Source organism: Myotis daubentonii, chromosome 21 (assembly GCF_963259705.1).
Source record: "Myotis daubentonii chromosome 21, mMyoDau2.1, whole genome shotgun sequence".
NCBI lineage: Eukaryota > Metazoa > Chordata > Mammalia > Chiroptera > Vespertilionidae > Myotis > Myotis daubentonii.
In genome coordinates this window covers 18,068,333-18,138,602 of record NC_081860.1, presented here as the reverse complement: position 1 = coordinate 18,138,602, position 70,270 = coordinate 18,068,333, and the positions used below count along the sequence as shown (strand labels likewise).

Here is a 70,270-nt window from a genome sequence, read left to right as displayed (position 1 = left end):
ACGGGGGGGGGGGACACCGTGGTGGTCAGCTGGGGTGGGGAGTGGGCAAGGAGGCTTTTGTGTGTCTACCGCCCACCGGAGGGCGCGGGGCGGCGAAGGGGGCGAGCAGACGCCACTGGGCGCGTCTCTGAAAGGCGAGGGCGCCCCCAGGACACCTGAAGGGGGGAGCGCTCAGGACCACTTACCCGCGGCGGAAGTCCAAGTTCAGGAACAGGTAGAGGACCAGCAGGGTCTTGAGCATGGGCATCTTAAGAGCCATCTTGGCGGACGGAGAGCCGCAGCTCCCACCGCAGCCTCAAGCTGGGAGGGACACAGAGAGGGCACCCCGTAAACACCCACGTTTCCTGCTCCCCTTCCTGCAATCAGCTCCTGCTCCTAACACACACGACTGACCCAGAGGGCACCCGGCTGCCCTCCCCCCGGGCACGGCTCGCGTTGGGCACCAAGAGAAATGCCCGCCTGGCCTCGTGTCCCCGCGTCTCTAGGACTTTGTTTTACCTCGTTAGCGTGTTACCAGCTGCCCCCCGCTCTCCGTCCTCAGTGCTGGACGGATGGAACTGGGTTTTGCTGAGCGAGCCACGTGGGCTGGCGCTTACCTTTCTGGAATCAAGGGCAGCAGACGACGCCTGGTCCCGCCAGATGGGGAGAGAGAGTCTGTGAAAGAGGGAAAAGGAGAAGGAGAAGAAGAAAAAAAAGGCACGTTTAGGAAACCAGGCTATCAGGGTCGGGATAAAACCCAACTGCAGGTCAGGGAGGCGGCCCCTTGTCAGTCGGTCCCCAGGGAGGAAAAACTTCACGGCGCCCACCCGCGCGTATTGCGGGGGGAGGGGGGTGTCGCTCGGGGTCTGTGCTGGGCTGTCAGACACGCATCCGAAATCCAGGCAGGCGGTCCCTCGGGCGCTGCAAGTAAACACCGAGCGAAGGAGGCGCCCATCTCCCAGCCTCTGCGCATAGGGCCGGGGGCGCGCGCAGCCCCCCTCGGGTTCCCAGGGCGCACGTTCCCCAAGGAGACCCCAGGCAGCTCTGGATGTGGGAACCGCACAACAGGTTCCTCGACCTCAGACACAAGCGAAGCCCCTCGTGCCCAGAAGGGCAGGGCGCCCGGGTTCCAGGCGGTGGGCGCGCGGGGTGGAGGGGGGAGGGAGAGGGGGGTTGTCGCCTGACCCGGGCTGGAGTCCCCGCAGCGAGCACGCGGCGCTGCCATCCTGGGCGGCACCTCGAGCTGCCCCTCCGCCCAGAGCCCCCCAGGAAAAAGGCTGCGCTCCCCCAGTCCCCGCACCGTCTCGGGGGCTCGCGGGGAGAGCGGGGCGCCACTGCGGAGCCGCAGCCTCGGCCACCCGGCCTCCCGCCCCGTGCGCAGCGGCGCGCCTCCGGCTCCCTGCACCTCCCGCCTTGTTCGGTCTCTCCCACACCTTTCCCGCTCTGGTCCCGGGTCCGAGACGAGCCTCACGCCGCGCCGCGCGGGGCAGCGCCTCCCTCCTTGGCGAGGAGCGCGCGGTGCAGCGGCAGCTCCGAGTCCCCTGGCCTCCAGCGGGCAGCCCGCACGCGACACCCCGCCAGCCGCTCGGGCACCCGGCGCGCCTCTCAGCCCCACGGCTGGCGGGGCTCTCCAGGGGGGCGATGCCAGTGACGGCAGCGGCGGGGTTCCCTGCGCCCCAGTTCCCAGCGGCGAGCGGGGGTTGGCGCTGCGCCCAGGTGCCCGGTCCGGCAGGGCTGCGCCGCCCGGTGCGCCCCTGCCCACCCGCAGCAGCCGGGGGGGAAAGTTTGCGCTCCCGGCCGCCTGCTCTCCAGCTCCCCTCGCGGACCCTGCAGGGTCCGCGGCTCCCGCGCCCCCGAGGACAGGGGCGCGAGCTGAACGGGCATCGCCCGTCCTCGCCGCCTTGCCCGCAGTCCTCACCCCGCGAGCCTGGGGCTTACCCTGCGCGCCGACCCCCGGGACGCGAGCCGTCGGCTCCGGTGCGTCCTCGTCCTCTTCTGGCCGCTGTCCTGTCGCCTGGCCGGCAGGCGCGGAAGGCCAGTGCGGCGTCACCGCTCCGTGCTGCCCGCGCGAACTTGCCCCGGCCGACCTGGTCCTCGGCTGAGTCTACGGGGCGCCCCGCGCTCCCGCCGTCCCCCCCCCCCCCCTCTGCGGCTCCGCTCCGCGCCCTGGGCCGCGCGCTGCAGAGGCCCCCGCGCCCTCGCGCGCGCGTCCTCACCTCTCCAAGTGGCACCCCGCGCGGTGGGTCCGCGGCGCCGCCGACGAACCTTCCTCCGCTGCGGAGGCGCCGCCAGAGGACGCCAGACCCTCACCAAAGGCGCGCGCGGAACGCGGGGCGCAGGGGCGGGCGCAGGGCCCCGCGGGGCCTGCTTTGGGGACGGGATCCTCTGCCCGCGGAAGTTTTCTTCGCTTGGCTTTGCTTTCCCGACCGCTGTCGTCGTCTGTGGGGCTTTATTGCTGGCACAGGGGTTTCTATTTTTTTTAAATATATATATTTACAGTGTTACTTCTCCACAAGTGAGCTGCAACAGTGCATTCGCTCCAGGTGTCCGACCACAGGGGTGCCACGTTTATGTAACTGGAGACGTGACCGCCCTGATGGGCACGCGGGGCACGTCTGCGAGACACAAAGTTATTACGCGCGATGCCCGCGCGTCTCCATCCCCGCGACTGGTTTCCTAACGGGGCGTCTGTTATGGAAAATCAATATGTTATGCGACTCCCTTCAGCTTTTCCACCCAGTCCCCCCCCCCGCCCGCCCCGCCCCAAACCGCCCCTCCCATCTGCCAACCATCAAAATGTCCTCTGTATCTATAAGGTGTTTGGGTTTTTGTTTTTTTTTCTCCTGTTTTGTTGGTTCATTTATTTGGGTTGTTTTTTGTTTTGTTTTTTTTTTATTCCACGTGTAAGTGAAATCCCCTAGTGTCTGCCTGTCTCTCTCTGGCTTATTTCTCTCCGCATAAACCCTTGAGCTCCCCCTGCGCTGTCCCCAAAATGGAAAGATTTCATTGTTTTTTTCTTTTTTTCCCCCCTTTTTTAATGGCCGAGTAGTATTCCGTGGTGTCTCTGCACTCCGTCTTCTTCCAGGCTGCCTCCACACCTCGGCTGTTTGTAAATAATGCTGCGAGGACACAGGAAGGCATATGTCCTTCTGAGAATGAACGTGTTTCCTCAAATAAACACCTGGAACTAGGTGGCTGTGTCCGTCTCTGGCTCCTGGGACAGCCTTTGTTGGACAGTCTATTTCGTCCGGCATTAAGTATTGCTACCCCGGCTTTTTTTTTTTCCTCCCCTATTTGCATAAAATATCTTTTTCCATCCCCGTACTTCGGGTCTGTGTGTCTCTCCAACTGTAGGCAGACGGCTTGCGTCTGGGTCTTGTTTTCTTATCCACTCACCCCCACCCCCACCCCCTTGTGCCTTTGGATGGGGCATTGGACCCCTTTACATGTTTGCACTGATTGTTGCTGGGTGTGCAGGTGTTTGGATCACCTTCTTCTTTACAGAAGCTGTTTTACCTCGCCTGTCCTCGCTCTTTCTCGTCCGTCCTTCTGTGCCGGATGACAGCCTGGCTGGGTAGAGTGGGCTTGGTGGTGGGTCCTTGCTTTCCGTCACTCCCTTCTTCAGCTGACAAACCTGGGGGGGGGGGCTCCCTGGCAGGTACCGACCTCCTCTTCTCCTGCTGCTTTTACGTTTCTCTGTCTCGGGCCTTTGGCGTTTTGATTAGGACGTGTGCTGGGGGAGGGGGGGCTCCGGTTCCCCCGGTTTGGGGCTCCCTGCGGGCTGCCTGGGCTTGGGTGCCTTTTTCTTTCACCAGGTGAGGGAAGTTTCCACTCATTTTTTTTTTTCCAAATGGGTTCTCAATCCCTTGCTCTCTCTCTTCATTCTGCGCCCCCCGTGCTGTGAATGCTGTTACGTCTGTGGTGGTCCCAGAGTCCCCTCCAATTATCCTCATATTTTTTTTTGGATTATTTTATTTTTTTCTCCCTTTTTGCGGTTCTGATTGGGTGTGTTCAGCTACCTCTGGTGGCCTCTGACTCACTCCTCTGCGTCATCTAGCCTGCTGTCGATTCCTCCCCGAGTCCCGCTCTTCTCCTACGTTCGCGGAGCCTCCTGACGACCACTGTTCTGAACTCTGCCCCCCCCCCGCCCCCGTGAATCATGCGTCTCCATCTTGTTGGGTCCTTTTTGCTACAGGGGGGCACTTGTGTCTCTGTGTCCCCTCCTTTTAGCTGCCTCCCCGTGTGGTGTCTATGGCGTAGGTCCTGGTGGCGTGGCCTCACGTAGGAGGTGTCCTGTGGGGCCCGGGGGGGGGGCGGTCTCCCTGGTTCCCTGAGCTATGGAGTGCCCCCCTATAATAACCACAGGGCCCCCCTTTTTAGGGGCAGAGATAGAAAGGGGGGGCCATGGGGGCCCTCCCTCACCTGGCCTGATCCTTGCTGCATCCTCAGCAGCGCCCCCCCCCCCCCCCGCAATGTCTGCATTGCCTCTGCTTTTCAGAAAAAAACCAACACCCCAGGCTCCAATGAATCTGCAATTCATTTGCGACGGGAGGGAAGCGCAGAACCCAAGTGGATTAGGTTAGAATTCAACACACTTAATTGCGGCGTACATGGAAGGGGCTCCTAAAAGGGCCATTTCTTTTTTTTTTTCTTTTTCTTTTTTCTAATGTATTTTTACTGACGTCAGAGAGGAAGGGAGAGGGGGAGAGGGGGAGAGAGAGAGAGGAGAGACGTCATTGGTGAGAGAAAATCATGGATCAGCTGCCTCCTGCAGCATTCCCCCCCTTCCGCCCCCGCACTGCGGACGGAGCCCCCAACCCCAGCCTGCGCCCCACTGGGAATCCAACGGTGACCTCCTGGTGCAGAGGTCGACGCGCTAACCACTGGCTGGGGGAAAAAGGGCCATTTCTGGATCAGAAAACACCCGTCAACAAGTGGTGGTGGGTCAGCTGCTCGGGGAGCCCTCCCTCTGGGGCCCAGCACACAGGGGGGCTTTCGGCTTGGGGTTACGTCTGTCTTTGGCTCGGGGGTGCAGCTCCTTATGGGTGAGCATAAGCCTCGGGGTCTCTGGGCAGAAACAGGGCCCTTTTCCTGCCGCATAAACAAGATGGCCGGGTAGCTCAGTTGGGCAGAGCGTCACCCGCCTACGTCAAGGCTGCAGCATACATCTCCAGTCAGGGCACGTACGAGAGGCAGCCAGTGACTGCATAACGGGGGGGGGGGGGGGGGGGGGAGGCGACCATCAGCTCTCTCTCTCTCTCTCTCTCTCTCTTTTTCTCTCTCTCTTTCTCTCTCTCTCTCAGATAATAATAATAATAAAACCTAAGCAACCTGTTGGGACTTTTGCAAATTCCAAATACCCTGAGATTTTTATTTTTTTTTTCCCCCAACAGTGAGACAGTGGGAATACATTTCAGGACTTTCAGGGACAGGGCACAATATACAAACATTGCAAATCCACAGCAGTGCTATTCTGAATATACCTCTAGGCACAGGATTCAATAACTGAATCGTGGGGCTTATCGGATTCTAGAAAGAAAACACACATCCCAGTGCTGACGTGCAAAGAGGGAAGGCTTTCCAGCTCTAACCTGGATACCTCGAACACAGACATTTCTTCCTTTTCTAATTTTCTCAAGAGATAGATCCCTCGGAGTTAAGTTCCAAAAATCAATTAGAAACAATCAGAACCCCACAAGACGGCACACGGGTGATGCATTACGGCACGGCACCCCCCCCCCCCAAGTCTCTACAGGTCTGTTTACCCTCATGAATTCTGTTTAAAAACCGATGTGAAAACCAGCCAGCATGCACATCAGGCACCTCACAATCAACCTGGATATTCCTTTCACCTCCAGGTGCTACAATTCCACGTCAGAGCCCGGCCAGGCTGCCGTGCTCTCAGCATATTAAGCAGCGCAGGGAAATTCTCAATACGCAGAGTTCAGATACGCAGCGAGTGTGAAGCGCTACCACTGCCCACAACAAGTTATCTAGGACTTTTTTTTTTTTTTTTTGCCAAGAAACAGAAATACAGAGCAGATAAATCAGGCATCACGTTCCGATCTGTGAGTGACGGACGTGACACCTTAACCACGGACGCTGCAGGGGGCATCACGGACAAGTAACGCATGAAAAACCAGCTGTCAGAGAACAGGTGGACCGCCTGCGGATGAGCTATCTGTGGAAATGCCCCGGCTCTTTGATGGCTTTTTCTACCCCTGTTGCATGCTCATGCAGGGGGTGGCAATTACCTTGAGTGAAATGGAATGGGTGACAAGGTAGATGAGCAGGAGGATTGAAAGACTCACCCTCTCCCCGGGAAGAAGTGGCGTCTGGGCTCCCCTCTTCAGTGCCTGGAGACGTCCGAGTCCCAGGTCTGGCGGACCCGGGCGCTGGTGAGGCCAGGAGCTGTGTCCTCGCCTCTCAGAAACTCCCCGTCTAGGACACTTTATATATGACCATGCCAGAGACTTGTGTGCCAATAGGAAGTCAGTGTCCCCCCCGAGAGATGACAGCCTGCCAGCTCAACTCCCATTGGCTCAGTTTCTCGAGTGACATCGAGCAAGTGCGGTGAAGAGAGCCTGGGAGGCAGCAGGGGGCACCCCAGGCCCATAGAACCCCCGGTGCCATTGGACTGGGCTCAACGGGAACTTTCGTTCGCAGCCTCAATGCTGAACTGGGGCACGCCAGGCATTGGAGCCCCCAACCCCGTCCCCATCCGCAGTCGGGGGCCGTGGAGGGGAGGGAGGCCGTGTCCTTGTGGGTGAGGGGGTGATGGAGGTGCCTGTGTCATGAAAAATAGGGTCCCCACAAGCTTGGCAACAGGTTGAATGTTGGGGGATGCACTAGGCCAAGGGTCCACTCCTGTAAAGTGACGTGTGCTCCCGCAACTGTGCGTAATTTTGCATCTGGGAAGGATCAGGTTCAAGGTAAAGGCAGAGCAAGAGGGGGCCCTGGCCGGTGTGCTCAACGGTTAGAGCGCCGGTCCCTGCAATGGAGGGTCGCAGGTTCAATTCCTGGTCCTAGTCTGGTTTGTGCAAGTGAGAGGCAGCCAATAGATGTGTCTCACGTCCGTCTCTCTCTCTCTCCCTCTCTCTCTCTCTCTCTCTCTCTCTCACTCTCTCTCTCTCTCTTTCTCTCTCTCTCAAAAATCAATACATAAAATAAAAATTTAAAAAATATATTATTTCTTGAATTTCACAAAAACACCAGTGGGGGATTCTCATGCCAAATAGACACGGTACGAAAACACGCTTACAGAAGACATTTCAGATTTCAGCAGCGGACTGGAAGCTGATGTTTTTTTCCCCTTCCTTTACTTTTATTTTCCAGGCACGCAGTGAAAGAGCACAGAACACTTTACACCGTTTACGAAGCCAGGTGAGTCCGCGATATCTTCAGGGCAGCCATCAGAGGCTGAATGATACAGTCACTGTCCTACGAGCTTCTGACTTACCGCGCTCCATCTCAGCGGTTCTCAACCTGGGGGTCGGACGACCCTTTCACAGGGGTCGCCTAAGACCGTCGGAAAACACACCTATAATTGCATATTGTTTTTGTGATGCATCACGATGCTTTCATGATGTTCCATGTGTAACAATGAAAATCCATCCTGCGCATCAGATATTTCCATGACAATTCATAGCAGCGGCAACATTGCAGTGATGAAGTCGCCACGGAAATAATGTTATGGTCGGGGGTCACCACAGCACGAGGGGCTGTATTCAAGGGCCGCGGCGTCAGGGAGGTTGAGAACCGCTGCTCTATCTGCTTTGTGTCTGACACATCTGCTGAAACCGCGGTCAAGCCGACAGACGTGAGATAATAACCATAATACCTAGCACCCCCTTCGTCTGCCTTCTGTGATTGTCCTCTGATTTCAAATAAAACCGTCTCTGGAATTCTGATCGGACATCTGACTCTAAAACCAAGTGCATCCAAGTTGAAAAGAAAGTGTTTTCACACTCGGAGCGATTTCAAACTTCACATCATTATGCTGCATATTTGAGAAGATTGCCCGGGAAGATGAGGCTGGCTTGCCCGGGATCACACAGCTATTTAGCGGCAGAGTTAGAAAAAAATATATATATATTACTTACTCTCATCATCACGCTGTTAGATTGCTTCTTTTTTTTTTTTGTTTACGATGGCTCTTTTTTTTTTCCCCCTGGAGGAAAAACTCCTATCTAATAATTTTATGTGTATAAAGGCACGGTCTCCAGCTGATATTCTTATGGAAAGAAACAGGTTCCGGGAACAGATTTTTGCAGCCAATCTTTTGAAGACAGATTTAATGGAAACGAATTATCTGATAAGAAATCATGTTTATCTTTATAAATTCAGCGACAACGCTGACGTCAGAGGGAAAACTTCTCCAGACACAGCCGCCCCCGGTGCCTCAACTACACCAGCAGCTCAGACCTCGTCTGGGCCCTGTACGCGTCAATGTTTAAAGCTTTTCCCTGTGAACGGCTCACAAGTCCCTCCCTCCCTCTCTCCTGCCCTCTCCCTGTTCCTCCCTTATTTCCACATATTCCAGATGCTCAGAACTGTCACTTGAGCTACAGTCGCTCAGTAGCTTCGGTAGACGTCATGATTTACCCTTAGATGCCGTTTTAGCGTCTTATCTATTGTGTGCATGTAATTTTGTTTATACTCATCCAAGTAATTTCTTAGGACAAAAACTTTTTGTTTGTCCGTGTGTGTTTTTTTGTTTGCTTGTTTGTTTTTTTGTTAATCCTCACACGAGGACATTTTCTCATTAATTTTTAGAGAGAGGGGAAGGGAGGGGGAGAGACAGAGGGAAACATCGATGTGAGGGAGACACATCAATTGGCTGCCTCCCGCACGGGGATCGAGACAGCAACTGAGGTGCGTGCCCTTAGCTGGAATTGGACCAGGGACCCTTCTGTGCACAGGCCGGCGCTCTGTCCACTGAGCCAAACTGTCCAGGGCAGGAGGACATCTCGGAAGCAGAATCCTATGATGGAAGAGTGTGCCCCTTGAGAAACGTTTTAATATCTATCTATATCTAATCTATCTCTATCTATATCATCTATATCTATATCTAATCTTCTCTATCTATATATCTATATCTATATATCTATAGCTATAGCTATAGCTATATCTATATCTAATCTATATCTATATCACCTATCTATATCTATATATCTATATTTATATCTATATCTAATCTATCTATATCTATATCATCTATATCTATATCTATATCTATATCTATATCTATATCTATATCTATATCTATATCTATATCTATATCTATATATCTATCTATATCATCTATATCTATATCTATATATATGTGTGTGTGTGCTTGTCCACAAATTTGCATGCATCTTAAAGAGAAAGCACAAGTCCTTACAAGCAAACACCAGCGTGAACCAACCACCCAACTGGGAAGCAGAACACGAGAGGGGCCCCAGACTCGGTCGCCCCTCTCCTTGTCCCCAGAGGTGACCGAGGGCAGGGCTTCTATCACCGTCCGTCTCGGGTTCGGTTCCTGAGAAGCAAGCTCCTTCCCCGATGAGGGTTCTGGCCAGTGACTTACCGAGGCAACGCTGCACCGAAACATGTGCGAGATGTTTAACAAGCAGCAGAGGGAGGCGAAGGAAAGACAAAGGGAGTGGGTTTTGGTTTTTTTTTTAAATCTCTGGGCTCAACTCGATGTCTCGGGTGCCCTGTAATATCAGTGACAGAGCAGGAGCCCTCCACCTGGACGCCCAGGGGAGAGGCACTTGCATGGAAAGACTCTAGCAAAAGGCTATCCCTGTGCCCGGCTGGTGTGGTTCAGTGGTTGAGCGTCGATCCAGGAACCCAGAGGTCACCGGTTTGAATCCCGGTCGGTGCACATGCCAGGGTTCCGGGCTCGATCCCCAGTGTGGGGTGTGCAGGAGGCAGCCGATCCATGTTACTCTCTCACTGATGTTTCTGTCTCTCTCTCTCCCCCGCTCTCTCTAAAATCAATAAAAACATATTTAAAAAGAACAAGAGAAAAGCTACGAGAATTTGCCGTGAGCCTGGATGTCCTAGGAAGTCCCTTTAACCCAAAGGAGAATGATGTCAGACGGAACCTTGAAAAAAAGGAGGAAAGCTAGAAACGGCAAATAAATAGGTACCTGTGAAAGAATTATTTCCTTTCAAAAACATCCCTTAAAAGTGCATTTATAGCAATAACAATCTGCTGTGGTAGCTGGAACATGGGAAAGTAAAGATATAAGAAACAAGACAGAGAGAGAGAGAGAGAGAGAGCTTGGGGGTGGGACGGGGCTGTGCTAAGGTTGCTGCATTAAACAATTGGGATTTAGCCGTGGATGGCAGGCTGGGCACTTAAAAACAGATGCTGGGAACCACACACAATAACACAGGAGGACACCCTGGCCTGTGGTGCTCAGTGGGTAGAGCACCGGCCTGCACACCTAGGGCCTTGGGTTCGATTCCCGGTCAAGGGCACGGACCTCGGTTGCAGGCTCGATCCCTGGCCCCGATCGGGGCGTGTGCAGGGGGCAACTGACTGATGTTTCTCTCTCACATGGTTGTCTCTCTCTCTCTCTCTCCCTCACTCCCTCCTTTCCACTCTCTCTAAATGGAAAAAAAACACACAATATATCCGGGTGAGGATTACCAATAACAACAGAAGAGTCTTACGTATCCGAAAAGAAGCTGTGAGCCCTGGCCGGTGTGTCTCTGTGGCGAGAGCATCGCCCCAGGCACGGAAGGGCTGCAGGTTGGCTTCCCGGTGGTCAAGGCACACACCCGGGTTGCAGGTTCGAGCCCCAGTCAGGGCGAGTGGGTCGAGGTTTCTCTCTCTATCCCTCCCCCCCCTCCCCCTTCTCTCTCTCACCAATGAAAAAACATAATCCTCTGGTGGGGGTTTAAAAACAGAAACAGATACGAGCGGCTAATACGTAAATGAAATATATTTATATCCTTACACGTCATCAGGAAAAATGAGATGGCATTACCCATCCATTATGACGGATGAAGGGGCTGCGGAGCAGCTACAGTTCCCGTGCGTTTCTGGGGAAATGAAAAATCCTTCCCTGCTCTGGAAATCGAGACTATGTGGGCAGTTCCCTATAAAGCTGTACATTCACCTCCCCTATGACTCAGCCGTTCGACTCCTAGCTTTTGTTTTGTTTTTTTTGGGTTTTGTTGTTGTTGTTTTTTCACCCGAGAGAAATGACACCATCTGTCCATCCAGAGACCTGTACGTGAGGTTTAATTCCTGACGGGCCAACACCAGACAGGTCCAGCAACAGATGAAGGGCCAGACCGATCTCGGGAGGGTTACCCGTGGACCCCCACACAGCAGCGCAGGAAGCCAGCCAGCCATCTGCACCAGCCTGCCTGGGGATCAGCCGCATGACATGACAGCAGGGGAGGGGAATGTTTTCCCTGCCACGGGGCCATTTAAATATCATAACGTCATTCGGGGTGCGGGGGGGGGGGAGCCTACAAAATGATCAACTTAAACATTCGCCTGCTCGATTCGGACAAACGTTTAAGGAACTCACCCCTGAAGGGGCCATGTCTGCAATACTATCAACAATAAAAAATACATTAAAAAAATAATAATAATAATTAGCTCACCCCTAATGCCTTGGCAGGGCCAGACCAAATGATTTCGTGGCCTTACAGGGTCTGTGGGCTCGACGTTCCACACTCCTGTACTAAAGAAGCCGGACATAAACTAATACATGACGCATAATTCCCTTCACATGCTGGGCCAGACCAGGCAGCGGATCTACAAGGACAGGACCTAGGCCAGTGCTGGTGTGGAACTGAGAAAGGCAGGAAGGTCCAAGGGGTGAGGGCATTGTGGGAGAGAAGAAATGTATAGTGGCTCATGCCTTTGTTGAGACTCGTCCAATTATACATCTAACGTTTTCCCTTATGTGTTATATACCTCCAGTTGAATGTGATTTTAAAGAACGTTAAGGCCGGCCAGAGTGGCTCAGGGGTTGAGTGTCGCAGCCAGGAGGTCAGGGTTTGATTCCCCGTCAGGGCACAAGCCCGGGTTGTGGGCTCGATCCCCAGTGTGGGGCGTGCAGGAGGCAGCCGATCCATGGTTCTCTCTCATCACTGATGTGTCTGTCTCTCTCTCCCTCCCTCTCCCTTCCTGTCTGAAATCAGTAGAAAAAAATACATTTTTAAAATAAAATAAATAAGACCGAGAGCCTGCCTGGCTGGAGCCTCGATGTGAGGTGGGTGGCACGGCTGGACGGTCACAGCATTTGTGACGTAGTTTTGCGTTGTTTTCTTTGAATGGCCGGGGTCCCCTGCAGAACGTTTCCCTACAGGAGGCACGTGTGCACGTAGGAGAGATAGCAATACGCGTGTGGATGGGAAGGTGTGATAAATACAGCCCTCGTTTTCTGGATCATTCCACGGTGCACCAACAGGACACGGAATCCCAAGCAGTTGCCAATAGACTTTTCCAGAAAAAAAAAATAAAAAATCACCAGAGAGCCCTACGGATCTCTCACTGCCCTCACACCGCACCCTTTCCGGTTCTGCGGTCACATTTTCCTGTTCCAAAAATACAATCGCTGTGTTTTTTTGTTTTTTTAAAAAGGGCGACGATATTTAAAATCAATGCGTAGAGCCGTGCCAGCTGGCGGAGGAGGGCCCGGATTTAGATATTTACCTCTGCGAAGTCGGCACAATAGGGAAAAGAAAAACCCACAACCACAACACACCTCAAGCTTCATAAGGGAAAGAGGTCAATACAGAGGCGTTATCTATTGTTCACCGTTCACTGAGGCCTGAGCTGGCCCAGTGAGGGGACCCTGCTCTGTGCGTGACGTTGGGTGGACCTCACCCAGGACGGTGCCACCACCTCCCTCCCTGTGGGAAGTCAGGGGCACCAGGGGAACGTGTTTGAGCATCAGTCGCTAAAGAGAAATAGACCTGCCCGGCCGGCCTGGCTCAGCGGTTGAGCATCAACCCGTGAACCAGGAGGTCAGGATTCGGTTCCCCGTCAGGGCACAGGCCCGGTTGCGGGCTCGAGATGCCTCGTGCGGGGCGTGCGGGAGGCAGCTGGCCCATGACTCTCTCTCATCATTGATGTGTCTCTCCTTCTCCCTCTCCCTTCCTCTCTGAAATCAGTAAAAACATATTCGGGGGGCGGGGGGGCGGGAAGAAAGCCCAGAACCCAGGGCCCTGGGGGAGAAGACACCCTTAGGCACACGGCAGGGCGCACCGGATGTGGGGGACGTGGGCCTGCTGGTGGGCCAAGGTGCCCGCGGGCTTCTAATGGGAACCAAAGGATGGGGGCCCCTCCCGAGAAAACGGGGTCCCTGGCCCAGCGGGTGGGCCCAGGATCCAGGGTTGTGGGCTCCGTCCCAGTGGGGTGTGCAGGAGGCAGCCGAGAGGTGATGTTTCTCTCTCATTGATGGTTCTCTCTCTCTCCCTCCCCCTTTGTCTCTCTCTCTCTAAAAATCAATTTTTTAAAAAAGCATATTTTTTAAAAAAGAAAAACAAGGTCCCTTGTTTGACTTAAACACCACGGACAGCTCCAGGCACGTTATTCTCCCAAGGCTGACATGACAGCTGGAGCCCCCCCCCCAGGACCCCAACTTCCTGACAACACATGGCGCGTAACCAGCCCCTCTGTGGCACGCATATAAGCGCGAACCTGAGAGCACGGGGGCGGGGGTTGGGGGGGCAGGGATCACCTGAAATGTTCGGGGGGAGGGGAACCGATTTTTTTTTTTTAATAAAATGGTCTTCGTGGGCATATATCACGAATGGGGTCGCCCTGCTGGGGGCTGGGGGCCGGGGAGGGCGGGAAAGCCCGTGGGTGGGGGCAGGGGCGGGGATCCCCGCTCCCGCGCCGGATCCTCCGTGGCGGTGGCGGTGGCGGTGGCGGTGGGGGCGAGCGGATCCCGCGCCGGCGAGGCCGGAGCAGCGCTGCGCCATGTGCTCCGGGCTCCTGGCCCTCCTGCTGCCCCTCTGGCTCTGCTGGACCCTGGGGACGCGCGGCTCCGAGCCCCTCAGGTGAGGCAGGGCCCCCCCAGGGCGCCGTCAGCTGGGTCCGGAGCCGCCCCAGCGCGCGCGGTCCGGTCCGGGGCAGAGGCACCTCCGGGGCTGCACCCAGGGGCCTCTCTGCGCCGCAGCTGAACGGGGCGGGGAGGGGGGGTGCCTCCGCGAGCCGGTCGCCCGGGGAGGGAGCGGGGGAGGCAGGTCGTGGGCCCTCCGCGCCTCCTCCTTTGGCCGGTTCCCAGGCCCTAGGCCACCCGAGCGCGCGCCGGGAGGGCCGGGCTCAGCGCACCGGGCAGCCGGCTCCGCCTCGGCCCGCCCTGCCGCCGCCGCGGCCGCCTCCTCCCTTCGCTCCGCGCTCCTCCCCTCGGTGCTCCCCTCCCCCTGCGCCCTCCTCCGCTCCGGGCCAGCGCGGCGGCGGCGGCAGCAGCAGGAGCAGCCCCGGCTGCGGGTCGCGACGGCGGCGGGGCGCCCCCTCCCCCGTGCCGGGGCGCGGCGGAGGGATGTGGGGCTTCGCGGGGAGAAGGCTCCTCGGCTTCTTCTCGGCCCCGGTGCTGGTGGCGGTGGTGTGCTGCGCGCAGAGGTAGGGTCCGCCGGCGGCCGGGGAACGGGCCCTGCGCCCCGGAGCGCTGGCTGGCGCGCGCTGGCCGCCGCCTGACCCCGCTCCCCGGGCCCCCTTCTCCCCTCTCCCCGCAGCGTGAACGACCCCGGGAACATGTCCTTCGTGAAGGAGACGGTGGACAAGCTGCTGAAAGGCTACGACATCCGCCTGAGACCCGACTTCGGGGGTAAGCGGCGTGTGCGCGCGCCCCGGGGCACCGGCGGCGGCCTGGGCGGACCGGGGAGGCGGGGTCCGCCTCCTCCGCGCTGCGGCGAGCGGTGGGGGTGGGGTGGGGGCCCTGCTCCTGCGCCTCCTCCTCGGGGAGCCCCCTCCCCGCCTCCCCGGAGCCCCCCGCACTCCCAGGCCCGAGCCCGGCTGATCCCGTGTCGTGCGCTTCCCGCAGGGCCGCCGGTCTGCGTGGGGATGAACATCGACATCGCCAGCATCGACATGGTGTCCGAAGTCAACATGGTGAGTGCCGCCCCCCGGGGGCTGCCCGAGACCCTGCGCCGCCGCCGCCCGGCCCACGGCGCCCACAGGACCGGGCCTGAGGCCTCCTCCGCCCGGGCCCAGCCGCCCGGTTCCGGCTCCGGCTCCGGCTCCGAGGCGCCGGCCTCCTGCGCGTGCAGCGGCCTCCACCCGCCCGGGGGGCGCGAGGGGGTCGTCGTGGGCATCGCATCCGCGCGCGGAGGGTGCCGCCTCGCCTCCCTGCGGCAGGAAGGGGTCCCCGGCCGGCCTAGCGCTGCTCGGCGGGCCCCGCCGCTGGGGCTGCCGGCTCCTCCCGCGCTGGGTTCCCAGTTCCCAGGCCGCCTCCTTAGCAACAGGCGCCGGGGAGCCGGGAGGCGGGCGGGAGCCGTGGGGGCGGCTCGGATGCCCGGCATTTCGGGCTCCTGCGGTGTCTGTTTGGGAAGCGATGCGGGCAGCTGGCGGGGGCCTGGGCGGCGGCCTGTGGGCGCGGGCTGCCTCCGTTTCCCCGGTGCCGGTGGCCTGCCTGCAAGGCCGGCTCACGGGCGGGGAAAACGCGCGCACCCAGCGGGGCCGGGCGCTGTCAGAGGTGCTGAAAGGGCCGGGCCGCTCTGGGCAGGGAGGCCCGCTCCGAGCCTGTCACGGGAAGGGCTGCTCACGCAGCTGGGGGAGGGGGGGCTCCCTACTCCGGCCCGTGGGAGGCGGGGGTCCCCGTCCCGAGGGGCGACGGGGGGGAGGTGGACGCTCAGGCTCGGGCCCGGGACCACCGGGCGTCACCACGGTGCACAAGAACCCCCGTGACTGGCGCGTGGCCCTGCAGTGCCGTGCGCCCTGGGCAGCGTTTCCTGTTGGGTGGACACTTGGGGAGGAAGGAGCCTTTGCAAACGGGGCTCCTTGGGAAGCGATCACTTGGCAACTTTCCGTCCGGCCACATCCCGAGCTGACGGCGTGGGTCACGGGTAGACGCGACGGGCTCCCGGCTCGGCTCGGTGTGCGCGCCAGTCACGTGCGCAGACGTGTCCCCAAATGCAGGCTCCCAGGTGCTCACGCACCGGGGGTCCCGGTCCAGCGGGGGTGGCGCGTGGGGAGGAACGCAGGTGCCTCCTGGTTGTGGTGCGGCAGGTACCCTGTGGACAGTGTTTCGAGAAACTTTGCAATAAATCACAGACATGCAGACACTTGGAGAGACACACGGACACTGTGATTCCAAGTGCGTCGCCGCACGTGCTTACGCAGGGAGGCCGCGGTGGGTTTCGTAGGAAGAAATCTTTGGCCCCAGAAAACTGTGTGGGTTTTTTTTTTTTTTTTTGGTCAAATTTTCATGCTGAACGTCAATATTTTAAATTACGATAATGTGTGATTTTTAAAAAAATTTACCTTTCACTCCCCTCAGCCATTTCTACAAATTATAACAGTAAAAGTGCTAGAAAGAGACACAGAAGGAATATGACCTGACATGCATGACATTACAAATTAACATCATGCATAGTTTACATTTTGGGGGGGAGTGATTTTGTAAAAAGATATAGTTTATGGTCTAGAGAGAGAGGGGAACAACAACAACAACAAAAAAAAACCCCACACAACTTATATACTTAGGACCTACTCTGTCATCTGTGGCTTTCTTAACTGGGGACTTCACAGTCTCGAGTGAAGACCATTTTTTTATGGACGCTAATTGAATATTTAGTGGATCATTGTGTCAAAGGTCATTCTGTTGGACGACTTTAGGGAGAAGACCATTGATGTGGTGCTGTAAGAAGCCTGCACACTGTTGTGTCGGCCCGGACCGTGGACCGTTCTCTTTGCACTTATTTTTTTTTAATTTCTTGATTGATTAAGTTATCACATATGTGTCCTTATCCCCATATAACCCCTGGGTCCCCTGCTCATGCCCTCACCCCCCCGGGTGTCTGTGTCCATTGGTTAGGCCTATCTGCTTGCATACGAGTCCTTTGGTTGATCTCTTCCCCTTACCCCCACCCTCCCCTACCTTCCCTCTGAGGTTTGATGGTCTGATCGATGCTTCTCCGTCTCTGGATCTGCTTTTGTTCATCAGTTTATGTTGTTCGTTATAGTCCACAAATGAGTGAGATCATGTGGTATCTATCTTTCTCCGACTGGCTTATTTCGCTTAGCACAATGCTCTCCAGGTCCATCCACGCTGTTGCAAAAGGCAAGCGTTCCTTCTTTTTTACCGCAGCGTAGCATTCCATTGCGTCGCTGGACCACGGTTTTCTAACCCACTCGTCTGCTGATGGGCACTGAGGCTGTTCCCAGATCGGAGCTATGGTGAATTGTGCTGCTGTGAACATCGGGGTGCCTACTCCTTTCTGATGGGTGTTTCTGGTTCCTTGGGCTATAGTCCTGGAAGTGGGGTCGCTGGGTCAAACGGGAGACCCATGTTTAGTTTTTTGCTCTTTGCACGTAATTTTTAAGCTCGAGTTGCATAATGGCGGTGGCCTCACGTGGGTGCCTGCCGCCCTGGGAAAGTGCACCAATAGCTGCCCCGTTCATGGATTACGAGTCCAGGTGCCTCCATTTTCTCTGGGCCCCGTCGCAGAAAGGCCCATTGCAGACACACGCCACCACATTGAATGCCCTTTCACTGGAGGGCGGGTCCCAACGCCATGGTTACGCAGGACCCGTGCAGGCACACTACTGCATGCATGCTTGTGTGCGTGTGCGTGTGCGCGCTCACGATGGTAACTTCTGTGGCGTCTCTAGCCAGAAATGCGGCATAAACCACAACTGGGGATGGTTGGGGTTGGAGGCCGAAGGTCATTCATTGCTCAGATCTCATAGGGTTGGAGATCAAAGGTCATTCATTGGAGATCAAAGGTCACTCATTGGAGATCAAAGGTCACTCATGGGAACCGGCTCCCATGATACGCTGGAAAAATTGGATTTTCCTTCACATATTTGCTTCTGAGCATGGCTGTGATCGTGGACCTATGAGGATATTTTTCTTACATTTTATTAGTTGTGTTTTTTTTAATGTTTTTGTTGATTTTATTTTTTCGTGTGTGGGGGCATATTTTTATCTTAATAGAATAAAGACCCTTCTGATCACAGGGCTGCCTCTCCCCGGAGTGTGCTGGGCGCATGGAGGTGGGGCACCAGCGGGTAGTGGGCGCCCATCTACCAGGGAGGGGTGGGCAGGCGTCTCCTAGGCGACGACTAGTGGCATTAGATGCCTCTGCCTCCAAGTCCTGCAGGTTTTAGGGAGACCCATGTTAGGGGCCCACCTGCTGAGATCCTCGCTGTCTCCCACCATGGGGCCTGCCTCTCGCCATGGTGGCTGCCTCTCGCGATACTGGCTGCCTCTCGCGATACTGCCCGCCCCCAGCGATGTACCTACTTCGCGCGATACTGGCTGCCTCTCGCGACACTGGTTGCATTTAGCGATGGTTCCAGCCTCTCGCGATGGCGCCAGCCTCTCGGGATGGTGCGTACCTCTCCTTTTTCGTCTGTTTTTGTAGGGAAAGAACAGAGAATATGTGAGTATGAGGTTAACCATCACTCAGTCATCTTGTATAAAAACAGTATACATTCTATGGACGAGCTCCCTTCACCACCTGTCCTGTCCGAGACAACTGAATGTCGTTAGGTTATGAGACTCAGTAAGACATGGCCTTGCGTTCAGGGTGTTGTAGCCGCCAGAGGAGAGATGCCAGGTGGTTGTCACAAAAAGCAGGAGCAAAAGAAAGGACCAGCCCGGCCGCGTGGCTCAGTGGGTGAGCCTCGACCTATGAACCAGGAAGTGAAGGTTCGATTTCCGGTCGGGGCACATGCCCGGGTTGCGGGCTGGATCTCCAGTGTTGGGGCGTGCAGGAGGCAGCCCATGTCATCGTTGATGTTTCTATCTCTCTCCCCTCTCCTTTCCTCTCTGAAATCAATAAACATACATTTAAAAATTATATTTCAGTTGGGTGAGTGGGGCAATAGAAGTGGCTGGAGGCAGATGTTTGGGTTAGGGAAGAAGATGGCAAAGGCAGGGATGGTTGGATAGGGGGTGGTGGAGGCGATTGGGAAGATGAGATTAAAGGGCAGGACCAACCCCTGTTCTCCTAGGCCCCTTTCCGCCGCGCCAAGGGTCGCAGATGCTAATTTTCAAGAAATAAGGAGCCTGTAAATGTGTGTGAGTGTGAGTGTGTGTGTGTGTGTGTGTGTGTGTGTGTGTGTGTCTTTTTTAAAAATACATGATTGACATGATTTGAGCTGTGGTTTAAGATGAATATTTTGGCCACAATGTAAACTTAGAGGAGTGAGGGCAATGAGGTAGAAGAGAGACGTTTACAAGGACATTAAGGGTCACAAAGATCACGGCAGGGCCTTCCTTGACATTCTCATTGGATAGGACACCCTTCTCAGGGTTTCATTATAAAGGGTAGTATGTCTCCTTTTTTGTCTCCTCCAAAAGGGCAAATTGTCTCCTGGACCGGGGGGTCGACTAGGAGTTCAACCAGGGGGCGGGGGGTTGAGGGGGAAGGGAGAGAGGCCGGTCCCGTCGTCACTAGGGACCCTAGTTTAGTGATATATGTAAAAATTCACCACTGAATGAAATAGGTGTGTGTAAAACGTGTGTATCTCAAGGTGGGACACGTATGTGCTTGCGCATGAGTGTTGGAGGGGTGGCTTATAAAATAATCATGGATGTTGCTAACAGTAATACCGTCCCTTTTTAAACAATTGCAAAGCGAAATCTTGATCTGCCACCAGTGCCCCCAGAGAGCGCCCCCGGGTGCAAACAGACAGACAGACAGACAGACACATTCTGCGTTTCCACGCAGGTATCATCACACATGCTGGTGTTTTGTAGAAACATCGAAGGATGGAGTCCAGAACTTGGACATTTAACATTCTTGCTCATTGTAACTTGTTTCACGGGTAATGGAGAGAGTCTGCATTTTTGTTGTTCCCCATCTTTCAAATTTTCCTTTTCCCCACCTTTTAAAAATTGGTTTTAGAGACAGAGAGAGAGAGGGAGGGAGAGAGAGAGAGAGAAAGGGAGAGGGAGAGAGAGAGAAAAACATTGATGTGAGAGTGAAACATGGACCGGCTGCCTCCTGTACCTCCCCTACAGGGGATCGAGATCGCCTGCAACCCAGGCGTGTGCCCTGACCGGGAATCGAACCGGGACCTCCTGGTTCCCAGGCCAATGCTCATCCACCGAGCCACCTGGCGGCTGGGGAGTGTTCCAAAAAGCCGCCCGATGGCATTGCCAGTTTCAGGTTCTCTTCCCAAATCGATGGGAACATCTAGCCCCAGGCAAGCCGCTTACACTCCCTCGGTATTCCCATCCCCGGCCTCCCAGATGCCTGTGGCATGCCCACAGAATCGGTTCCAAAGCGATCCGTCTACAGAGGAAACCATGAGGAAGACGGGGACACACACACACACACACACACACACACACACACACACCCGCGGCCACACCGACACGTGGGAGAAAGCCACCCTCCACGGGTTTCTTCCCGGGAGGCAGGGAGGGCCCTCCTCAGAGCTTGCATTATGAATCCTCGTTAGCGTGTTAAGGGCTGGGGATGTGCGAATGCTCTTATTATTACTAAGCGCGCCGGGGGATGACTCAGCAGAAAGGAAAAAAGTGTTTCTCTGACCCAGTTAGGGCCGGGAAAGGTACGGCCGCGTAAGGCCCGGGCGGGCGGGGAGTGTGCTGGCCGCGGGTGCCAGGTGGCTGCCACTCGGGAGGGCAGGGTGGGGCCGGTTAAGCACATTGTTCTCACGGGCGGAGCGTTCGTTTCGTGCATAAGTTAGGACCGTGCATCGAGACGGGGCCGAGGATAAGGGAGTCCAGGGTGGACCTCTGAGATGGATGAGCTTAATACCTTACATAAGATGCACCGTTCGGAGGGAGGCTTGTATTGAATATTAGGAGGAGCCTTGGGGAGTGTGCAAAGAGAATGCCCTTCTGTATCTCCCCTCAGAGAGGTTGTAAAGCTTTTTGTGGCTCCGTTTTTTAAATAAACATATATACATATATATCACATATATATATAATTGATTTCAGAGAGGAAGGGAGACAGAGAGAGAGAGAAACATCCATGATGAAAGAGAATCATGGACCGGCTGCCTCCTGCACGCCCCCAGCTGGGGATCGAGCCCACAACCCGGGCAGGTGCCCCGGCCGGGAATCGAACCGGGACCTCCTGGTTCCTAGGTCGATGCTCAACCACTGAGCCACACCAGCCAGGCACGGCTCCATCTCTTAACAGGCGGAGGTCACACGCTTTGTCCCGTTGCGAACGACCCCATGTGCTGGGCTCAGGGAGCGTGCGGTGTGTTGCACGCGGAGGTAAAGTATTTGGTCTGGTGCCAAGCTGCTTGTTGACTTATAAAACCTTCCCGATTCTTCCCAAGGAAAGCGCTGTGGATTCGGCATTTGGTTTTGCACCATCTGGCGCCCGTGGTACCTCTGCTTCCTTCCTCTGGGAGCCGAGCCCTTCTTTCTCTAGCGCGTTTTGCACCGAGTCACGGGCGCTGCTGCTGCGTGGTGCAGCCTGCTGACCGTTCGGAATCTCTCAGGTTATTGTGTAGAGCGCGGCGAGATGTCGCTCAGGGACATGAGCACCAGCGGTTTGCTGCCATTCTGGCCGCTGAAATGCTTCTGGCATCGTGTCCTCTGTGGTCATCAAAGCTGATGACCAGCCCGGTGACGGAGGCGATGAGGGTGCTGACCTCTTCTTCTTTTAAAAAAAAAATTGATTTCAGAGAGGAAGGGAGAGGGAGAGAGAGAGAGAAATACATCCATGATCTGGGGGATCGAGCTTGCAACCCAGGCACGTGCCCTGACTGGGACTCGAACCCCCACCTCCTGGTCCACGGGTTGTCGCCCAACCACTGAGCCACACGGGGCTGTTTTTAAAAACAGTTTCCTGTAAATCTATCATGATTTCAAAATGAAAACGTAAGAATTCTGAAGATGCATGCATCTACATATAACGACGCTATGTCTAAATGTAGATAGCATACGTAATAAACGGATTTTTTGGATAATAAAACTGGGGGATCGAAGATGTCAGGGTCATGAGTCTGAGACTAGTTAAACAGATTTAAGGAAAGTGCTTGTGTCTGTTGAATATAATTTCCAATGTAGCTGATACCTGTATTTATTTCTATAAAGAGGCGTAGGTTAGCCCTAGCCAGTTTGGCTCAGTAGTTAGAGCATCGGCCTGCGGACTGAAAGATTGTGGGTTCAAGTCCAGTCAAGGGCATGTACCTGGGTTGCAGGCTGGATCCCGGGGCCGTGGTTGGGGCGCGTGAAATGGATGTGCCTCTCTCACATCCATGTTTCTCTCTCTCTCCGTCTCTCCCCCTCCCTGCCACTCTCTCTCAAAATCAATGGGGAAAAAATATCCTTGGGTGAGGATGAACACTAAGCAAAGTTTAAATTTTAAAAACAGTATAGGATGAAAAGAAATGTGTGTTGGAAAAGAAAAGAAATGCGTGTTACCAAAGTAGTTCAAATGTCCATCCAGCCTATCTAATCTCCTAAGTGAGATATCTGAGAATTTTCACGCTTGGTCTTAGTAGTAAATGCAATTACTGAGCGGCGAGGCCCTGATCCGCCTAACTCCCGTGGAGAAGAGCTCGGGGATCGTGCTATTTATACGCCTCATTCAGACAGCCTCGCCCTGTGTGCAAGGTCTCCTGGAGCTTGGCTGGGTGTGTCGGTGGGAGACTCGGTCTCACGCACACGGAGGACGTTACTTATCTCAGAGAGGCAGGGAGGGGGGTGGGAGAGAAAGAGAGAAACATCCATGAGGAGAGAGAATCGTGGATCGGCTGCCTCCCGCACACCCCTTACTGGGGCTCGAACCCTCAGCCCGGGCCTGTGTCCTGCCTGGGAATCGGATCGTGACCTGGTTCATAGGTCGCCGCTCAACCCCTGGCCACGCCGGCCGGGCCTGAGTTTTCTCACTGTGGGACGCCATGACCCGCCCCCTGATCCAAGGGCTCATCTTGGCCAGAGAACCCAGTGTTCTCCGGGGGAGCAGAGGACCTTTTGAATGATATTCCAAAGGTGGAGAGCGTTCGTGTTGTTATTAAAATGAAGCCACTCTCCTGGGAGACTAATGATACAGCAGCGGAGCGGAGAAGCCCAGGGTAGGTGAGGCTCCGGCCGACCCCAGAGGCAGGCACCCACGCCCTTTGGGAATAAACCCGGAGTCCTAGATGGCTTTCCCAGTGAGCGTCCTACCCCTGAGCAGATGACCTCGCCTGGGGCCTCGGTTTCCCCGTCGATAAAAAGAAGTAGGGTTGCCAAGGTGATGGGTAAAGACGCTGCCAGCCTTGAAATGCTATTGGTTGGGAGGGCTGACCCTTCATGTCGAGTTCAAACGAATCAATGGCCTTAAAATGTTTTCCCTTCAACTCCGAGACCCTCTAAGAAGTGAAGGTGGGAAGCCAGTCTTTAAAAATTCATTGATTGATTTTAGAGACAGAGGAAGGATCAGAGAGAGAAGCATCGACGTGTTGTCCCACTTATTTATCCGGGTGATGTTGCTCTCTGTCTCTCTCCCTCTCCCTTCCTCTCTGTCTCAGATCAGTAAGGACATATTTAAAATAAAACTGGCAACTGTCCAATCTCCTCCTATTCGCCCTCCAAAAGGTATCAGATATCACTTCAACCGCAACTCCCCCCCACCCCTTATTCATGGTGAGAATTCTGGTCATGAATGTTTACACTATTTCACGTAAACCTTCTGTACACACACACACACACACACACACACACACACACACACACACGGCTGAGTACCCGTCCCGGAGAACGTTCCAGTTCCGTCAAAAGGAAGCGAGGTTGCTCACGTGGAAATGGAAACAGAAGTTGGAGGGAAAGCTGGGGATTAAGATAAAGCCTAAACATTGCAACCTGGAAACGATACCTTCAACACACCGAGGCGTGCCGATACTCCAAAGATGCCATCTGCTTTCTCCTGTCAGAAAGCGTCCAACGCACTTCCATCTCGTCACGGAGTCAAACCGAGGCCTCAGACCCGGGATTCCCACCAGATCCCGGCGGTGCGGGGTTGGGGGTGGGGGCCGCCATTTCAAACGTAAGCAAGCACTTCATTGTGCAAACCTTTCATTCACCTCCCACCCCCCAGAGGTACTCACCGGAGGTGCTGAGCCACCTGGGGACACGTGGGCTTCCGACTCGAGGCCTGGGGGGCCGTGGGGGCCGGGCGGGTGGGACCCGGGAAGCTACCCTCCAGCCATGGGCGAGAGAGCCCACCTCCCGACGCCCACAGGGCCCCTGCCCGGGCCTCATCAGCCCGATTACTCAGGGCTCCTCATGAGTCAGCTGAGGCCAGCAGAAAACAACAGCCCCACTGGCGGATTTCACCTGGGCCCGAGGTGCTCTGGGAGTTCTGGGTCGATGTGGGAACACCTGAGCCGGGAGCTGGGGTTCAAGGAGCGCTTCTGAGAGCCTCAGGTGGCCCACCCCCAGGCCTGGGCTCCCAGCCCTCCATGGTCCCAGGGACAGAGGTTCACATTCCTCACGTGGGAATGCAATCTGCAATCTTCTTGTGTGTGTTTTTAAATGAGTCCCAGTCTGTGCCGGCCCCAAGCAGTGCCTCTCCACATGGGACCTCATCTGAGCTCCTTTCCCACCCAGACAGGAGCCCTCCACAGAAGCTAGGAGCTAGAAGAAGTGGGGCCGCTGGGCTCAGAGCTAAGACAGTTGGGGGCCATGCAAAGCTAGCCAACAGGATGGAGGCTGGCAAGCCATGTCCTCGAGATCTCTGCGTCGCTATTGTTTGATTTAATATATTTTTATTGATTTCAGAGAGGAAGGGAGAGGGAGAGAGAGAGAGAACCATCCATGGTGAGAGAGAATTACGGATCGGCTGCCTGCTGCACACCCCCACTGGGCATCGAGCCGCAACCTGGGCATGTGCCCCAACGGGGAATTGAACTGTGATCTCCTGGTTCATAGGTGGACGGTCAGCCACTGAGCCACGCCGGCCGGCCGGGCTGAGAACATAATCTCTGGCGTGGCCGGTGTGGCTCAGGGGGTTGAGCACTGCCCTGTGCACCCAGAGGTCACTGGTTTGATTCCCAGTCGGGGCACCTACCTGGGTTGCGGCCTCAAATCCCAGCAGGAGGCGTGCAGGAGGCATCTGCTGTTTCTCCTCATTGATGTGTCTCTCTCTCTCCCTCTCCCTTCCTCTCTGAAATAAAAAAATATATATATTTTTAAAAATAACTTAATGGACCTGCAGAATGACGCTCTCCCCCAGCCCCCACCCCCGGGCCTCCCCCTCCAGCCTTGCCCAGAGCTGGTCTTCTGCAAACTGCCCTGCGACCCCGCCTCTGCCCTGCCCTCTCGCCCGCACGCCCTCGGCGCGGCGCTATATTTAACCGGCGCTCTGTGTCTGAGACCCGCCTGCTAGGTGGCTTTGTCGTTTTTCGCAGGTTGCTTTTCTGGGGATGTGTTTTATCTCCCGTGAGGCAGGTGACGGTTCCGTCTCTCTCTTCTCAGTTGTCCTCTCAACACTTCGTGTTCAGTCCTGGCCTGTGGGCTCAGGGGTCAGAGCGTCGGCCGCCAGACAGAAGGGTCTCGTGTTCGAGTCCCGGTCAGGGCACATGTTGGGGTTGCAGGCTCCCTCCCCAGTAGGGGGAGGGGTGGTGCAGGAGGCAGCTGATGGATGTTTCTCTCTCTCTCTCTCCCTCTCCTTCCCTCTCTCTCTAAAAGTCAACTAAAAATCCTAAAAACACAACGAGAAACGAACCAAAACCAAATCGACGTCGGTGTCTCGGGGCGCCTGGTCCCAGGGAGGACGCGGCTTGTGCTCCGGCCCCAGCGCTGTCGTTTCTGAGCGAGTCCCCGAGTACTCTTCAGGGTTATGTATTGAGCCCATTTGCATTTGCCAAACCGGCTTTCTTCCCCAAATTGGCTTGTTAAATATCACTGTGGGCCATAAGGGGGGAAATATTTTAAGGAAGAGAAGACACGGGGAAGAGAACGGGTCCAGGAGGATAAAAGACACACACACACACGCACGCACGCACACACACGCACGCACACACACGCACACGCGCGCTGGGCAATGATGTAAGACATGTTTGGCTGAATCGGTGGTTCGGATATTACTGTGGGATTAAGAGGTCAATAAAACACTCCCCCTCGTTCCCTCTCGGAACCCACTGAGACAGGGATCAAGCCAACCGAGGAGAAATGAAGACGTAGGGCGGATTGCCGGGGAGGCCTGGAGGCCTGCGGCGGGGAAGGCATCCCTCGCTTCCCGGGAGACAGGGCCAGAGGCCACGCCCCAAGGGCCCAGGCTAACTCTGCTCCAATGGACGATGGACGGAGGGGTGACCCCAGGCCCCGGGGGGAGGAGTGACCGCCTGGCACCGTCGGATGGGAGGCTCCGCTCACCCTACCCCCGGGTGTGTCTTAGAAGGAACAGGGCGTGACCTGGGCCTGTGAACAGAGGGGTGGGTTTTTAGGGAATCCTGTCATGGGGCAGTCGTTTAAGAAAACTGCACATGAATCTACTCCTTCTACGTGGAATCCAGGCCATTTCATCGGCTTCATTCTGAGCCACAGGAACAGCCCACGGTGCCGGGCACACACGACCTGCTAGAGCCAGTCATTTTAAAAGTTGATTTTAGAGACGGAGGGTCAGGGGGAGAGGGGGCGAGGGGGCGAGAGGAACACCAGTTGTTCCACTTGCTGATGCATCGTTGGCCGATTCTCTCTGTGCCCCAACTGGGGGTCGAACCCACAAGCTAGGCGTGTGGGGAGAGCACTCTAACCGACTGAGCTTCCCGGCCAGGCCTCCAAACTCGTCCTGAACGGGGGTTCCAGACTCCCTGCCTGCGTGCCCCGTCCTCTCCCGTGACCCGCTGGTCCTCAGGCCTGTGCTCCCCACTTCCGGGTGCGGCCCCGGGGCCGGACCGGCCAGGCTCCGCCTTTGAGCCGCTCGGGTCTAAGCAAGTTCGTGAGCCCTGGCCTCCGTGTCCTTGCCGGAGAGCTGGCGTGACAGGGGTGCGAGCCTGGGGCAGTGGCAGAGATGAGTCCATTGTTAATATTCCAAGTTCATCGCTGTTAGCTGGGGGGGGGGGGGGAAGCAAGCCCCGGAAACCTGCTGACTGGCTCCCCCACGGAGGCCTGTACAGCTTGGGTCTCGGCGGAGCCTCCAAACGGCTCAGCACTTTGTGTTGCTTTTGTGCCCAATTATCTCTGAACAGAGAGTCGGACGGTTGTATCTGCGAATAAAAGATCCCCTTTGTAGAAAATTTGGGAATTATGAAACATTAAAAACCCGCAGTGCCGCCCGCAGAGAGAGCGGTGCCCCAGGAGTTCCCCATTTTAGCCTCTCCCCGCTCCCCCATCTCACTCACCTATTCATCCTCCCCATCCAGCTGTCTATCATCTATCTATCATCTCTATCTTCCTATTTTAAAAAATATATTTTTTATTGATTTATTGAGGGAGAGAGAGAAACATCAACGATGAGGGAGAATCGTGGATCGGCCGCCTCCTGCACGCCCCCCACTGGGGATGGAGCCCGCAACCCGGGCCTGTGCCCCGACCGGGAATGGAGCCGTGACCTCCTGGTTCCTAGGGCGACGCCCGACCACTGAGGCACGCGGGGAGGGCCTGACACTTCTCATTGAATGACCTTCCTCTGCCCCCTTCTCAGGGATCAGCAGGTCCTCCCTCCACACCTTCTCCTCGGTTATTTCATTCGATTCACAGTCCCCGCCGACTGCCCTGCAGCGGATGGCCTCTCGGGGGGACGGGGTTGAACTCGCCGGCCCGAGCGTGGCCGGAGGAATGGCGGCACGTGCGACGTCTCGCCCCGCACCCCTCAGGTGCCAGCCGCTGCCGCGCCAAAGGCGCACGTCCAGCAAGGGAGTCACCAGCTGTCCATCCGCTGCCCGTGGTCGAGGACACGCTCCTATGCTGATGAACACAGCGGCGGGGGCCTCGACGGCATTGGCTACGGCACCCCCCCCGCGCCTGTGGGAGCCTTCGCACCCGGGGGCGACGGGAGAAAGTCCCCCATGAGCCGCGCCCCCCGGGCTCCGCGGCCGGGTCCTCGCGGCCTGGTTCCGGGGAAGGGCCCTGCGAAGTGCCGAGCTCCCCCTCGAAGCCGTCCGTCCGCTTCTCCCCCAGGGAGGCGCCTCGCCGGGGGCAGACCCGCGTCTCAGCGCCTGCCGCCCCTCGCACGTTCGCGGCCGTGCACGGGATCGCGTGTGAAGGACAGCGCGGGTCCGGGATGTCAGCCACCCCGTCTTCGTGTGGACGCCGCCGGAGGAGACACGGGCCTCCCGGGGCCCAGAAGAAGGACCGACCTCCTGCTCGGCTACGCCACCTGCGGGGCCCCGTGCACAGTGGAAAGGCTCGTCCGAAGCAGGAGGGAACAATAACCTCCCTGTTCTCCGAGGCCAGCGCTGGACTTCCCTCTCCTCGGGCCCCGGGCTCCATCGAGGGCGTGGAACCCTGGGCTGCGATGGCCGTGTCCCCGGAGACGGGGCAGCCTTGCGTGACCCCCTGCGCGGGCGCCCATCCCCACATTCCCGCTGAAAGGAGCAACAGTTCAGGAAAAGGACACACACACACACACACACACACACAGCCCCACGATCCAGCCAGCATCTTTCACTTCCAGCATGTGTAGCATGGTTCCTGTTGTGATTTGTGGAAGAGCCATCACCTCCCCATCTCTGGGCGGGAGCCAGAAATAGACCTGCCCTCAGAAATGAATGGGCTCGCTGCCTAAAGAGAGCACATCTTCTTGGAAACAGGAAATGCTTTAAAACGTGCGGCGGGCGGCGCTCGCCCACGTGACCCGCCTTTGCGGAGAGGAGAGGCCGTGGGGAGGTCCTCGCCCAGAGGCACCTACACAAAACCAAAGGCCTTTTCACGTCTGGGAGGATACGTCGACAGCAGGGGCCATCAGTGAAAAAATGGAAACATTCACCCCTGTTTTCTGTGGAACTTCTTTTTTTATTTTTTTATTTTTTTGCCTCGTCTGCCCTCTTGAAGGGATTCAGGCAGAAACGAGTTTAAGGGCTACTCAGTTCAGCAAATCTAATGATCCGAGTCTATTCACCTCTATGTGGAATTTAAGGAATAAAATCGATGAACAAACGAAGTTGAACCGGACTCTCGGACACAGAGAACAGACTGCCGGCTGCCAGAGGGTATAGAGGGTTGGGGGACTGGTTGGAAAAAGCCAAAATGGCCCTGGCTGGTGTGGCTCAGTGGCTAGCGCGCCGGCCTGCAGACTGAAGGGTCCTAGGTCAGATTCCGGCCAAGGGCACACGCCCGGGTCGCGGGCTCCATCCCCATTGGGGGGCGTGCAGGAGGCAGCTGATCCGTGATTCTCTCTCATCACTGACGCTTCTCTCTCTTTCTCTCCCTTCCTCTCTGAAATCAATAAAAAAAAAATATTTTTTTAAAAAAGAAAAAGCCAAAATGCCTTCTCTTGATCACTGTAACTTGGGGGGAGGGGTGTTTGATTTTGGGGGACCCCACCAGAATGCAAACTACTTAAAGTACAAATGGTGTGTTTCTTTCTCTTTTTTTTAAATATATTTTATTGATTTCTTACAGAGAGGAAGGGAGAGAGATAGTCAGAAGCATCGATGAGAGAGAAACATCAATCAGCTGCCTCCTGCACACCTCCCACTGGGGATGTGCCCGCAACCAAGGTACATGTCCTTGACCGGAATTGAACCCGGGACCCTTCAGTCCGCAGGCCGACGCTCCATCCACTGAGCCAAACCAGTCAGGGCTGATGTGTTCCTTTTTTGTTTAATATGTTTTCATTGGCCGAAACCGGTTTGGCTCAGTGGATAGAGCGTCGGCCTGCGGACTGAGGGGTCCCCGGTTCGGTTCCGGTCAAGGGCATGTACCTTGGTTGCGGGCACATCCCCAGTAGGAGATGTGCAGGAGGCAGCTGATCGATGTTTCTCTCTCATCGATGTTTCTAACTCTCTATCTCTCTCCCTTCCTCTCTGTAAAAAATCAATAAAATACATTTTAAAAAAAATATGTTTTCATTGATTTGAGAGACAGAGAGAGAAACATCGGTCGATTGCCCCCCCTATGTACCCCGACCAGGGACCGAACCCACAACCTGGGCATGTGCCCGACGGGGAATCCAGCCGGCGACCTTCCGGTGCAGGGGAGGATGCTCCCACCAGCCTCGCCTCGCCGGCCAGGGCTGTGTTTATCTCACCTCTGGGTCCCTAGCCCCCGGCAGGGTGTTGACCTACGGTAGGCGGATGCCCGATGCAGGAGGGAGGGAGGGAGAGGGGATGGCAAGGAGATGGACGCTCCCCCCACTTTGCCACACGGGTTCGACAGTGACCGCGGAGCCTGCTGTGGGACGAGCCAGGCCACAGGGACGGACCCGAGTCCTCCACGCGCCCGGTGTTCCTAGAGGCGCCCAGACGCCCCAGCCTAAACTTCACCGCGGGGGCGCCTGCCGGGAGGCCTCCAGCACTTAGGGCTTATGTAAGCGGCTGCGGGGAGCCATTTCCCGTCTTCGCTGACCCGAGAGCAATTTACCGGGAGGCTTGGTGTCCTCGACGCGGGAGCAGGTGCCGGCCAGGTGCCCTGTGACTCCCAGCTGCGGTTCCCATCTTGCCACGCGGCGTGGAGATTGCCTTGCCTCCTCGGGGTTAGTCATCCTCTCCTTCCCTTCCCTGCGCCGAGGAAACGTCGTCAATCCCTTAATTGCGGAATAATGCGCGATGTTCTCCCTCCCAGAGATGCATTCTGGCCGCCGTAATGCGATAAACGCCAGGAGATTTGCGCGCGCAGCGAAGCAGTGTTGTTGTTGATCTCTCCCTGCAATTTACGGAGCCTCTCGAATTATACACCTACAGCCGGGAGGAGGTTTTCTTCGGCTAATTTGGCGTGTGTGTTGTCACAGCTGCCGCCGCCCGTGTATGCTCCGGAGATGCTGAAAGGACTCACCTATGCTCGCGAACGACTCATGTTCAAGGATGCCTGCTCCCGGCCCCAGCCGTCGGGGCACCTCCTGCTCCCCCCCCACCCCCCACCGCTACCTGAGCCCTCGGGCTCCAAACCAGGGGACCCTGGGCTGGCCTGGTGTTCTGACCCCCGGAGACCCCGGCCTCTGAATTTCGCATGAAGTGGCATTTTGGAATCCGGGGTAAAAATCGAACCACCTTGTGTTGAAGTTCTTCCAACAGGAAACAGTGTGCAGACGCCAGGCACGTGACTTCACACGCGCCTGGAAGCCCACCAGGCATGGGGAGACGTGCATCTCGGTGGGAGTCAGTGTGTCATGCTGGTTAACTGGCGGCACACACGCATGCACACACAGACACACATGCACGTGTGCACGCACACACACAGACACACCTGCACGCACGCACGCAGACACAGCCGTGCACACTCACATGGGCATGCTCACGCGCCCATCCACGCGCACACACTCAGCGGGGCCGTGCTTTCGTCAGGTTATCAAAGGGCTTTATGATCCCTGATAAAGAAGCCCAGAGCGATACGTGAATGGTTTTGTTTGTAAGATTCTTCACAGGAGAGACCGTGATCTGAACGCGGCTCTCGCCTCAGTGCGTATTTACGCCGACCCTGAGTTTGTCATCAGGCTTTTATAGGAGGGGCGGGGTGGGTGGGACCGGCCGGCGTTGGCCTTCCCAGAAAGCGCCCCCTGCCTCCCCCCGCCCCCACGTGGGAGAAAGCAATGTCTGTGCCTCCCGGGCCCCGGCCTGGCCGCGGCCAGCGGCTGCGCGGGGACTGACGGCTGTCTCTCCCGCCCCCCCCAGGATTACACGCTGACCATGTACTTCCAGCAGTACTGGAGGGACAAGAGGCTCGCCTACTCCGGCATCCCGCTCAACCTCACGCTGGACAACCGGGTGGCCGACCAGCTGTGGGTGCCGGACACCTACTTCCTCAACGACAAGAAGTCCTTCGTGCACGGGGTGACGGTGAAGAACCGCATGATCCGCCTGCACCCTGACGGGACGGTGCTGTACGGGCTCAGGTCTGTCTGTCTGTCTGTCTGTCGGCCCGCCCGCCCGCCCGCCCCCCGCGGCCTTGACTGTCTCCCTGGAGGCGGGAACGGCCGGCGAGGCCACATCCCCAAATGAGTTAGGAGACATCATGAAACCCCTGAGCTTTGCAGAGAGAGGAATCCTCTAGGACTTGGGGCATCGCTGTGACTGGGACTTGTCGCAAGCAGGCCCGGCCGGCGCGGCTCAGTGGTTGAGCGTCAACCTAGGAACCAGGAGGTCAGGGTTCGATTCCCGGTCAGGACACAGGCCCGGGGTGGCAGGCTCGATCCCCAGTGGGGGGCGTGCAGGAGGCAGCCGATCCACGATTCGCTCTCATCACGGATGTTTCTCTCTCTCTTTCCCTCTCCCTTCCTCTCTGACATCAATAAAAACAATATTTAATATATTAAAAATCTATTTAAAATAGAGTCACAAGCAAGGGGACCGCCTGCTTGCACTGCTTTGATCTGATTGAGTTGCCAACTCTGAGCGCCCAGGCCCCCCACCCCCAGGCTGGAGTTCCCACATTCTAGCCGCAAAGGCCCCTGACTACCCTGACACGGCAGAAGCTTTCAAGAACGTTAGCCCAGCGCTTCTGCAGAGTCGGAAAAACCCCTGACTGCTGCTGACCCCCGGCTCCGGGCCCCGTGGAGTGCTGTCCGAGGCGAGGCGGTGCCGCCGGGATTTATGGGCCTGACTACACGCGAGGCTCCCCAGGCCTCCGAACGAACTCACCCGAACCAGAAAGCTAGGCTGCTTGTCTGGGACCCCAGGAGGTCCGGGGCTTCCCCGGTTACCTTGGCAACCGCCAGAATTTCCCAGGATGCTCCACCGCTGCTAGGGGGTTCCATGCTGTGACTCTCGGCCCCTTTGCTAAAGGGCGCCCTTAAAAAATATTGTGCGTCTTGCATTGACTTTGCACTGGGTTTATGTTGTATTTAATTATTTAAAAACATTGCAAGGAGAGGAAAGGAGAGGGGGAGAGAGAAGCATCCATGGGCTGCCCTTGACCGGGAATGGAACCCTCGGGTGCCCCAGGCCCGCGCTCTAACCACTGAGCGGCCGGCCAGGGCAGAGCCTCCTGTGTTCGAAACGAGCCCGCAGGTCTCTGTGGGCCTCGCCCGGCTGTCAGGAAGGAGACACCCGGCCACCACAGTCCACAGCTTCCCTTGAAGGCTGGTCCTCGCGACACCCCTGCCCTCAGACTTTCAAAACCGCCAGAGCCATCGAGACGCATTTGACTGGAAAGTCATTTGAATTTTTGGACCAAAAAAAAAGCACATCTGTATGTCAAAATACCGATCGTTTCATCAAACTCATCTATACTGTGTGCATGATCCCTGTGAACCGAAGAACTGTTTAGATATATTCTACACCAGGGGTCCTCAAACTTTTTAAACGGGGGGCCAGTTCACTGTCCCTCAGACCGTTGGAGGGCCGGACTATAGTTTAAAAAAAAACTATGAACAAGTTCCTATGCACACTGCACAGATCTTATTTTGAAGTAAAAAAACAAAATGGGAACAAATACAATATTTGTATTTGCATGTGGCTGGCGGGCCGTAGTTTGAGGACCCCTGTTCTACATCATGTGTACACACACACACACACACACACACACGCCCAATCTATGTATCATGGTTTTGTTATTTTAATATTATATTTTTATTGATTTCAGAGAGGAAGAGAGAGGGAGAGAGAGAGAGAAACATCAATGACGAGAGAGAATCATTGATCGGCTGCCTCCTGCACGCCCCACACTGGGAATCGAGCACGGAACCCAGGCGTGTGCCCCGACCGGGAATCGAGCTGTGACCTCCTGGTTCACAGGTCCATGTCCAACCGCTGAGCCACACCGGCTGGCCCGGAATTGTTGTTAGTCTCCTGTCGATGAAGGTCTAACCCAACAGGGACTGCCTCCCTCCTGGGAGGTCCCCGAGACCCTAGCCGGCCGAGCTGCTCCCTGAGACCTTTGCCCAGCGGTAGCCCAGGCGGGTAGGTCAGCCCCCGTCCAGCCCCTCTGGGCTCCCTGCCCTGTTCCCGCCCAGCCCGGGGTCAGGAGAGTGTTTGCTTTGTCCCGGGTAGATGGAGCTCTCCGGCGAGGGGCGAGCTTTCCAGGACGTTGTTCGCACGTCATCCCGGTCTTTTTCTGGGAAACCGTGAACCCGTGACTCTGATGACTGTGCAGAAACGCCAGGGACTCGCGGGCGACCGTGTTCTCGTAGTGAGAAGAGGTTGTTTCAAAGCATCAACTGTTTGCTCGCCCGGCCGGCGTGGCTCGGTGGTTGAGTGTCGACCTACGAACCAGGAGGTCAGTTGGGGCCCATGCCCAGGTTGCAGGAGACAGCGGATCAATGGTTCTCTCTCATCATGTTTCTCCCTCCCTCTCTGAAATCAATAAAAAACATTTTTTTTTAAAATAATGAAGCTAGAACTTCTTTCAGAAGGTTCAAACAAAGGCTTCCAATTGGTTTGGCCGCCATCTTATTCCAAAACTATACGTATTTTTAATATCTTTTATTTACTGATTGGGGGGGGGGCATTGATTTGCTGTTCACTCACTGATGCTGTTCACTGGTTGACACCGGTACCTGTCCTGACCTGGGATTGGACCTGCAGCCGTGGCCTGTCAGGTTGACGCTCTAACCAACCGAGCTCCCCGGCCAGGGGCCAGGCTCACAGGATGAACCCAGGCGTGCTGAACCCCCAAACCCGTGCTTTGCCAGGGTCCCCCGATTACCTTCCCATGAGCAGAGACGTATGTGATAAATTACCTGCCAGGAGAAGGATTATGCCGCCTTTTACTCCCACCACTACTCCCGAAGTTCGGGCTGCAACACCTGCCCCGGTGTTGGCCTTCCGTCGGCCCCTGACCACACACCCTCCGTCCTCCCTCCCTCGAGGCCCAGCAAGTCGCCAGCTCACTTGAAACTGGGCTCCTCCGATCCCCGCCTCCCCCCAGGCACATTCACTGCGCCCTGCACGTCTCCCGTAGACAGCCTCACGTCGGACCGGGGGTGTCGGGAGAAGGGGGACCCCCTCGTGGCTGATGTGGGAGGCATTTTCTTGCCGCGCTTCTCACCCCGTCTTTGCTCTCTGCCCCCCCACTGTGTGCGTTTCAGAATCACCACGACGGCGGCCTGCATGATGGACCTGAGGCGGTACCCCCTGGACGAGCAGAACTGCACCCTGGAGATCGAAAGCTGTGGGTATCTGTGCGCGAGGCATCCGGTCATGGTTTGGCGGTTTGGCCGAGGCGCCGCACACCATTGTCTTGACACTGTTTTTAACGGCCTTACAGATTAGAGGTTTGCTCTCTCTACTCTGCAAATTTCACGGTTGAGAGGGAAGGAGAGAGGGGGGGGGGGTCAGGGGGAGACTCAAGATGAGATCTCCATCCGAACCTGACTGAGAGAGTCTCTCCGCTCTGCTGAATGTATAACAAAACACACCCCCCCCATCTCCAGCCACTCGGTGCGAAGAGAGCAGACACGGAGGTCGCCCTCCCCGGGCCTCCCCGCGCCTGCGTGGCCGCACTCCCGGGACCCTGGGCAGCTGGAGTGAAAACTCGTTTTCCGTCGGGGACGCGGCTTGGCACGCAGAAGCTGTCTCTGCGTCGTGACAACTTGCTTCCACCTGAAGCGTGTCCGGCGGCCTCCCCAGTAACTCAGTGCTGAGTGGCCCTGGGTGAGGGGCCGCCTGCGTCTGTGGCATCGAACACACACACACACACACACACACACACACGTCCCCCCTGCGGCCGGAGCCGCGTCTCCGGGCGTCCCTGGGTGTGGGGGCTGTGGCTCCAATTCCGGCCTCTCCCCGGGGGGTTACAGTTCCTCTCCGCTGGATTTAGACGTGTCCGTGTTGGTTTATTTTTATTCTTTTAAAATATATTTTCCTTGATTTCAGAGAGGAAGGGAGAGGGAGAGAGAGAGAGAGAAACATCCATGATGAGAGAGAGAATCACGGACCGGCTGGCCCCTGCACGCCCCACACTGGGGATGGAGCCGGCCACCCGGGCCTGTGCCCCGACCGGGAATGGAACCGTGACCTCCTGGTTCCTAGGTCGAGGCTCAACCCCTGAGCCACGCCGGCCGGACGGCTTGTGGGTGTTTCTGTGGAATTTTTCTGTGGATGGCAAAGGACTGACTTTGCAGTGTCCCTCGATGCATTTGTGGTGAGAAGGGGAATGTCTGCCTGAGGACTGAAGGGTCCCGGGTTCCATTCCAGACAAGGGCACAGGCCCGGGTTGCGGGCTCGATCCCCAGTGTGGGACGTGCAGGGGGCAGCCGATCCATGATTCTCTCGCTCATCGTGGGTGTTTCTCTCGCGCGCCCTCTCCTTTCCTCTCTGAAATCAAGAAAAATACATTTTGGAAAAATAAATAAAAGAACAAAAATAGGGTGGGATGGGAGAGCTGAGGTCCTCCAAGCTGGCCACCCACCAGTCTGAGTCACTCTTCACTCTGGCCATTGACTTCAGCAGCTGAAGGCCGGGGTGGATACCAAACTGGAGCAGAACTTTCTGAAACCCCTGGCTGGAGGGCTTGTTTTCATTGGACGCTTCGATGACAATGTTGGAAGGTAGTGAGGGCCGCGCACCAAAGGCTGTGTTGGTGGCCGTGGCACCTTGGCAGAACGCATACGTAAAAACGCGTCGCGTCATTAGGCAACGCTGTTGCGAGATGGCCAGAACGGTTCTTGATATTTCAGAAACTAAGTGCAAACTGCAGAGAAGAGGAATCGATCGAAGGACATAAAAACATAAACCTCCGAGGGACAGGCGGGGGCCCTGGAGCTGCAGGGGGTGAGAGATGCCGCCCCGGGGGTGGGGTGGCATCAGGGACGTGGGCCCGGCCGCGCGGGCAGAGCGAAGGCAGGAGGTCGGCCGGTTCGCAGACCCCGAATCAATTCTCTTTTCGAGGTGAAACAAAACCTGCCAGGGGAGGCGGCCGGCAAAAGCCAGACCCAGGAAAAAATAATGGTCCTTTGTAACCAGCCACAAAGGGCAGCAGGGAGGCGGGGAGGCGGGCAGGCGTTCGCCCCCCCCCCCCCCAGGCAGCGGGATGCCGCCAGGTTGCCAGCTGGGAGGGACCGGGGACAAAGAGAGGTCGCTGGGGCAGGACAGAGCCCCAGCCCGCTGGGGGCAGGGCAGGGGGAGGTGGAAGAGGGAAGCCCCTCAGAGCAAATGGCCGCAGGGTGAGGGGCCGCTTGCCCAGAGGTCGCCGGGAAAGGGACCATTTTCAGCTCCGCCTTTGGATGCTGTGTGTCCTGGAGGAAGTCGCTCGCCCTCTCTGGGCTGCAGCGGCCTCGCCTGAACCAGGGGCCACGGCGGCTCCTCACGGGAGTGTGGGGCGATGGTGTGTGTGCGCCCCACTTGCCCGAGGGCGTTCCGCTCCCTAATCGGCACCCCCACCTCACCACCCTCCCCTCCCCCAGCCCTCCAGGGACGGACAGCACAGGCCCCTCTGGACCTCTTGCATGGAGTCCCGTCTCCTTTTCATTCTCGCCCCGGAAGCAGAAATATATACATAAAACGTCGACTCGTCCAAAAGCACGCTCATCTCAGCGAAAAGCTGGTGCAACAGGGGACGTGTTCCAATTGTTTTCGCTGTTCACTACGATTGTCTAACATGTACACGTTAACATCTCATCTTAACATCGTTGCCTGAGTCTTCCTGTGATTTGTAGGAGGAATGTGACACGTAAGAGGTGGGAGGCTAAGGATGAGCGCACACCTGTGCTGTACCTGCCTCTCTGGTTATCCTTTCGAAACTCACTGCTTCCTGTCAGCCACAGCAATCATTCTGACAACTAGACTCACGCTATGGGCTTCTGATTGCTGACGATTTTGATCAAAATCTTGCAATGGGCCCGGCTGGCGTGGCTCAGTGGTTGAGCCTCGACCTATGAACCAGGAGGTCACGGTTCAATTCCCGGTCAGGGCACAATATGTTTTTCTTGATTTCAGAGAGGAAGGGAGAGGGAGAGAGAGAGAGAGAGAAACATCCATGACGAGAGAGAATCACGGATCGGCTGCCCCCTGCACGCCCCACACTGGGGAATGAGCCAGCAACCCCGGGCCTGTGCCCTGACCGGGAATCGACCCGTGACCTCCTGGTTCCTGGTTGGATGCTCAGCCTCTGAGCACGCCGGCCGGCCGGCCGGGCTGTGACAGCTTCGGGAATGTGGTGCGTAGACACGACGATGCTTCATTCCCGCCTGTCCCTGCTCCTCTGCCCCTGCAGACGGCTACACCACGGACGATATCGAGTTCTACTGGCGCGGAGGCGACAACGCCGTGACCGGCGTGGAGAGGATCGAGCTGCCGCAGTTCTCCATCGTGGAGCACCGGCTGGTCTCCAGGAACGTGGTCTTCGCCACAGGTGCGCCCTCGCCCGCTCTCCCTGGCGACACTGGTCTCCTTGTTTATTTCTTTATGTGTTTACTTTTCAGTCCTCACCCGAGGATATTTTCCCAGAGAGTAGGGAGAGGGAGGGAGGGAGGGAGAGAGAGAGAGAGAGAGAGAGAGAGAGAGAGAGAGAGAGAGGAACATCGATGCGAGAAAGACGCATCGATTGGTTGCCTCCTGCACGAGCCCTGACCAGGGCCCCTGACCGGAATCGAACCCGGGCCCCTCGGTCCACAGGCTGACACTCCTGACCTCCTGGTTCATAGGTCGGCGCTCAACTACCGAGCCACGCCGGCCGGGCAGACCCATGTTTGGTAACATAAGCCGCTCCCTGTGGGCAGCCCAGACACCACGCATGCCCCTGGGGGCAGGGAGGAAGGGGAGAGGCCTGAGAAGGGGGGGCTCCCCCCGATTCTCCCACCAGCTCCGTCAGGCAGACAGGAGCACATGGCGTGGCTGGGGGCCACCCCTGGGTTCCCGGGCCCCTCGAAGGCACGCGATCACGGACGTAGAGCCGGCCCCGGGCGCCCCGCGTCCGCCCGCCTGACCCCGTCTGCTCCCCAGGCGCCTACCCGCGGCTCTCCCTGAGCTTCCGGCTGAAGAGGAACATTGGGTACTTCATCCTGCAGACCTACATGCCCTCCATCCTCATCACCATCCTCTCCTGGGTGTCCTTCTGGATCAATTACGACGCCTCCGCCGCCAGGGTGGCCCTGGGTATGTGCGCCTCTGTTTTACTCATCTTCGCTTGTTTTAAAGGTCGTTCTTTATCGTGGAGCGTGTCAGACAGGCCCCTTGTCCCCCCCCCGTGGGCCCCCCAGCTGCCCAGATGGGTGCTACTCTAAACCCACATCTGAAATGTGTGTGAACCCTGTCGTTACAGCATTAATGAGGTCAAAGGCCAGAGGTCAACAGCAACGTTTGGCCATCCTGACACCAGCCTTGTCCACAGCATCGTTTTCTATCGTTTTCTTAAAAATTATGTTTTTATGGATTTCAGGGAGGGGGGAGAGAGAGAGGGACATCCATGATGAGAGAGAATCACGGATCGGCTGCCTCCTGCACGCCTCCCGCTGGGGATGGGGCCCACAGCCCCGGGCCTGTGCCCCGACAGAGACCTCCTGGTTCCTAGGCCAACGCCCCACCACTGAGTCACACCAGCTGGGCACCCGTTTCTATCCTGCAACACCCATTTCCCCGCATGATTGCTTTGATGTGTTCATTTAACTATCAGGCTCAGGTGTAAATTTTCATGCCCAGGAAAGGGAAAATACGCTTGCCGGAGATTTGCATCATAAAGCTATTTCTTTCTTTTTTTTTTTTTAATATATTTTATTGATTTTTTACAGAGAGGAAGGGAGAGAGATAGAGAGTCAGAAACATCGATGAGAGAGGAATATCGATCAGCCGCCTCCTGCACATCTCCCACTGGGGATGTGCCCGCAACCCAGGTACATGCCCTTGACCGGAATCGAACCCGGGACCCCTCAGTCCGCAGGCCGACGCTCTATCCACTGAGCCAAACCGGTTTCGGCATATAAAGCTATTTCTGACACTCATTTTAAAGCAAGGATGAACACCCCCCCCCCCCCCCCCCCGTTCAGAACCATTCGGTGGTCCAGAAAGAAGACACGGTTAATTGGACAGTCTTCTTCTTTAAGCCAGAGGAAAAATAGTCAGATATTTATTATCGCATGTCATTGGAATTACGCGATGTAACGAGCACTGAAACAGACGATTCGATTCTGGGCGGTTCCCAAGAGCCCTTGGGGATCTTGCTGGCCACAGGTTATCTGACAGTGATCAGCCGATGTACAGTGAGTAGTGCAGGTTCCAGTATTATTCCTACTGTATATTGAACAGTAAGAAGGCTTCCGTTTTCTGGAAGATTATTCTCCACTCAGCTAAGAACTGTGAACCGCACAGACAAAGTAAACATTCCAGCACGGTTTAGGTAAGTACAGAGCTGAAGAGCCGTTATCCCAGTCAAGCCCTTCCTTGGGGGGGCGGGATGCTGAATTTAACTCCTGAAAGTGGAATTAGCAATAATACTTTTAGGCCTGGCTGGTGTGGCTCAGTGGATAGAGCACCCGCCTGCGGACTAAAGGGTCCCAGGTTCGATTCCCGGTGAGGGCACAGGCCCGGGTTGCCCGCTCGGCTCGGTCCCCAGTGTGGGGCGCGCAGGAGGCAGCCGATCCGTGATATCCTCGCATCCCTGGTGTTTCCCTCTCTCCCTTCCTCTCTGAAATCAATAAAAACCTTTTTTCTTTCTTTCTTTTCTTTTTTTTTTTTTTTTCCAAAAAAGAAGAAAGTGAGGAGGGAGGGCGGGGCAGGCGCAGCTGCAGGCCCTCACCCCTCTGCGTCCTTCGCAGGGATCACGACCGTCCTGACCATGACCACCATCAACACGCACCTGCGGGAGACGCTGCCCAAGATCCCCTACGTCAAAGCCATCGACATGTACCTCATGGGCTGCTTCGTGTTCGTGTTCCTGGCCCTCCTGGAGTACGCCTTCGTCAACTACATCTTCTTCGGGCGCGGCCCCCAGCGGCAGAAGAAGCTGGCGGAGAGGACGGCCAAGGCCAAGCACGACCGGGCCAAGAGCGAGAGCAACCGGGTAGGCCCTCCCCCGTCTCCTCCGCCAGCCCCCCCCCCGGCCCCCCATCAGGCCCTTCACCGACCACCCCCCCCCCCCGACCCCGAACTCCATCACAGATCTGCCCTCGCTGGTGTGGCTCAGCGGGTAGAGCGCCGGCCTGCGGACTGGAGGGTCCCGCCTTCGATTCGGTCAAGGGCACGGACCTCGGAGGCGGGCTCCATCCCCGGCCCTGGTCAGGGCGCTCTGGGTTGGCGCTCTGGGCTGGGTCCTTTGGCGTTACCACGACTCATTCATCGCCATCCATCCCTCCAACCAGCATGGCCCCAGGGAGCCCCTTTGTGTTATAGCCGAGAGCCCTGGGGGCGGGGGGCGGGGGGCGGGGGGTGGGGGGGGCTGTGCTTCCCCTGGACTGGGACCGGCAGCCTCCTGCACGCCCCTGACTGGGGATTGAGCCACAACCTGGTCACGTGCCCCTGACTGAGGATCGAGCCGCGACCTCCTGGTTCCTAGGTCGGCGCTCACCACTGGGCTGCGAGGGCCTTTGCCGGGAGGCTCTGTGCTCCCCGCAGCTGCCTCTGTGGCGCGACGCTGTGGGACCCCCCCCCATCCCCCCTCCCCCCGAAGCCCGAGCAGGTTTTCCTCGTACCCAGCGGCTGTGCAGCCGTTCGCCTCGGGGGTTGAATACCGATGCCCCAGACATCCCCGAATTCACTTACTTCTCTCGGACCAGGCGGGCAGTGCACCTCCTGGCCTTGGTTTATTTGTGTTTAACCTCTGTGTGTTCCTGACGGCGGTGGCGTGTGTTGCTTTCCCCGAGAGCTGGTCTCTGGCTGCAGCGCTGGGAGCCGGCGCAGGGTCACGGCCTGGGGGTGTTCTGCAAGGTGACCGAGCCCCAGTCTGAATGTCGTCCAGTGGCAGCGGGGCCTCGTCCTCGCTCCCGAGTCAGAGCCGCGGGCTGACAGGTTCCCTCTTGTAGAGAGCGGAGTCCATCCCCCACAGGACAGCTGCCTTCGCGCTTTCCCTAGAACCAGAGCGCCTCGCTCCTGGGGGAAGCTTGAAGGCCGGTCGGGAGACGCGACGTTTTGTTCTGTTTCATTTGCGTGTTCGCGCCTGTCCAGGGAGAGCAGGGGGGAGGGCTGTGCTGCAGTCGATGGTTCCCACTGGTGGATACGAGGCAGACGCCTCAAAGAAGGCGTAGTCAGGAAATGGAGGGGGAAGATTCCTATACATCGCGTTGATCCTTCACTGGGGATCCCGCAATGTAAGCTGTTGTGGGAGTTTGCAACTGCGTGGGCCATCGGCCCCCAAGATTCAACGGTATCTGTTTAAAGTGTTTTGGTTTCTAAGATGATAATAATAACCCTTTAATTCTTTCAGAAAAATAACAGTCCCTTATTATAACTTTTCATGGACATTTTCCACACATGGGTTCCCAGGAAAATGAAATCTTTTTTTTTTTAATTAAATCTTTATTGTTCAGATTATTACATTTGTTCCTCTTTTTTCCCCCCATAACTCCCCTCCTCCCAGTTCCCGCCCCACCCTCCGCCCTCACTCCCCACCCACTGTCCTCATCCATAGGTGTACGATTTTTGTCCAGTCTCTTCCCGCATCTCCCACACCCCTTTCCCCCCCAAGAATAGTCAGTCCATTCCCTTTCTATGCCCGTGATTCTATTATGATCACCAGATTATTTATTCACTTGATTCTTAGATTCACTTGTTGATAGATGCATGTTTGTTGCTCATAATTTGTATCTTTACCTTTTTCTTCTTCTTCCTCTTCTTAAAGGATACCTTTCAGCATTTCATATAATGCTGGTTTGGTGGTGATGAACTCCTCTAGCTTTTTCTTATCTGTGAAGCTCTTTATCTGACCTTCAATTCTGAATGATAGCTTTGCTGGATAAAGTAATCTTGGTTGTAGGTTCTTGGTATTCATCACTTTGAATATTTCTTGCCATTCCCTTCTGGCCTGCAAAGTTTCTGTTGAGAAATCAGCTGACAGTCGTATGGGTATTCCCTTGTAGGTAACTGGGTCTCTTTCTCTTGCTGCTTTTAAGATTCTCTCTTTGTCTTTTGCTCTTGGCATTTTAATGATGATGTGTCTTGGTGTGGTCCTCTTTGGATTCCTTTTGTTTGGGGTTCTCCGCGCTTCCTGGACCTGTAAGTCCATTTCTTTCACCAGGTGGGGGAAGTTTTCTGTCATTATTTCTTCAAATAGGTTTTCAATATCTGGCTCTCGCTCATCTTCTGGCACCCCTATAATTCTGATGTTGGTACGCTTGAAGCTGTCCCAGAGGCTCCTTACACTATCTTCGTATTTTCGGATTCTTTTTTCATTTTGCTTTTCCGGTTGGGTGTTTTTTGCTTCTTCGCATTTCAAATCTTTGCCTTGATTCTTGCGCTCCTCTGGTCTGCTGTTGGGAGTCTGTATAGTATTCGTTATTTCAGTCTGTGTATGCTTAATTTCTAGTTGGTTCTTTATCATAACATCGAGGGTCTCATTAGATTTCTTGAGGATCTCACTACATTTATCGGCGGCCTCTAGACAGTTCTTAAGAGACCTTAAAAGTGTGGTTCTGAACTCAATATCCTCCATTGACAGTTTTGTCCTGTTTCTTTGTCTCCGCATTTTTTATGCTTTCTTGGTGCACCCCCTAGTGGTCTTTGTGCGCAGTCTTGTTGTAGTTAAGCCTTGATTGTTGTCGGCAATACCGGGGGTGATTTGACCTCCAGGCTAACTGGCTATGAGAGTCCGCTGTGTCTGCAGTGGGAGAGCTTCTGTGCTGGATCTCTAGGGCGGTGCTAATCTAGTGTTTGCCTGAGGCTATCCGGCAAATGGCTCTGCGCAGGGCTTGGGCGGGGCGGGTCCCCGGGGATCTACAGGGCGGGCAGGAGCTAGCAGTTATGGCTGCTCTCAGTCCCGTCCCTAGGGGCTCTGCCTCACAGAGTCCCAGCAACCGCTGCAAACCTCGGAGAGAAAGCTGCCTTCGAGTTCCGACCGAAGCCAGACAGTCCCGCTTCTCCCGTTTGAGTCTGGGTCCCTAGAGACTCGCCCGGATCTGGAGCTCAGAGTCTGAAACTCCCTCCCGGTTGAAAACAACAACCGCGCCCTCCGCCTCCAGCCCGCTCCACGTGCACTCCGCACCTTAGTATTTCACTTCAGCACTGCGCCTCCTCTGAGTCTGGGTATGATATTCTCTTTCCTCCTAGTTGTAGGATTTCCACTCAGCCAGCCTTCCTGTGGTTCTGGATGATGTCCGTTCCATCTTTCAGTTGTTTTTTGAAGTGGTTGTTCGAGGCAGCAATCTCCGGCGTTAACCTATGCCGCCATCTTGGTTTCCTTGAAAATGAAATCTTTTACATCAAAAGGAGCCGATGAATTTACACTGAGGCCTTATTGCTTTGAGGCATAAACCAGTTCCTTCCGAGATGATTATTTCCGTTACACGTTCACGCACTCTGACACAGAAGTGACGTCTTGGGCTGCACCAGGAGGCCGCCTGTTAGATCCCGGTCCCGGGCACGTCCCTGTCTCTCTGGCGGTGACGTTTCTCTGTCTCTCGCCCTCCCTTCCGGTCTCTAAAAATCAATGGAAAAATACCCTCGAGTGAGGACTGACCACAACAAAAAGAAAGAAAGAAAGGAGATGGAGTTTCCATCCAGTCATGCCCACGTGGGCATCTTGAAAGACGTGATTTGATTTTCTCTTCCGTAAGGACTTGTCTCCGTCCTGTGAAATTTCAATCTGAAAAAGCCCCCCTCCCCTTAGTCTGTGTGCGAATTTTTCAATCAGGGAAATACAATCACCAGGCGCCCCCCCCCTCCCCAACCCCATTAAACCTCCCCAATGGCGTTTCCCAACAACACGGAGCTCGGCTTTGACACGCATGCCAGCTCCGTCATCCACCGGCCGTGGCTGCGGGACACCTGGGCCAGGGTTTGCCTGGGGAAGCGCGCTCTCCCCGCCGGCTGGCCGGCCGGCCTCCCGCCTGACGGTGCGCGTGTCCCCCCCTTAGGTGGACGCCCACGGGAACATCCTGCTGACCTCCCTGGAGGTGCACAACGAGATGAACGAGGTGGCGGGCGGCCTCGGGGACACCCGGAACTCCGCCATCTCCTTCGACCACTCAGGGATCCAGTACCGGAAGCAGAGCGCGCCCCGGGAGGGGCCCGGGCGGCACCTGGGGGACCGGGGCCTGCCGCACAAGAAGACGCACCTGCGCCGGCGGTCCTCGCAGCTCAAGATCAAGATCCCCGACCTGACCGACGTGAACGCCATCGACCGGTGGTCCCGCATTGTGTTCCCCTTCACCTTCTCGCTCTTCAACCTGGTCTACTGGCTCTACTACGTCAACTGAGCGGCCGGCGGCACCCGCGCTTCGCTTTTCTGTTCCTCAAAGACGTCACCCAACAACACTGAGTGGAATATTACTCTGCCTGTCGAGTTTTTCTACCTGCTCACACGCACACACGCACACACGCAGACACACACACGCAGACACACACACACAGATAACATACGCAGTTGTATATATATGTGACCTTTCTCAGCATATATATAAGACACACGTGTCTATGAGGATGTATGTGTCTATGTTTCTACACGCGGGCGTACGCGCCCCCGTGGGTTGCCAAACACACACACGTACATGTGACCTACCTGTTTGCAGCTCTGGACAAACTCCACACGGGATGCACACGCGAGAAGGTCACGGTGCGTGTTTTTTAAATGAAAGGGACGAGGGTTGTCTAACGATCATGCCTTGAGGATGAGGGCGGGACCCCTACTGTCACCCCAAACTGTGTCTCTTGTTCCCCTAAGTGACAGCTGTTTTGGTTTAAAAAAACAAAACAAAACGAAAGACAAACTCTCGGTCGTCAGAAACCCGGACAGCAGTGTTGCTGGTGTCAGAGGACTCCCCCCGCCCCCCCCACTCCCCCCACCCCCTGCTCCGGCCACTCTGCCCATGGACTGGCGATGGGGTGCCCATGGCTGGACAGTGTCCCGGACGAGGTGGGCTCGCTCCCCGCCGTCCGACACGCAGGCGGACCCCACGCTGGCACCGGGACCTCCCCCTGCGGGGAACCCGTCGGACCGGAAGGCCTCTCCTCTCCTCGGACTCTGGTGTTGGCTCGGAGGGGACCGGCTCGCCCGTCCTTGTGGGAGCTCCGTGGCGACCGACAGTCGGCCGACGCGTCCCGTGGCTGACAGTGTCACCCTCGCCCCCCGCGTCCCATCTCCGGATCTCCAGGCTGGGATTTCCCGGAAGCGTAGCCGTCTCAGGACCTTTGTTCCGCTAAAGGTAAAGCCACCGGGCGACCTCCCGCTCGTCTGCGTGGCCGCCGGCGCCCTCCCGGACGCGGCGTGTGGACAGCGGGGGCGTCCGCGTCATGTGCATCCTGTCGAGCTCCCGGCCGTGTCTGTGCTTGCTCCATGGCAGCATGCCTGTCGTGCTCTCTCCGCGACGCACCGCTCTCTGTCCCCCCCCGAGAACGTCAGAGGGAAGCGCACACGTCCCGCCGTTAGGTGTCGGAAACCGAGACACATTCCTCACGCCTGCATTTCTGCCTCTGACATCCGTCACTAAGCACATCCGACCCCGGCTGGCCCGGCTGGGGCGCGGCGGGAGCCCGCCCCGTCCTCACACGCGTGCCCCACCGAGCCCAGCATCCTCCGGAGGCAAAGGAGAGCCCCCTGGTCACACACACACACACACACACACACACACACACACACACACACACCTCTCTCCATCCGATCCACAGCCTCATGCGTATCTGGGACTTTTTAAAAGCGCGTAGACACGTGACCAGGTGCACCGGTTTCATAGACGCGACCTTAACTTCCTACTTAGACGAGATCTTTCTAAAGAAAAAAGAGATGATATATTTTTTGTAAACAATCTTTCTATCACAGGCATCCGTAGACTGGAAGGAGAGGGCCGTTATGCAAACAGATGTCACAGTGCAGTGAGCGCATTCGGAGAAGAAAGAAAGAGGGGGAAAATAGGCAAACCAGTCAGGACAGAGCCGCCAAATTCAGACTTTTCTCCCCAAACGCCACTCATGCCTCGCCCTCTCTGTTCTGCCCCGGGACCAGGGTCAGCCAGCCCCCCATCGTAACCAGCCTTTATCTGTGGGCGTCTCTAGCAGCTCAGAGCCCCCCGTGGGTAAATAGAAGCCAGGACCGGTTTTTATGGAACCCTTTCCCTTCCCTCATTCCTCCCTCCCCTCAGCATCTCCTCCAGGTCCTGCTCCCTGATGGGGTTTTTCTCTAGAGACTCGCCAGTGACCTCTTTTAATTTTTGTTGATTTCAGAGAGGAAGGGAGAGGGAGAGAGAGAGTGAGAGAAACATCAATGATGAGAGAGAATCACTGATCCGCTGCCTCCCGCACCCCCCACACTGGGGATCAAGCCCACAGCCCAGACCTGTGCCCCGGCCGGGAATCAAACCGTGACCTCCTGGTTCCTAGGTCGACGCTGTGGCCGGGCTGGTACCACTGTTCTCCGCTCACACCGAGGGACCACCCTTCCCAGCATGCTTAGGGTGTGGGCTCTCGTCTTAAGCCGATCATCACTAGGTAGTAGTTCATTTTTTTACATGCATTTTTATTGATCTCAGAGAGGAAGCGGGGGAGAGAGAGAGAAACATCAGTGATGAGGGAGAATCAGTGGCCAGCTGCCTCCTGCACCCCCCTCACTGGGGATGGAGCCCACGACCCGGACCTGTGCCCTGACCGGGAGTCGAACCGCGACCTCCTGGTTCACAGGTCAACGGACCTGTGCCCTGACCGGGAGTCGAACCGCGACCTCCTGGTTCACAGGTCAACGCTCAACCGCGGAGCCACGCCGGCCGGGCCCATCACTGGATCTTAAAGGCGGCCCGACCAACCTCTTGTGGGCGTCGCTCACAGCTCAGAACTGGCCTTCCGAAGCCCTTTCCCTCCCCTCGTCCCTCCCTCCCCTCCGCATCTCCTCCCCGGTCCCGCTCCCCTGGGGCGTCTTTCTCTAGAGACTGGCCAGTGGCTTCTCGCCTGGCCTTCGGCTGTCCTCTGACAGTTGTTCTTTTTCCCGTGGGCGAAGTCAGACAGTTTCTCCCCGATCTGGTACGTGGCCTTATCGTCGTTAACGCGTCACAGACACGGAGACCTTGGTCCCTTCCGATGCTGCAGGCGGCGTTTTCCGTCCCCGGCCATTCAAGGCGGGAGCTCCCCCCGCAGAGGAGGGCCCCCCGAAACGCAAAGGGACGTGGACAGAAACCCAGTCCTTGGTCGCTTTCCGCACGACGGGCACAGCTGTCGGGAACGGTGACATTCATCCCTTCTGGTAGAGCAGCGACTCACAGCACCTTTGACGCGTTAGTCGAGGAACCCAAATATCCAAGGCAGAGACCCCCCCCCAACCGCCCCCCCCCCCGGGGCTCAGAAGCGCGACAGTCGGCTTCCCAAGGTTTTCCGGATCTAAATTTGCATGGTATCATCCTAGTAGCTTTTGAGCTTTTTATATGCTTTTGGCACCAAGACGGGGACCCACAACTTTATAGACACTGCGATGAAGTCAACATAATAGCTCTAACTATAAATAGTGTTTATAACTACACGCACATACACGCACGCACACACACACACAGATACATACATATATTCTGTAAAAAAAAAACACACAACTTTTTAAGATCCTTGGGTATGTTTGCTTTACTCCATTTCAGAAGAAAACGAGTTTTCTTCCAATCCGATTATTTTATAGCTTCTCCATTTTGTAAACGTGGTGAGGCCCCCCCCCACCCCCCCCCGCCCTGAGACGCAGGACTCCGGCTGTGGCAGCGGGAGAGACGGGCGGCGTCGGGTCCTCTGTCCGTCACGCTGACCTCTCGCCGCTACCCGGTCCTTCCTGGCGTCGGCGAGCGAGCCGGACCCATCACTCCGCACCCAGACCTTGGACGTTCCCTGCCGGGGGGCTGTTCCCCACGCCCCGGCCTCTCGAGCGAGGAGAGACGCGTTGAATTTGGGATATCATGCTCTTTCTTTCTCCACCACTGAATGGAATAAAAAAAAAAGTTAATTTTTTTCTAAGTAGTCCTGTCTTTCCGAAACGCTCCCAAGGGGCTCAAAATGTACAGACGAGTCTCATTATGTCCGCGTTCAGATATACTTGAGACAATTCAAGAGCCGGGCTCTCCGTCCCTCCCCGCGCACAAAGACGGACAACACTTGAGTCATCGGTGAAAACAGTGTTTGTTGTGTTGTCCATCGATCTCCCCTCCCCGGCTGCCCCGGGCCCTGGAGAGAGGTTTCGCGGTCTATACCATGAGCCATTCATTCCCCTCTCGGTCCGAAACGAGCTAGGAAATATGTCAGAAGGATGTTCTGTTAGCACTGGAAATCACAAGCACGCCTGCCGTAGCGGGGTTTGCTGTTTTTTTAAAAAATATTTATTTTTATTGATTTCAGGGAGAGAAAGGGAAAGGGAGAGAGGGACAGAAACATCGATGATGAGAGAGGATCATGGATCGGCGGCCTCCCTCACACCCCCCCAATGGGGATCGAGCCCGCAACCCGGGCAAGTGCCCTGACCAGGACTCAAACCCTGACCTCCTGGTTCCTAGGTGGACGCTCAACCCCTGAGCCCCGCCGGCCGGGCAGTAGCGTGTGTGTGTAACGCCAGCACCCGGAACCCTCGACATGGTCGGTCATTCCCGTGGAAGGGGCTCCTCCCCTGCCCAGCTCTGGAATGATTTCCACCCAGGGAATTCCAGGGGTGGCGCCAAGTGGGTTTGGGACTGGTTTTAAGGGGACAGGAACCTCCCAGCCGTAGAATTTCATTCTCAGCGTCCCATGGGTGTGGGTCCCACAAGGGGGTACCCTAAGAGAGAGAACGGGTCCAACTTGGGACCCAGAGTTCTTTCTTTGTCCCCCCCGAGAACCTCCCAAGTCTGGATCCCGGCCTCTCTCCCTGAGGGCCCAGCCCCGTGAACGCGGTTGGTCATTCCCGTCCTGTTGTGTTTCTATGCCACACGTCAGCCGGTCTGTCCCAGGTAAATTCGCGCCTGCCCCAGTGGGGACAGGCGATGGCCGTCGCGATCAGCTCCCCTGAGGCTGTCCTCTCGCTGTAAAGATAAAACCCAATTTTGCTTACGCACAGAATGGATGTCATTCGGGGCGGGAGGTGGGGGGGGGGGGCGCGGGGGCGTGTCGTCATTTGACATGAAAGAAACAACTAAACAGCAACATGGAGTGATAGGTACCATCTGAAACTTGTGGATGAGCAGATTCCAATTTATTAAAGAAAGGACGAAGGGACTCAAATGTGCAGCTGCGTTTATTGTGGCTACCGTGGCCCTCGGAGGCCGAAATGTTCAAACTCGGCCCAGACGCCCGTTCCCAGCGTGGGGGGCACGCCCACGGGGGGGGGGCAGTTTGGTGTTTAAGGGGGGCCATTCGAGAATGCGTCATTCACAGTGCAGGTTTTGCATTTCTTAGGGTTCCAGGGGCCTCCTAGACAGTCTGTACATATATATGGTGACATATCCATGCATCTCAGTTCTCTGTTATATGTTTTGAAGCTTTATTTGCTATTTTCTCATATCCCTTCACATTATTATTTTTTTAACAATTCCTTAGTGAGTCCTTCCTCACTCTGTCCGCTGTCCTTCCGCCCTTTTGTTTTTCTCTCTCGTGGACGCCATGTTCTTTGGCAGCTTGTTTAGCCCAAGCTCGTGGCCTCTGAGGCGTCCTCCACGTGAACAGGAGTTCACTTTGTGAATAATAAGAATTCTCTGTGTGTGTGTGTGTGTGTGTGTGTGTGTGTGTTGGGGGGGAGGGGCGGACAGGATGTTAGAGACGCTGGGGGGGGGGCGTGGCCAGAACAAGGTTGGGAACCACTAGACTAGACGGAGGGATCCAACCCCATCGGATTGCGTGTGGGGTCCCCCGTGTATTTCTGGAGGAGAACGGGATGGATGGGGACCTTCCTGTCCCCCAGTCTGGAGAAATGGGTTCAGCCCCAGCCAGTTTGGCTCAGTGGATAGAGCGTCGGCCTGCGGACTGAAGGGGCCCGGGTTCGACTCCCGTTTAGGGCACAGGCCCGGGTTGTGGGCTCGATCCCCGGTGGGGAGAGTGCAGGAGGCAGCCGGTCCATGATTCTTGCTCCTCGTTGATGTTTCTAATTCTCCCTCCCGCTCCCTTCCTCTCTGAAATCAATAAAAATATATTTGAGAAAATAAGTAAATAAAAGACGTCTAAAACAATAAAATTTAAAAGAAACGGGAGAAAGAGCCGGAGGGCTGAGTGTATGGAGCTGGTTCCAGGACCGGCTTAATTTTTTTTTTTTTCTTTCCTTCTTTTTCCGAAATAATCTGGAAGCGAGGCCTTGAAACGAGATTCACACCCCATGAATATTAAAAGGATTAAAACCTGTGCTCATAGCGCTGCCCCTTCTGTGGACGGCGCTGGATAATTTCCCTGTCACTCCGGCCCACTTTACCGCATACCGAGACTCAAGTGGATGTAATAGCCGGCGAGCTGACAATCACGGAGAAATATGCAATTCCCGGGCCTCAGCCTCAATAGGCAGCGTTATTAGAGAAATACGCGGCTCTCGAGCACCAGATCCAATCGGCAAAGTTATTAGAGAAACACGCGTTCCTCAGACATCAGGTTCAATAGGCAACGTTGTCAGAGAAATAGGTAGCGTTATTTATGGATTCGAAGCTGCTGCCCGCCGTGGGAATAACAATGCAAATGCTGGCAACGTCAATGAGGAGAACGTTCAGTTACGGACCGTGAGGAAATTTGGGGGGTGGGGGGGGAGGGGCGAATTATGTTCTCTCTCTTCTTTTCATTAAAAAAAAACCACACACACGTTTTTTTTTTTTCAGCTACAGTTTACACTCAACATAATTTTATATTAGTTTGTGCAGCAGTCGGCAAACTCATTCGTCAACAGAGCCAGATATCAACAGGACGACGATTGAGATTTCTTTCGAGAGCCGAATTTTTCAAACTTAAGCTGTATCGGTAGGGACATTGTGATTAACGTCATTAGGGTGCCCCTAAGGCTTAGGACGAGCCACACTCGAGGGGCCAAAGAGCCGCGTGTGGCTCGCGAGCCGCCGTTAGCCGGCCGCGGAGTGTGTGTGCGACTCCTGTCCTTCGAATGGGTGCCTAACGTCGTCTCTGAACGGGTGGGGAGAAAAACCATCTGGGATATCCTTAAAATCGATGGCCAGGGTGTTCAGGAACCCATCCAATGATGGTCAGAGACGACACCACGATCCCCTCTGGGCTATTTTTGCTGGCACCTGAATAGGTCTGTGGTTGCCCCGAGCGAGGGATGGTGGAACCCAGCTCTTCTGCAAGCCCACCCCTTCCCAGACCCTCGCGAGATAAGGCACAGTGACAAATACCAGCTACACTGGAGACGCATTTGAAATTCCAGAGCTGTCCTTTATTCATGAAGCAGAATGTGCTCATGTATTTATTTATTAATGTGTCTCATTATACTTGCATGTCTAGCTACACGCCAGTCATTTATAATGCTTTTTAAATCCTCACCTGAGGATCTGCTTGTAGGTTTCATCTTCTTTCAAATTTTTTTAATATGTTTTTATTGGTTTCAGAGAGAGAGGAAGGGAGAGGGGGAGAGGAAGGGAGAAGCACCAGTGATGAGAGAGAATCCTGGGTCGGCTGCCTCCTGCACGCCGCACAGTGGGGATCGAGACGGGGAATTGAACCGTGACCTTTGGGGGCAACAGACAAGGCCCAACCAACTGAGCCATGGACGCCAGGGCTGCCTATTGATTTTAGAGAGAGGAGACCGGGGAGAGAGAGGGAGAAAGAAACAGCGATGTGAGAGAGAAGCATCCATCAGCTGCCGCCTGCATTACCCCTACTGGGGATTGAGCCCCCAACCCGGGCACGTACCCTGCCCGGGATTCGCCCCAGTGACCTCCTGGTTCTCGAGTTAACGCTCAACCACCGAGCCACACCCCCTGGGCTCATTGCTCCTTTGATGCCCAAAGAAATGATTGTGATGGGACACACCCATTTCTGCGACACTAGAGTTTGATGACTCATCTTATCGGCGGAACGCGGGCGTTACAAACAGCTGTTTGACACCGCCCTGTCCCTCGTCTGTCCCGCCCTTCCCGCCTTCTCTCCTGGGCGTGGGATGCAGCGTGTCGCTGTGGGCTGGGTGTCCGTACGAGCAGCGGGAGGGTGCGAGGAACCCTGGAGAGCGATTCTGTTACACGAACACGGCGGACACCTCCCCCTGGCTGTTCCTGTGGGTGGCAGGGTCTGAAATTCACCAAGACCATCTTCACGGTCTTTTTCTTCCAGAGAAAGTCATTGGAAATGTTTTATTTTTTAAATATATTTGTATTGATTTCAGAGAGGAAGGGAGAGGGAGAGAGAGAGAGAACATCCATGACGAGAGAGAATCGTGGGTCGGCTGCCTCCTGTGCGCCCCACATAACGGGGATGGAGCCCGCAACCCAGCCATGTGCCCTGACCGGGAATGGAACCGTGACCTCCTGGTTCCTAGGTCAACACTCCACCACTGAGCCACACCAGCCGGGCTGGGGATGTTTTAAATCACAGCCAAGTGAGCTGTGGACCGCCCTCCCTTCCCTCCTCTGCCAGTGCTGCCTCGATTGTGAAAAATGGCCTGAATTACATGCAGGTTCCTGAGTAGCAGGCAAGCCCTCTTGGTGAGCATGAAAAGTGTCTCAGCCGATTGATATTCAGTTATTCATCACAGGGTCTGAGTGGGGGAGCCGTCTCCCGGTTCCCCGTGCTCAGCACCCGCGGTCGGTACCGTTGTCATGGAGACCGCGTGCGGGGCTCACACAGACCTTGACTCCCAGTGTTGACAGGGGAAGGGATAGACGGAAACTCCCTGGTACCCGGCAGGCCTGGGGAAGCCGGGGGGTGCCGGGGTGCTCGGGGAGCTCCGTGCCCACTTCGGGGTGTGCTCTGATAACGTTCAAAAGGCCGTCATAGGCCCTGGCCGGGTAGCTCAGTTGGTTAGAGCATCCTCCTGATCTGCCAAGGTTGCAGGTTCGAGCCCCGGTCAGGTCAGGGTGCCTACAAGAATCAGTCAATGAACCCTGGCCGGTGTGGCTCAGTGGAGAGAGCATCAGCCTTCGGACTGCAGGGTCCCGGGTTCGATTCCGGGAAAGGGCAGGTACCTCAGCTGCATGTACCTCGGTCGCAGGCGCGATCCCCAGCCCCGTTGGGGTGCGTGCAGGAGGCAGCCAATCCATGTGTCTCTCTCACATCGATGTCTCTGTCTGTCTCGCCCCCTCCTTTCCCCTCTCTCTAAAAACCGATGGAAAAGATATCCCCGGGTGAGGATGCACAACAACAGAATCAACCAATGAGCCGTGGCCGGTGTGGCTGGGCGGTTAGAGCACCACCCCTCAAACCGAAATGTGGAGGGTTCGATTCCCAGTCAAGGGCACACACCTGGGTTGCAGGTTCGCTCCCCCCCGCCCTGCCCCCAGTCAGGGCGCATGCGGGCAGCAGCCAGTCGATGTGTCTCTCTCACATCAATGGTAGATCCAATGGCTCGTTGTGCATTCGTTTTTTTCCTAGTACCGACAATGCTTAAGTCGATCCTCCTTGCTAAATATTTGCTGCTGTCCTTGTAAATGACATTCTACAGGGACCCTTAGCTGGCCACTATGATCCCACCCCCAGCCACTGTCACCTCTGAGCTTTCTCAAGACCACCCCCCCCCCGATCCCCTCTGTGGTGGGGCACGGCCTCCACGAGGGCACAGCCCCCCAGTTCTGCAGCCCGGGAGGCCTCCCGCGTTCTCGCCAGCCCCCACGCGGCCTCAGCGACTTGTTAAAAATGCTTCGTTCGTTCCACTGGTGTCCAGGGGTCAGCCGGCCTGCTGGTTCCTGACCTCCTTCAGATTTCCTGCTAATTATTTCCTCTGAGACCTCATCTTTCTACTTCGAATCAAAAAAGGTTCTTCATTTGAAGTTTTTCAGCTTTTTTTTTTTTTTTGGTTCCATGGGGGGAGCAATAATACCGTTTCCAGCTCTCCACACCCATCTCCACGTTGAAATTGGAAAACTCGACGTCCCGTTACACATCAGATCAGCCGTTCAAGTTGTGCCGAAGATGATGGCACGCTTAGCATTTCTGCATCTCGGCGGATCCAAACAGAACAGAACATTTACCCGGCCAAGGGCGTCCCCGTGCCCCCCAATCCATCTGATGCCAAATATTAGATTTTTTTAAAATATTCACTTAATTGCTGACAAAAAATATATATATATACAGCCCACTTCGTGTAATCAGAACTCTCGCTGGCCAGTCATGCGAGTAGCTTTCAGCTGCAGTTTCCAGATACATCGATCACGACTTAGCAAACTCTAAATGCACCATCCTCAGCGACTTAATCACCGCCAACATTTCGGCGGCCTTTTCTCCCCCACCTCGTATGTGTTGAGTTAACAGAAAAGCACGTCCCTGCGACTGTGTGGAGAATGATGGCCTTAATTAGGAGGAAGCAAGCAAGCTGCAAAAGGCTCCCAAGTCCAGCACCTCCGACTTAATCGCAATTTCCCAACTGCGCCGGGTCTCCTAGCGGAATCAGATGGAAAGCCTGGGGAGAAAACACTTTTCTTGCAAGGTTGCAAAGATCGCTTGGCCCCCACCCCCCACCCCCACTCCACAGGGTAACCCAGAAATACTGAATCCTTCCAGAATCATCTAGTTGGTCAAGTGTGGTTACCGAGAGATCAAAGGGACCCAGGGGTGAGGCGCCTGATGGTAGGGGCCTGTCAGTCTAACCTGGCAAAGGGACCACTGGCCGAGGGGGGTGGGCCCATCAGAAGCCCGGGGAAGCTGATTGGCTGCGGTGAAGGGCCTCCTGACCCCAATGCCAGGTGGATGCAGACGTCTCACTGAGGGACCCCGGCTGGGCCTGCTGGTGGGCGGGCGAGTTCGCTCTCAGCTGGGACAGGTGGCCATGCGGCTCTGGCGGTTGCGTGGGCCCCAGAGCCCTGCTCCCCTCTGGGCACCCGGGAGCCATGACCCTTCCTCCCGGGACCCGTCCTGCCCAGGGCTCCTGCCCATAAAGAGAGAGCAAGGCGGCTGCGTTCGCTGTGAATGGCACTTCTGCCAAGTCACTGAAAGACACTGGTTTTTTTTTTCTCACCAAATATGAAGCATAAACCTTATACAATCACATAGCATCATTAAAATGGTTGTTTTTAAGGGAAGTGACTGGCAATTTAAAAAAATATATATTTTATTGATTTTCTACAGAGAGGAAGAGAGAGTCAGAAACATCGATGAGAAAGAAACATCGATCAGCTGCCTCCTGCACGCCCTCCCACTGGGGATGTGCCCGCAACCAAGGTACATGCCCTTGACTGGAATCGAACCCGGGACCCTTCAGTCCGCAGGCCGACGCTCTATCCGCTGAGCCAAACCAGTCAGGGCATGGCAATGTTTTTTAATGTGTTTCTTATTGATTGTAGAGAGAGAGGTAGAGAGAGAGAGAGAGAAACATTGATGAGAGAGAAACATCAACATCTATCAGCTGCCTCCTGCACGCCCCCCACTGGGGATCAAGTCTGCAAACCAGGCTTGTGCCCCGACCGGGAACCGAACCCGTGACCTCTTAGTGCGTGGGTTGACGCCAACCACTGATCCACACCGGCCGGGACACCGTGCTTCTTGCATTTCCAGCTTCCTAGTCTGCGGACCCCTGAGTACCAGTGCTTGTCCTTAGCCCCTTAGAGGGTGGGAGGATGAAAGGAAGAGTGGATTTTCCAGGCGGGGTCCCTGGGACCCTGACCCTGCCCCTGCCCACAGTGCCAAGGCTGCTCTGCCAACCTGAGGGCTGAGGAGCCCAGCACCTGGGCTCCCCCTAACCAGCACCAGGTAGGGGGGAGCGAACCCTGGTTGCTTTAAGCACCTGGATTCGGGGGCTGTGGTGACCTCAATACACCACAGCTTAACCTGGAGGAGACTCCAGCACCTGCATGATCGTCACCGCTTCTAAATGGCGTGCGACTCCAGGACAAAGGCAGCAGCGGCCTTTGCACCCAAGTCCGCGGTCTTTTCATCCGGTCGTCGCTCATAAACAAGGCTCTTTGGATTGAGATGTATTCAACCCGACCACGCAGTAAAGGGGAAACTGTGTTTCTAGGACGGAGGGAAATGGAACGGGCAGAGCCGAGATGCTGGGTGGTGGCGGTCGGCGGCTTTCCGTTGGCTGCTTTCCGGCGGCGCCTACGACGTCACCGAGCAGAAGCATTCACTGCGTTTTCGGAGATGAGGGTGAAGTTGTGCCGATTCTACGCAGAGAGCGCTTTTCTCCTCCTGCGGCGGCTGTTTCTCAGGGCGACACCAACGTGCTTGCTCTACCGGAGCGCTGAGCGGCCGGTGGGCCCGTTAAAGGGGGCCCTCACCATTTAGGAAAACCTCCCACACGCTCAGCATTGAATGAGCAGCCGCGGGATTTGGGAACAATCCTAACTAGAAAGTGAGCAGCAATCTTTTTGTTTGTTTTTTAGGTTTTTAAACATATTTTTTGATTGATTTCAGAGAGAGGAAGGAAGAGGGAGAGAGAAACATCCATGATGAGAGAGAATCATTGATCGGCCGCCTCCTGCACGCCCCCTACAGGGGATCGAGCCTGCAACCCGGGCCTGCAACCTGTGACCTCCTGGTTCATCGGTCGACGCTCAACCACTGAGCCACACTGGCTGGGCCAGAAACAGCACTTTGTGAAAGAAGCAAGGAAGGCATTAACTGCGATTAAATCCCGGGAGCTTGCGAGGTTGTGGGTGTCCCCTTTGGAGAGAGAGGCCGCTGTCTTCGCTCGGCTATTTCCCTTGGCTTCCTGGTCTGTCGTCACACTCCCGATGGCCCGTGGGGCAGGGACCACGATGCCAGATCCAGTGACGTCTCCATCAGCCCCTCTGACAAAGCCTGGGACCGCCGGAGACTTGAACAATGTGCTGATTTTTTCCCCCAGATACAGCAGCCGCGTGTCCAGATTGAATGACTAAGTGTTTTTTTTTGTGTGTGTGTGTTTTAAACTTCTTCGGGGAAGAAAACATTATAGACTCGTGTCTCTAATGAGAGAGACACAGAGAGAGAGAGAGGGAGCAAGAGAGAAACGTCAATTGGCAATATATCGGTTGGCTACCTCCGTCCATGTCTGAACTCTGCAAACACCTCATAATCTAGATTTTTTTTCCCCCTCAACCTGGCCATGATCATCATGATAGGATTTAGGTGACGCCTTGCCTCTGCGGCTCTAGGTTCACAGGTCGATGCTCAGCCACCGAGCCACGCTGGCTGGGCAGGATCGAACCTGCCACAGGGGTAAGTGCCCTGACCGGGAATCCAACCGTGCCCTTTGGTGCACGGGAGCCACGCTGGCCAGGGCACCATGGCTTTTCATGATACCAAACTGCACAGCAGGTTTATACTAATGGTTCACCTTGGTTCACGACCTTTCACTGAATACCTAGAGCACTACGATAAAAATACGTATCTTTTTAGGGAAAAAGAGAATGCCTTCCGGAATTCCCTAACTTCAGCAAGCAGAAACGTCGTGTGAAAAGCGATGCCGTCGGCAGGCACATGGCACCGAGGTGCCGTTCCGTACATTCTTTGTGCTCTCACCTTCTATGGCCCCGTTTGTGAAACTGGAAGGCACGGAGTGGACTCTCTGTCTGGGAGATTTTTGAGGGTTTTTTTGTGTTTTGTTTTGTTTTTTTCATCGAATTGCAGCTTTTTGCAGAGAGGTAGTTGCATATTCATAACCGCTGGGCCCCGGTGCCAAGAGCTGAGATAGTTGCTCAGAGAGCCCTTCCCGTGACACGTCAGGGGGATGGATGGAAGTGCTGAGGCCGCTGCTATTTTAAGAGCTCGGGCTGCTGGTGGCTGGGACGGCAGGAAAGGAACACGGCGCGGGGAGACGGGGGCTGGCGAGCGGGGGAGACAGCCCTTCCGTGGCCGGCGAGAGGGAAGGACGAAGGCAGAGAGTGGCGCACATTCTCTCGCTTAAATACCAACTGAGTCGCGGCCATCCTTCCGGTTCTGCAAGAAATGCTCCCGATGTGCTTAAAGGGCTAGTGTGTGCTTTTTCTTCCGTTGTTCTTTTCTTAAAATACCGTTTTATTGATGTCAGAGAGGAAGGGAGAGGGAGAGGGAGAGAAACATCCATGATGAGAGAGCATCACGGATCGGCTGCCTCCTGCACGCCCCACACTGGGGATCGAGCCCGCAACCCGGGCCTGCGCCCCGACCGGGAATCGAACCCTGACCTCCTGGTTTATGGGTTGATGCTCAACTTCTGAGCCACGCCAGCCCGGCTGGGAAATTTTGTTTTTTCTAATCCTCACCCAAGAATATGCTTTTATTGATTTTTAGAGAGAGAGGAAAGGGAGGGAGAGAAACGCTGATTGGTTGTCTCCTATAGGCACCCCGACTGGGGATCAAACCCGCAACCCAGGTGTGTGCCCTGAATGGGAGTCCGACACGCCACCTACTGGTGCGTGGGATGATGGTCCCACCCACTGAGCTGCTGGCCAGGACAAGACTGGGAAATTCGTTCTTTCTCTTCCTTTCTTTATTCCTCCTTCTTTCTTTCTGTCTGTCTGTCTTTAAATAATTATTGAGTGTTTATAATAAGTTCTCTTGGCTGATATTCCAAGCTGTTACCCAAACCCGTTCGGACCCCTGAGGAATTGCGGGGTGGGGGGGGGGGGGGAGGAGGCCTCAGGAGGGCCAATCCCATCTCCACCAGTCGATGTGTTTCTCTCACATCAATGTTTCTCTCTGTCTTTCCCTCTCCCTTCCACTCTCTCTGAAAATCAATGGGAAAATATCCTCGGGTGAGGATTAAAAAAAATGCAATTCATTGCTCACGCGGCTGCCAAGCACTGACGTTCTGGGAGACATTTTCCTCATGCGATTGCTGACCAGACGCCTCGGGCTCTGGCCGCAGTGCTGACCAAGGCAGGCGATGCTGGTTCTGCTTGCCAGGCTCCACGCTGGCTGGTGCAAGTGACTCTAGAGCCGGATCTAAGGGAAGAGACGAGCCTGGCCCACGGGGCTCCGTGGCTGAGCGCCGACCTAGGAACCAGGAGGTCAGGGTTCGATTCCCGGTCAGGGCACGATTCCCGGTCAGGGCACATGCCCGGGTTGTGGGCTTGACTCCCGGTGTAGGGCGTGCAGGAGGCAGCCGATCCATGATTCTCTCGTCATTGATGTTTCTCTCTCCCTCTCCCTCTCTGAAATCAATAAAAACCTATTTTAAAATAACCCAAGTCCAACAATAGTGTTGAATAAACAATGGTAACAAACCGAGGAAGTTAACGATGAAATAAAACTGAGGGGAACGCTGACAGGGATTGGCAGTGATCTTCAGAACATATTGGGTACAAAAAGCAAGGCACAGGCAGCGTACGTACTGTACTTCTGTGTTTAGAGAGAACGTTTCCGTACCGTTTTGGCAGAACGTACACATTATATAATACTTTGTTTGTTTGCACAGGTTGAGGCTTCCCAGAGCAGGTTTTCCTACTTGCTTTCGTGTTTGGTTTCTGGTTTTGCCCTACTTGCCATAGACATACCCACGGCTACTTCCTCTCTCCCACCGTCTCCTCTGACAGGACCGTCACAGAGGTTCTGGGGGCGGGCCAGTCTCTAATAGGCTGTAATAATATTTTTAAATTTTTTTAAATATATATTTTTATTGATTTCAGAGAGGAAGGGAGAGGGAGAGAGAGAGAAACATCAATGATGAGAGAGAATCATGGATCGGCTGCCTCCTGCACGCCCCACACTGGGGATCTAGCCCACAACCCGGGCATGTGCTCTGACGGGGAATCGAACCCGGGACCCTTCAGTCCGAAGGCCGCTGCTCTATCCACTGAGCCACACCGGCCAGGGCGGGTGCTCCACGCCTCATCTGAGTTGCTTCCGAGTCCAGACCTCCCATCGTCAGCATCCTCCTTGGTTGCTTGGCAACACCATCCGGCCATTACCTTCATGGCCCCCTGTGAGGCCCTATGGGCGCTCCAGTGAACACCGCACACACATCCCCAGATCGGGAGGAAGATTCCACCTTTCCACGTCTGCGTGGGGATTTCCTCCTCGTGGCCTTGATGGCGGTATTTCAGTCCAGGGTCTCCGTGCATCGGGGGAGCGGGGCGCTGGGAACGGTTCCCTTTCCTCCGTGCTTGGCGAAGGCTGAGCTGCCATTCAGAGTGAGCGCCGCGGGGAGAGCCGCGCTCTCGCCTGGGCCGGCACCTTCACGGACTGTGGTGAAGCCTCAGTGTCCTCACCCCACTGATCGGTTCCCGTCGCGCCAATTTTCATTCTTTTTTCACAACTTGCTGCCCCGAAGGGGAGTGCGCGTGTGTGTCCGTGTGTCCGTGTGCGCGTGTGCACGCATCTCTCTATGTCGAGTATATATTCGCAGCACCTATGATAACCTAAAACCGCCCAGGGAGCACAGAGGGAAGAGGTGATCCTCTTGCCCCAGGTCAACTGCAAGAGAGAAATCAACAGTCATAACAACAGCTGCCCTGGCCGGTGTGGCTCAGTGGATAGAGCGCGGGCCTGCGGACCGAAGGGTCCCAGGTCTGATTCCGGTCTCTCACATTGATGTTTCTCTCTCTCTGTCTCTCCCTCTCTTTCCCTCCCTAAAAAAAATCAATGGAAACATATCCTGACGTGAGGATTAACCACAACAAAAAATAAACAACAGCAGAGGAGACTGTGAGAAGGGTCTGTGGGGTGTTAAGAAAGCGTCTTTGCTTATTATCGTGCAAAAGAATAATAAGTAGGAGCCAGCAGACACCAACGCAAACGATTACTCGCCATGGGAGCCGTGGGGAGGGTAGAAGTGAGGTCTCTCTCTTTATATGGTCATGAGCTCTGCACTTATGTTCAAATGGCTCCGAAAAAGACATTGAGCCCGGCCGGCGTGGCTCAGTGGTTGAGCGTCGACCTATGAACCACGAGGACACGGTTCGATCCCCGGTCAGGGCACTCGCCCGCGTTCCAAGCTCGATCCCCAGTGTGGGGCGTGCGGGAGGCAGCCGATCCATGATTCTCTCTCATCATTGATGTTTCTCTCTCTCTCTTCCTCTCCTAAATCAATAAAAATATATATAAAAAAATAAGAAAATAAGAAAAGGAGGCAAAGCCCAGTGCTGGTGACGGGGGAATGGGTGGGGCTGAGCTCCGTCCGCTGTGCAAAGCCTTTTCAGCACAGGCTGTGACGTGCACGCAGCACGGGGGTCCCGCTGACAGCTCAGGGGAGGAACACTGCAGGAGATGGGAGCTGTGTTGGAGGAAGATGCGTTTGGCTATTTTGTGCAAGATCTGTTGACTGCAAATGAGACCACTGAGGAAACGATGGCAAAAAAAGAAAAAGAAAAAAAGGAATCTGTGTGCAATGAAGACATCACCAGCAAGATGGGGGCCGGGGGGATTCCAAAACCGAAGAATATTCCGGCCCCAATGCAGGTGTGGAAGCCCGCGCGCGGAGGCAGCCAGCGTGTAATTGCTCCGAGCCGGTGCCACTGTCGCTGGAGATCAGGGTGGCGGCGGCTCACGAGCGCGCTTCCCGGGGGACCGAGGCAGCTGCCGTTGGGTGACGACGTCCTGTTTCCACAGAAGGAAAGGATCCGTGGGCTGATGGGGCGAGAGGCAGGCGGTGACGGGCCGTCCAGCTGGGAGGCCCCAGAATCTCCAGCTCGTTCCAAATCGACACGGTTGGGGGATTGAGGCCCACAGGGTGATCGGATTGGTCTCTTTTTTAACTTTGGTTACAAATAGTTTTTAGTGAATTTTGAGAGAGAGAGAGAGAGAGAGAGAGAGAGAGAGAGAGAGAGGGGGACAGAGAGAGAAATATTATTGAGTGAGAACACCATCAATGGGCTGCCTCCTGCACGCCCCACACTGGGGATGGAGCCCAAAACGCAGGCATGTGCCCTGACTGGGAATCGAACCGTGACCTCCTGGTTCCTGGGTGAATGCTCAACCACTGAGCCACACCGGCCGGGCCAGATTGATCTCTTTTAGCTTTAATCCTTGGAACTCTCTTTTTTAGAGTCTTTAAAAATGTGTTTTTATTGTTTTAGAGAGAGACGAAGGGAGAGAGAGGTCAACATCCATCGGCCCAAACCCGGGCCTGTGCCCTGACCGAGAATCCAGCCGTGACCTCCTGGTTCATAGGCTGACGCCCAACCACTGAGCCACCCGGCCGGCTGACTTTTTCTGAGGTGACCGCTGCTCACTCAACGGGGAAGATGAGACACATTGGTGTTTAAATGACCATCCACCCCGCAGGCTGAAAACTGTCGCCGTCGGCTTTAGGAGTAACCAGCGTTTTCTTGGGGAGCCTTTAAATAGCGAGCTTGCCTGTCAGCCAGAAGGATGCTTCGTGAAAGTGGGTAAATGATATTAAAAGGGAAGGATTTCAATGGCTCTCAGCCACCCTCTATAACGACAGAAATAATACCTCACCCTCACTTTTCCCTTCCAAACACTCACATAGTCCACGGTGTTTACTCTGTTACAGGATTTGCCAATGGCGGGGCAAAGGATTTTTATTTTTTTGTTAAAATGCGCAAGTGTATCTAAAGATCAATTTTTTTGTCACGAAGAAAAACACATCAATATTGTGTAACGCGGCCGAGTCTGCGCCGAGGGGGCCTGACCGCCAGCTAATTGCCGTCTCAACGCATTTCTGACAGAAATCCACTCACCATGAACTTCGGTTCCCCTGTGATTCCCAAGGTTGCTTGAAAGATTCAATTTATGAGCAACCTGTGCAGCAATTTCTGTAGAAAATACAATATTTCCTGGAGGATTAAAACGTTGTTTTAAATAGAGACAGAAATGGACACGATGCCTCCAGACCCTGCAGGGGGCCAGGGCTAGGAGGTGCAAGGAGGGGCTTCGCCTCTTTGGGCACCTGGGGGCTGGAGGTGGGCGTTCCGGAAGAATCGCCCCTGAGGCAGGCAGGAGGCTTCTTCTCGCTCATCGTTTTATTATTCATTGACTTGAGAAACATCGATTGGTTGGTGCACTTACTTATGCATTCACGGGGTGATTCTGGCATGTGCCCCGACCGGGGATCGAACCTGCAGCCTTGACCCTTGACGTATCAGGACGAACGATGGTCCAACCGACTGAGCACCGGCCAGGGCTCGTCTTCTTGTCTGCACGTCTTTGTCCGTGACGGTCCTGAGCCATGTCCCTGCTGGGGGCCTGGGGGTTCCTGCTCCTGCTGCAGATCAGGGTCTGGGAGAACCTCGTGTACAGGAAAACCCCCCGGTTGTTATTTCGGGTGGAACACGGGGCTCCCCGCTCGGAGGTGAGCCGGGCCCACGTCCACACGTTGGCAAAGGTGTTATCGACAGCGACCACCTGGCCACGAAGGGCTAGACTCTTCCGGGAACGGTGCCTAAGAGGTGCTGAGGGATTCTGACGGGACACGGCGGAGATGTGTCCGATGTTGCAGAGACCCAGAACCAGAGCCGCAGCTGCGGGGCGCTCTGGAATCCGGCGGCGACGCTGTGTCTGTCTGATCAGATAGCGAGCTCACGCTGACCTCTGTGGAACCCAGCCAGCCAAGGCTGTTCAGATCCCGTTCGATTCCCTCATGAGTATGAAGACACTGCATCTGTTTACAAAGAATGTTTCCGGAGAGACAGGGTCCAGAGCGGGGGAAGAATAGTCTGAAGGGAACCACACATTGTAAAGTTCAACGAGACCCAGCTGCCCAGCCGGCGTGGCTCCGTGGCTGAGCGTCCACCTAGGAACCAGGAGGTCACGGTTCGATTCCCGGTCAGGCACAGGCCCCGGTTGTGGGCTCCATCCCCCGTGTGCACGATTCTCTCTCCTCTCTCTCTCTTTCCCTCTTCCTCCCTGAAAGCAATAAAAATATATTTACCAAATAATGAGACCCAGCCACAGGGGAGAGTATACGGCGCAGTGGAAGGTCAGGCCTTTTCCTTCGAAGGAGAGGGAGGCCTCTGCTACTCCGTCCTCACCTGGGACGGGGAGGGAAGGCACCACGCAGACGAAGCAGCGACGTTTGCTCCGGTTGGAGGAGGCGTAGATGCCCCAGCCACTGCCGGGGCCCGGGAGGCTGTGTGCACCTGCCCCGTTACCACGATGAGGAGGACGGTGACGGCACCTGGTGCTGAGGAGACCCTCCCCGACAGGGTTTTCTCCCAAAACCGGCCGCCCGTCCAGGCTGTGCTGGGAAGACCCCATTGGTGGATGCACTCATCCTGGGAAACAGGTTGTCTGGTTTGTTTTATTTTAATGTATTTGTATGGATTTCAGAGAGAAGGAGAGAGAGAGAAACACCAACGATGAGAGGGAATCACGGATCGGCCGCCTCCTGCACGCCCCACGCTGGGGATGGAGCCCGCAACCCAGGCCTGTGCCCCGACCGGGGTTGAACCGTGACCTCCTGGTTCCTAGGTCGACGCTCAACCCGAGCCGCGCGTCACGCCCGCCAGCGTCACTCACTGGAGAACCATGACCTGGCCCCGGGCTCGGCGTTCCTCACTGACCTGCTCCGGTCTCCCCTCGTCAGTGACGTGTGGGGAGGGCATGACAGATGCTTATCGACCCACCGCCTGAACACCTCGGGGCGGGTGTCCGTCTGCCTGGCCAGCGTGGCTTTGGGAGCTGTTCGGAGGAGCTGGTGGTTTAAAAACACCCTCTGCAGGCGGCCCCCGTGACTGATGGCCCTTCCCTGTCTGACCGCAGACAAGGCCTCGAGGCGTCTCGGGAGCTACGGGAAGTCCACCCGGCCGCCCCGTCCAGGGGGCAGTCGATGGCATCATGGGGGGTGGCGGCTCCATCCTATTTGATGAGAACAGCATCCCATTTCCTATTTTTATTTTATCTTTCTGTTCAGCCTCACCCGAGGGTCTATCTCCATTGATTGTAGAGAGAGAGGAAAGAGGAAAAGACAGAGAGAAGCATCGCTGTGAGAGAGACACATCGATGGGTTGCCTCCTGCTTGCGCCCGACCAGGGCCCGGGCAACCGAGGTCTGTGTCCTTGACCGGAACTGAGCCCGGGACCCACTGAGCCAACCGGCTCCGGCCATTTTGTTTTTTAACATATTTATGTATTGTACTGTTGATAGTACTACGGAAGTCTCCATTCACACCCTCTTCACGGTCCTCTGCCCAGCCCCTGCCCACCCCCCGGCCTCCCCCACCCTTTGCCATGTCCATGGGCTATGCATGCACGTATGTAAGTCCTGTGGCTTGTCTCTTCTCATCGGGTCTTATCTCGTGGGCCCATGCGTCCTGGTCATTAGATTCCACATGTAAGTGCGATCATGTGATACTTGTCTTTCTCAGTCTGGCTTGTTGCATTTAGCATAATGTTTCCCAGGTCCCCCCCTGCTGTCCCCAAACGTGGGAGATCCCTCTTATTCCCAGCTGCACAGTATTCCATGGTCTAAACGTCCACCATCTCCCCCCACTCATCTGCTGATGGGCACGGGGGCTGTTTCCAATCCAAGCTGCTGTGCATGGCGCTGCTATGAACACGGAGCGCACCTTCCTTCTGATGGTGTTTCGGGTTCCTTAGGATCTGCTGCTAGAAGCGGGCTCACCGGGTCCCATGGCCGCCGGTTCCACGGTTAATTTTCTGAGGAAACTCCACACTGTTTTCCATCGAGGCTGCCCCAGTCAGGCTGCATTCCCACCAGCAGTGCGAGGGCTCCCTTTCCTCCGCGTCCTCCCAGCGCTTGGCAGGTGCCGGCTGGCTGATGGCAGCCGTTCTGAGGGGGCGAGGTGACGCCTCGCTGTGGCCCCTCTGACACCGAACACGGCGCCTTTCGATGGCGTCTCTACCGTTTCCCCGCCTGCAGCGGGAGCATGGACACGGAGGCGCAGAGAACCCCCTCTCTCTGGAGGGCGCACAGCGCCTCCCCCCACGGAGCCGCTAACACCCGGCGTCACGCGGCGTCCCGGCATGTGGTCTTTACTGGACTCCGAGGGAGGCATTTAAAAATCCTGCTTTAACTTTTGAACCTGCTTTTGAATTAAAAAAAAAAAAAAAGGCAACTCGTCGCCTCTGGCCTAATGGATGCGACTACGAAAGGCTGATTTTACGACCAAAGAAACGCATTTGACTCAGCACAGCGGTGACAGCGCCCTCCGCGCGATGGCTCCATTCAATCCCCCTTTCATCCACATTCAGGGTCATTATCTCGCAGACAGAGGACAAGGCGGCAGGTCATCTGTCAAGTCTGGGTGCTGGGACTCTCGGATGCCTTTCCGTGTTTTGTGGTTTTTTGTTAATCCTCACCCAAGGACATTTTCCCATTGATTCTTAGAGAGAGTGGGATGGAGGGGAGAGACACAGAGAGAGAGAAACATTGACGTGAGACAGACACATTGATGGGTTGCCTCCTGCATGCAGCCGGCCAGGGAGGAGCCTGCCACCGACATTCGTGCCCTTGACCAGGAATCGAACCCGGGACCCTTCAGTCCGCAGGCCACGTTCTATTCACTGAGCCACACCGGCCAGGGCCACAGAGGAATTTTTAAACCTTGTTTGCAGTGGATGGACTGCCCTTCGCCGGAACATTCTTTTCGCTCTCTGGCACCCTTGAGGAATTCTCTGATTTGCGCGTCCTGTCCACCCACGTGGTCATTTCTTGGAATGGAGTCCCTCGGGCACTGAAGCCCTTTGTCAGCTCAGGCTGCCAGCCCGGAACCCCGCAGGGGGGGCGGCTCACACCACAGAAATGCGTGGTCTCAGGGCGCTGGAGGCGGGGAGCCTGAGGCTCAGGTGCCGGCTCCTTTGGCGCCTCCCCCCCCGCCCCCTCCCCCCGGCGTATCGGGACGACACTCTAACCAACTGAGCTACCCGGCCAGGGCCAGGACCCAGTGCTTTTGTTACTGTTACTGTTAAGCATATCTTTCCTTCTATTTCCTGAAGCTTTTGTTATCGTTGCATAAGAGCTTCAAAAACTCTCATGAGTTTGAATTACAAATGGATCTTGAACTGGAAACGCATTGCCCCATGTTCATCTGCATCCCTTTGATATCACATCAGACGGAATTCATGAGGAGGAGCCTCACACGGCTCCCACACACACTGCTTCCGGTCGGATCAAAGTTCAGGGAGGGGAGCGTTTTCTCCAGGGACGCAGAGGGAGTTCTTCCCGGCGAGGATGAGAACACCGAGAGAAATCAAAAGCGAGGAATCGCGTGACTGGGGCCGCGCAGAAACTCTAGGGAGGACCTGCTCAGCTCAAAACCTACGTCAAAGCTCTGGGAAACAAAACCCAGTCCTTAAATGTTTTTCGAAACATGGAGATGCGTTTGTTTCATTTAATATTTTCATTAAAAATACATTTGTTGTTCTGGCTGGTGTTTCTCAGTGGTTAGAGCATAGGCCTACGGACTGGAGTCCTGGGTTCGATTCCAGTCAAGGGAATGTGCCTGGGTTGCGGGCTCGATCCCCAGTGTGGGGGCGAGCAAGAGGCAGCTGATCCACGATTCTCTCTCATCATTGATGTTTCTATATCTCTCTTCCTCTTTGAAATCAGTAAAAACATTTGTTTTAAAGAAAAGCTATCTCTGTCAACGTCTACTGATTCAAGAGACCTCAAGTTTAAAAGATGCAACCACTACTAGAACAAAGAGAACCTCATTCAGAGTGATCTCTTCATGTTTATACGTGGAACATGTAGGACAAAAATCAACCAAATGAATGTTCAGGATTCCTGCCCCCCAAGAATTACAAAAACTTTGCTTGAGTACACGTGAGATACGAAGCCAGATCTGATGCAGGCTCAGATGGGAATTCCTCCCCGTGGGAAACAGAACGTAGATGGCCACACAAAGGGTCCGAGCCCACCTGGTACCAAGAGCATCCGATCGGATTCCAGCGGCTTGAAGGAGCGTCGATGGGAGGTGGGACAGGCAGCTGGGCTCGGGGCACACGAGGGGAGGGTGTCCCTGGAAGAAGAAATCGGCCGTCGGGGGTGAACTAGCTGGACATTCTCTCCGGTCCCACCAGCTCCTCCATCCAGTGCCATATTTGGGGCATATAAAAAAATAAAACAACCGAAACCGGTGTGGCTCAGTGGATGGAGCGTCAGCCTGCGGACTCAGGGGTCCCAGGTTCGATTCCGGTTAAGGGCATGTGCCTTGGTTGCGGGCATGTCCCCGGTGGGGGGTGTGCAGGAGGCAGCCGATTGATGTTTCTCTCTCATCGATGTTTCTGGCTCTCTGTCCCTCTCCCTTCCTCTCTGTAAAAAGCCAATAAAATATATTTTTAAAAAATAAAATAGAATAGAAGTGCTGCTGGCATCTGAAACCCTGACGCCCCCCGGAATCCTGTCTCTGACCCGACAGCCCTACTCACCAAGGGGTCCTCCCTCGGCAGGGGCAGTCAGGTCCTCCATCGCTGCCCCTCCTCGTGCCGGCCCTGCGCTGTCTCCCTGCTAAGCCCTCACCCGCCTGTTGCTCAGGGCTTCTCACTCACCGCGGCCTATCTGGGCCTCAGGGTGAGGTGGCAGCATCTTAGGGTATGGGTCTCCACCCCCTTCCCACCTGGAGCTGAACGGTCCTTCACAATCTGGTGTTCACGTCTAATGCCAAACTCACCCCGTCTGGTAGCTTAGATGGCATTTTACATAAAAAGAATTCTAGCCCTGGCCGGTGTGGCCCAGTGGATAGAGTGTCAGCTCCCGGACTGAAGGGTCCCGGGTTCGAGTCCCCTCTAGGGCCCCTTCCTCGGTGGCAGGCTCTTTGGCTGGCCCTGCTGAAGGCACCCAATCCATGTCTCTCCCCCTCCCTCCCACCCCCTCTAAAAATCAATGGAAAAAATATATATCCTCCAGTGAGGATTAACCACCACCACCCCCCCCCCCAAAAAAAGCAGCCCTGAGTTAGACTGTCTCTGACTCCAGCTAATGGCTGCGGGGTGCTGGGCTCTGTCCTAGTAACGTGTCCACGTCTGCCCAGCACCCCCTGCAGCCTGGCCTCAGCTCTCCGAGCCCGGCGGGTGGCTGTGCAGCGATCGATCGATAATAACCGGCGGCCTCTTGTGGGTGGACGTGAGCGGAATATCAACTCCGACTCGGGGAAGCGTGGGAAGAGCGCCGTGATCAGACGGC

At 55.8% G+C, this 70,270-nt stretch overlaps 2 protein-coding genes across 2 annotated transcripts in view; one reads left to right on the top strand and one right to left on the bottom strand.

The window, feature by feature from the left end:
• Positions 1–259, bottom strand: part of GABRA5 (gamma-aminobutyric acid type A receptor subunit alpha5) — a 13,454-nt gene extending 13,195 nt beyond the window's left edge. Inside the window, exon 1 of the mRNA XM_059678431.1 lies at positions 186–259. Coding sequence (XP_059534414.1) covers positions 186–259 — 74 coding nt within the window. The remainder of the gene's footprint in view (positions 1–185) is intronic.
• A 14,103-nt stretch (positions 260–14,362) lies between these two features.
• GABRB3 (gamma-aminobutyric acid type A receptor subunit beta3) lies at positions 14,363–47,279 on the top strand. The gene is made up of 9 exons (XM_059677974.1): positions 14,363–14,566; positions 14,680–14,771; positions 14,988–15,055; positions 31,856–32,076; positions 35,209–35,291; positions 38,337–38,474; positions 39,065–39,217; positions 40,873–41,117; positions 45,121–47,279. The coding sequence occupies exons 1-9, from the start codon at positions 14,487–14,489 to the stop codon at positions 45,460–45,462; spliced, it is 1,422 nt and encodes a 473-aa protein (XP_059533957.1). The 5' UTR covers positions 14,363–14,486; the 3' UTR covers positions 45,463–47,279.
• The last annotated feature ends 22,991 nt before the right edge of the window (positions 47,280–70,270 follow it).

Bases quoted from the DNA above. Each gene is read 5' to 3' on its own strand.
- GABRB3 (XM_059677974.1), top strand. From the start codon at position 14,487: ATGTGGGGCTTCGCGGGGAGAAGGCTCCTCGGCTTCTTCTCGGCCCCG. The intron at 32,077-35,208 runs GTCTGTCTGTCT...TGTGCGTTTCAG, and splicing joins ACGGTGCTGTACGGGCTCAG to AATCACCACGACGGCGGCCT. The intron at 35,292-38,336 runs GTGGGTATCTGT...CTGCCCCTGCAG, and splicing joins CACCCTGGAGATCGAAAGCT to ACGGCTACACCACGGACGAT.